Source organism: Neoarius graeffei, chromosome 3, assembly GCF_027579695.1.
Source record: "Neoarius graeffei isolate fNeoGra1 chromosome 3, fNeoGra1.pri, whole genome shotgun sequence".
Lineage (NCBI taxonomy): Eukaryota > Metazoa > Chordata > Actinopteri > Siluriformes > Ariidae > Neoarius > Neoarius graeffei.
In genome coordinates, this window is record NC_083571.1 from 71216963 (window position 1) to 71289051 (window position 72089).

The 72089-nt window shown below is 41.6% G+C and overlaps 1 protein-coding gene and 2 long non-coding RNA genes across 3 annotated transcripts; 1 reads left to right on the forward strand and 2 right to left on the reverse strand.

Moving 5' to 3' along the window:
- Positions 1 to 397: 397 nt before the first annotated feature.
- On the reverse strand, positions 398 to 27964 carry LOC132883515 (uncharacterized). Its single transcript, XM_060917229.1, has 6 exons — positions 27783 to 27964; positions 19099 to 19434; positions 9924 to 10217; positions 5540 to 5656; positions 5388 to 5455; positions 398 to 5235 (listed from the first exon to the last, which is right to left on the reverse strand). Exons 1-6 carry the CDS (start codon positions 27856 to 27858, stop codon positions 5167 to 5169), a joined length of 960 nt encoding a protein of 319 aa, XP_060773212.1. The 5' UTR covers positions 27859 to 27964; the 3' UTR covers positions 398 to 5166.
- LOC132883519 (uncharacterized) lies at positions 2440 to 35163 on the forward strand. The gene is made up of 3 exons (XR_009654351.1): positions 2440 to 2699; positions 19312 to 19452; positions 35000 to 35163. It is a non-coding gene; the product is annotated as an uncharacterized LOC132883519 (long non-coding RNA).
- A 12872-nt stretch (positions 35164 to 48035) lies between these two features.
- Positions 48036 to 49951, reverse strand: LOC132882884 (uncharacterized). Its single transcript, XR_009654259.1, has 3 exons — positions 49844 to 49951; positions 49689 to 49759; positions 48036 to 48246 (listed from the first exon to the last, which is right to left on the reverse strand). It is a non-coding gene; the product is annotated as an uncharacterized LOC132882884 (long non-coding RNA).
- Between the last annotated feature and the right edge of the window lie 22138 nt (positions 49952 to 72089).

The following is a 72089-nucleotide window of genomic DNA, read 5'->3' on the forward strand; positions in this document are numbered from 1 at the left end:
CTCACACTGAAGTGAACACTACAGATCACACAATATTAACGCGCTCTTTCATATGATGTGGAGATTTCAGCATAAAGTTAAATTCAATTCTGGACTATGCAGAAATATATACAACGCCTTTTAAAAGTGAATATAACCCAAAATGTAACGCAGCCATAGGACAAGAATATGAATATCAAATTCCTGAATGAAAACAAACTAAATTAAAAATCAACAGCCAACCAACAGCAATTTAATTAAGTAATAAAATAAACCCTAAGTGTAAAAGTTCATAATTGTAAAATACTGAGTGGCGTGATGGTGTGATAAAGTGGAGTTCCTGTAACTGCCCAGGAGTTCATTAGTTGTCTAACAGCACATCCCCAAGTGTTTTATTCCTCTTATACCACAGCAAAACAATGATTACAAATCTTTATTTATTAAAGAACATCATACGTTTTATCCATTTACAGTCACATTTAATCTTTTAGAAGCGAGTTGTCACTGATGTTATTGCAGCTATAAACAGTCGTTCCCCCACCAGTCTCTCTTTACTCTTTTCTGTGGAGTTCATAATCTAGCATAAAATATCACTGTGTAATTAATGAGCTTAAATAATTCTCAAAACAGAAGAAAGAAGTATTCACTGCTTCTTTTTTTCCAAAAACAATGTCTTTGCTGCATTTTTGGAAGTCAATAAACTGATAAAAATATCTTTTGGGATATCAGGCAATAAAAGAGGAATATATTTGAAAGATGTTTAAAGATTTAAACAACTTAAATAAGATTAACACAATGCATTAAACAACTTAGAAAACAGCATGTTTGGTTTGAACCTACCCATTTTCAAGGTGATCAAAAATATTGGAACATATGCCTGACACCAGGTGTGTCCTGTTCGACTGATTGTTTATGCAATCAATGCTGCAGCTCTGAATTTATACTTTTGGTTTAAGCCCTGGGTTTCACCTGTGATGACTGTGTTTGTTGTTTAAAAGGATAAACCAACATGAAGACCAGAGAGCTGTCTATGGGAGGAAAGCAAGCCATACTGAGGCTGAGAAAAGTGGGAAACTCGATCAGAGCCATTACACAAGCATTGGAGATAGTCAATACAACAAATCTGGGATGTCCTGAAAAAGAAACCAACCACTGGTGTAATAACAACCAGATATCGAACAGGTCAGGCCAAAGAAAACACCAGCAATGAATGACAAACATTCTCAATCTTCTTCTTCTACTTCTTATTTTGGATGCTCCTATTCGGGGTCGCCACAGTGGATCATCATGATTTGCATATTTGATTTGGCATAGGTTTTTACACCGGATGCCCTTCCTGATGCAACCCTCCCCAATCTATCTGGGCTTGGGACCAGCACTAAGAACGCACTGACTTGTGCAACCACAGTGGCTGGGTTCAAGATGAACCTCTACCAAAGTGATGTAAAGCCTAAACTGTGGAGAAAGAAAGGATCTGCTCATGATCCAAAACATGGAGCTCATGGGTGAAGCATGGTGGAGGTAGAGTCATGGCTTGGGTTTGCATGGCAGCTTCTAGAATGAACTCACGAATCATTGTTGATGATGGAACTCATCAATGACCCAAAACACACTGCAAGACAACACAGGGCTTCATCAGGGGAAATAAGTGGAAGGTTTTAGACTGGACAAGTCCATCACCAGGCTTTCACCCAATCGAACAGCACTTCAGCTCATGAAAAAGAGACTGAAGGGAGAAACCCCTCAAAATAAACAACCACCAAACATGGCACCTTTTGGTATTAAACAAGTTCCTAAGTCGTTGAACACATCTAGATGTAAAAATCAGGAAATGAAAACTGAAATTCTGATCTTTTGGCTCATCTTCATATTTTGACATCAAATCCAAATTACTTCAGTGAAAGCAAAAACAAAAGAATTGGCCTCGCTGTTCAGTACTTTCTGAGGGGACTGTGTAAATCATACAAAACTCCCTCCATTATGAAGATGTTAAACGTGAGGAAGGAGAAGTGAATAGTCCATTGTTTTATCCTGAATCACGTGATCCAGTAAGCAAATTTCAAGAAAATCAGCAGGCCAGCGACCTTTTCCTCATGTGTTCTGAGATCACGGCTCTCCATCACACTGCATGTAGTTTGTTTGTTTTTAATAAAATAAACAGCTGTGGAACTTTTTAATGTGAAATTCCATCTTTAGAGTCAGAATATTACGAACTGAAACAAGTCCATTAAATTGATTTGTTTTTGTCCAGATTTTTTCCTGTCTGACGTGATGAAACATTTTCCTGGTTTTAAACTCAGGCCTCAGAAAGAGAACTAATTCTCCTGCTGGAAGTTTCTAGACAGGTCAGACTCTGATTCTCCATTGTTAATGTCGAAAGGATCTGGACTCCAACATGTAAATGAGCTAGAAAGCATCAGCGTCACGTCTTCGTCACGGTATTCACACCGCCCTGTGTAGAGGTGGGAACTGAAAGCCCTTCGCTTCTTTCGTGTCCGCCATTTTAAAGAACGCAGGTGGTGGCTCGTGAAGGTTACAGCGTTCTCTCAGTATAGCAAAAGAATTAAAGTCATGCTGATAAACCACTTTAAACATTCCTGGAACCTGATTTTCTGCTACAGAACAATGTTAATTGTTGACCATTTAAACATCAGTGTCCTCACATGGAGATTTTTAAAAGGACCGTCGTCTGACCTGGAGGAGTTACTGAGATCTTTACGGTAGGAGAAACTGTTTATCAACTTTCTCTTCTCAGAGCAAATCACATTATTCACCTTCTGTAAAATGTTTAATGCTTTGTTTAAGTGCACAGGGATGAAATGGAAAATACTGATAGTAATATAAATGTGTAATACCTGATTATAATCAATATTATAAAGCTAAAGTGGAGGTTGAGTTTTAACATGATGTTACATTACAGTTTTATCAATATAGATAACAAGGGAGAATAATTTTGGCTTCAGTAATAATATAAACACTGTGTTTAGGGTAAAATTCCTCCATGATTTGTAAAGACACTGTGGATGATGATAGTTAGTGTGAGACAGAGAGACAGGACAGAGAGCCTGAGTTTTATGGAGCCAAAGTCTGCTTTTACTGGCTGAATTGTTTATTATTTACTGAGATTATTTTGTTTCAAACAATGTCAATTTACAGATAATTATACACTGGGGGAAACACATGACTGTGATGGGAACATCAAACTAGTAAATATTACAATATCTTTTTTTAAATGATTATTTGTGCTTCTCCTTTTTAGTTAATAGTCAAAAGTAAACTAAATAATATTAAAAGCTCTGGGTGATTATTGGCTTATAGTTTGTTTTTAAAAAATAATTTATATGAAAGAAACCCTTCTCCAGATGACACTAACATGGGCTCCATGTTTGAAATGATCAGTCTTGTGGTTTCTAATTTGGCAGTTTTCACTGAAATACTACAATAATAGTTTGTGCAGTTCTGTGCAAAAATCCTCAAAATTAATGAAAAGGTTTGACATATGGACCAATAAATTAACTCATTTACACTGAACACAACTGAACTAAATCACTATTTAAGCCTCAGGTTCACTGTTGTAGTTTTATACAAAAATCAGCTGTGAAGTTATTTTATTTTTTTCCTGCATCTTGGAGAACCTCACACAGTTCTTCTGGACACGGTGGTTCTCACTCTGCTGCTGTTTCCAAAACCAGAACAGCCTCCATTATGGGTTTATCTGCAATGTGCTCCATTACTGGCCACTTACGCATTTCATTGTTTTCTCTAACATTTAATGTTTTTTGACAAATGAAACTTTGGAAATGTGGTGGTTCTCTTTTTACTCACAATTAATACCAAAAACATCAAACAAACAGCTAAGAATATTGGTGTCTATAAATAAGGAAATGTTTACATCTTTTGCACAGTACTGCAAATGAACAGCAGGGGGCAGTGTTATGTTCTTATTTACTGAGATTGTTGACATGTTGCGTAATGACGTCATTTATAATTTAACTCAAGATCAACGCCCATTAAAAACAGAGAAGGAAAGATCTCTGTGGGCTAAAATGAGCAAGCCTCGGGCCTGATCACGCCTGCTGTGTGTGAAAGAAGCAATAATGGACTTATTGTCATTTACTGAGAAGAACTTTACAGCCTGACTGCTTTAGCATCATCAGGTTTCTAACCGGATGTTTAATTTAATGATTCAATCCCAAACTGGGCAGAAGCAAAACCTTTTAAAAGGCCATAAAGGGGAAAAAAATCACAAAAGCAGGAATTTACATGTTTCCATTTATATTGCAGGAGAAACTGCAAACACTGCATTCTCTCTGACTGATAATACAAGCTCTCTGCAGCTTCAGTCTCTTCCGGTTATAAAAGTTGTTTGTTTGAGCTACAAACATAAAGCCAGAACAATCAGTGATCCAGGAAGACGATCAGACCATCAGGTTTTTCAGGAACTAACAGTACGTGTGTTAAACTGATGAGCAAATAAACACCACTAATATCTGTAACACTATCTTCTGGATCCGTCTCTCTGTCAGGAGCTTTAACAGTCTGGTGTTATGCTGTGCAGTGTGTTCAGTATTCCTGTTTTACTGGTTTTGCTGGTCAGAGCATTAAACTGTCTCATATTTTTATTGCATTAAACAGACACCAGTGTGCATTCACTCTGTAAATGTACAGGTAAGATCCAGTGGAGAGAGCAGGACAGTGGTACAGCAGGTAGCTTTGACGCCTGGTTCAATCCTGAGCTCAGGTTTCTGTCTGTGATCAATGAATGAAACCACAAACTAAAATCACTATAAAATATCACGTGTGGACAGAGACAAACATATCAGTGTGAGGAGACGGAGCTGATGAGAATTCTGGGTTCCTCTAACACAGAGCTCTGTATCTGATCTGATCTGGACAATACGGCTGTAACCCGAGAAGCTTAAACACTGAAAGGCAGCTGGGAAACTGAAGCTGATGATTCATTTAAAAACCCTGATGTGTTCCAGTAAATACCCTGAAACATTTTCTGATGAGCTTGCCTTTCTGACACTTGGTTTTTAGCTGGTCATGATTATATAATGACAGCATGCAAATATTACACTAATATTAAACACTGATGCCTGAAGACATGCCCCAACCCTGCAGGATTTCTCAGCACAACTCGTTAAAATAATTAAAAGGATATTGTGATGTGATGAATTATATGGATCACTTCACATGTGAATACACCACTGAGTCAGGCTCTGCTTCAACAGGCGTTATTCTCGAGTTTTCTTCCTGTAGAGACACAACAGTATATTTCAGTATCGGAATCAGGGTGAGACGTCATCACTCCTGTGGAACTAATGTGACTATTTTTATTTTTAAACCAAATCCTCTAAAGTATTCCACATCATGATCAATTTCAGAAGTTTTATTTAGATATTTACCTTTTTAACTCTCTCTGCACTGTGAGCTGAAATTTTCACAGTGTAAGTCAGTTCCTCAGTTTCAGACACTAAAGACACAAATGTGATTTAAATTGTATGAAACACATCAAATGTAAAAACTAAACACATGAACAGAAAGATGCGTTACTTACCTTTTTGCTTTTTATTTTTCAGCAAAATCCACACAAATGCTAATATTATGATTAATAACCCCAGAAGTCCAACAGATATCAGGGCAGGAAGCAGTGAACGGGAACGATCAGTTTGTTCTGTGAAGAGAATGAGAGATGCAATTATATAAATTATTTTCTCAATATGACACAGACATAAGACGATATGGCTGGGCGATATGACAAAAACGTCACATCATGTATTCAGGTATCGCAGATCTCCCACTTTAGGGAACATTTAGAAAATCCTCCCGACCTCCCGCTGACAACATAAAAATCTCCCGCCCGCCCTTACTACACATGATTAGTTAAAAAAAATATATAATTTGATTATGGCCGTAGCCAGCTATGAGGCCCCCGAGGTCCGGACCTCGGTCATTTTTAAGAGCTGAAAATAAATTTGTACGCTAAATATTCAACTGGATGAAAAAATAAAGAACAACATTAAAACGTCTCCGTAAAAAGTGCATTGTTAATTATGTTAAACGTTGATTCTGTCTTCTGTGTCTGTTTCGTGCGTGCGGCTCTGAGACCAAGAACACAAAAACGAATGAGCGCGCAACTCGGGAGAGGAACGCAGTGCAGTAGACACGTTTTTTCATGGTAACCATCAGCGCACTTTCATGAAGCTGTTACCCCTACTCTTTATTCAAACATGGTGGTGTATACTGATTTTTTTTTCCCAGAAATTTTTTTTTTGTGTAGGTGTAACGGATGCCAGATTGTTAATGTATCTTAGTTCCATAGGCTACATGGTTAGGGTATCTTTTGTCCTCATTGCTTGGGCCAGATCAAACCATTAAACAAGCTTAAATTATTCTTCCTCTTGCCACATACATGATTTTTTTTTCAAAACTGATGATATTCAGTTCAAACACCATTAAAAGTAATTTCAGGAATAGATCTCTTGTGTGACGTGTAATTCACCCCTCTCATTTAAATGTGTCAAACATTTTTCGGAGCGCACTTTGCGCATCACGGACCTCTGTGATTTTTAAAATGCTGGCTATGTCCCTGAACTTGATACGTTTATGTTGATGAAAATTAATAGTTGACTCTCCGCTTTTCATGTGTCTGATATTGTATGGATGGACTCAAGTGTGTACCTCGCGGTATAAGCCGATTCCCCGGTCGGTACACCAATTGGAGTAACGGGGGGATTGGAGTGAATGCCGGAGGCATGCGTGCGCAGATCAAGCGTGCATATGAATGGAGCAGAATTCGGGACGCCGTGGGGTACACACTTGAGCCCATCCGATGTCTTAGCAGTTACCGATAAAGCATACAGATGGCGCTATTAATGATGCGTGCAAGAGAACGAGAAAATCCACGACACTCAACCATTTTGTTTGGTTTTTTTTTTGCGTCTGCATTTATCGCCTGCTCGTCTTTAACTCTTTGTTCTCTTGAATGAGATAATGAAATGAAGTTCCGTTGGTGGAAATGGCGAAAGCCAAACTATGAAGAAAAAATATCAGAAAATCACCAAGATAAAGTTGGGATCGCCCGTCGTGATGGTCGCCAGGGACGAATGGCGGATTATTTTGGCCGGCAGCAAGACGACCCTATATCTGACAGGGTTAGATCACCAGACCAGAGGTTAGATTCTAACCAACTTGTTTGACTTTTTTTGTCTGACTTTTACCAACTTAGACTTAGAAAAAGAATATTATTAGAAGAACATTATCATCATCATCAGAGGGTCTACCATTGGCAATTTATAATAGTCATTATTGAATCAATCAATCAAATATATAAATAAAATATGAAACTCGCCTTCGCACCGACAGCGCTCAAACTTGTCTCCCTCCAAGCTACTCGCAGAGAGGGAGAATCTGTGCTCACTCTAGGACCCAAATTGTTTTAGCGAAAAGTGCTAAAGACTCAAATTTTTCTTTAGCAATTTGCAATTTCGCTTAGCAAGAAATGCTAAAAGAACAATTTTCTTTTTAGCAAAGTAATTTTTTTAGCAAGATATGTTATACTTCTAAATATTTCTTGCACTGACAATATTGAAAAATGAATTGTTATTGTAGTTTGTTGGTGTTTCAATAGTGTTTGCAAGCTTGTTTCCTGCCTTTGTCTTTCCATGTTCTTGATTTATGTTCATAGCATGCTTATTTATTCTTGAATCCTCTTATTTTGATCATTTCATCAACTGTATATATGTAATGAAATTGTGTGTTTAATTTAACCTGCTTAATCTGGTTTACGGAGTCCATATTTTTCATTATAATTATATCTAACATGGTGGCACGGTGGTGTAGTGGTTAGCACTGTCGCCTCACAGCAAGAAGGTCCGGGTTCGAGCCCCGTGGCCGGCGAGGGCCTTTCTGTGCGGAGTTTGCATGTTCTCCCCGTGTCCGCGCGGGTTTCCTCCGGGTGCTCCGGTTTCCCCCACAGTCCAAAGACATGCAGGTTAGGTTAACTGGTGACTAAATTGACCGTAGGTGTGAATGAGAGTGTGAATGGTTGTCTATGTGTCAGCCCTGTGATGACCTGGCGACTTGTCCAGGGTGTACCCCGCCTTTCGCTCGTAGTCAGCTGGGATAGGCTCTGAAAACAAGGTACACTTGGTCGATATATCCTGGTTCATCTGTGAGTTCTTCCAAAGTTCTGTCAGGGTTGATATTATGTAGAAAATACATCTTTAGAATGGTTATATCGTGTTTTTATCCCTAACTGAGAAAGCTAACAGAACATTCTAATATGTTATCTCACTTTTTAGATAAGTTTGTCATACGTAAAGTCGGATAATTTATTTTAAACAAACCTCGCTATAATCTTGTTCACTAATGAGCGACAATTGCCGACATTATCAGCGCAACTCGGAAATTGATCATTTTATATGTAAGGTCCGCTGCTACATAGACATATAAACATAGACGCCGCATTGAGCTGGTGGCCCGTTGCTGGGATACATCAGAGTATCCGCCGTATTGGATGTGGCAAATCTTCCCCATAAACCAATGCAAGTAAATGGACTGAACTTCATAAAGCCCCTTTCTACAATAATATTTAACTCGATGCCTTTTATTCACCCATTAAGACACACACGTATATATTTGGGAAACAAACAGGCATCAAAACAACATATATAACTTTTAATGTGATGGTTATAAATAGTGTGCGAAATACCCGTCAATATTCTGAATGACCGCCAAACTGAGTTCGGCCAGGTTCTAACGTCATACCAAAACAAAATAAATCACTGATTGCTTCACTTTCAGAAAGGTTAAAAACATTCATCATACATTCAAAAATGTTCATCATAGTGTGGCACTGTATTATCTAATTCTCACTGCTTATAACTATACACCTACCCGGTGGAGATGAGCTGGGAAACTGAAGACAGAAGGAACAGTATTGAAAAGTATTTTTCCAGTCTCACCTGTGAAAGGTAATCCCATGTGATCTCGTTTGGACGGTAAACCTGTTGGTACAGTTAAACGCAGCACATGAATGAGGCATCTTTATTCTCGGCTACTGTCTAGACACTATACCAGAGACGGTTGAAGAATCTCCACTTTGCCACATCCAATATGGCGGCGAGGATGACGTATGATTCTACGCAGAAGGTGGCGTCTATGTTTATATGTCTATGCGCTGCTATTGGAAGACGTAATTTGCGGTCAACCAGTAAGAATCTTCGAAACTCAGGGGCGTTGGTTATAAATCAAAACATCGAAGATAGACACGAAAGGTACTGTTCATCTTGAGAAATCGCAATTGTTTGATGGATTTTGCTTAAACTTTAAATGACTTTCGCATAAAATGCGAATACAGATGATTTTCTTTTCGCAAATTGGAATAAAACTTCGCAATTTGCGGACGTGCGAGCGGCTAGCGTGAGCGCAGAGAATCTCCCTCTTTGCAATTTCCCAAGTTGGAGCCTCTGGTATCGTGATATGTATCACACCATTTCAGTGCCATAATATCTTTAGTTTGAGGATCATAAAACTCACAATGTCTCAGAAAAATGTGCTGTGGTATAACTGATCACAATAATGGGATTAGATCAGATCACTCAGCCCTACATAAGACTCGAACTAATCCCATGATATTTTGATTCTTGCCTCAGCTCCATGAGCAACCTGTAACATGATGCTGCACTTGATTAATATTCCATCGCGTGTGTTTTTTACGGTATTATTAACTCCACTGAATGTGTTCACGGAGCAAAGCTCACTGAGACTTTCACACTGAAACATTTAAACTAGTGAATTTTTCACCAGCCAGACTCACAGACCATCACTAATGAATTTATTTTACATCTTAATCTTCAGTCACCTCTGTCTCAGTCCTACATGAATATTCATGATTCTGTTCTGTTCAGAGTGATGATGGTTTCGACTCTCTGCCGTACCTGAGTTATAATAACAGAGCTGTGCGATGTTGAGAGAAGTTGTTTTATTGCTGGCAGGGTTTGCAGACACACAGATATAGGAGTTCCTGTTATTCTCTGGGTGTTCTATCTGAAGTGTGAGATTGAGGGGAACACGGAGATCTGTGTTATTGGTGATGTTGATTCTCTCATTCTCTCTGTACCAGGATAACTTCACATCTTCTCCATTCTCCACAGAGCACAGGAGGAAACACGGCTCTGTAGAAGACACGCTTCGGTTTCCTCTTTGATTTATTACTGGAGCTGATACTGGAGCTGAGAAACAGAAACACAGATTTACAGTAAAACACTGAGTGACAGGGTGGTGTGAGTTACTGTTAATTTCAAACATCCATGAAACAGCTGTAGACAGTCATTCGGTCATAAACTCCACTGTCAGTCCGTCACACAGCACTGCACGTGCTGCTTTATCTTCTTACATTTTCCATGTCGTTTGTTTTGGTCTCCGGCTCTGACATCTCATTGGTTTGTTCCTCTAATGTGTTCACCTGTTCTGTGTTTTACTTTAATTAGTTACAAGTTATTTATACCCTGTTGTTTCTCTTCCTCCTCATGTAATTCTGAGCCTTGTTCTAGCTTTATCCCACTTCCCCTTATTCCAGTTTTCTGACCCTGGCATGTGTTATTGTTTTGGAATATGGATTTCCCTGTGATTAATTTGCCTGCGTGTTTATGAACCCGTTCTTTCACTTCTGACTGAAAATACTGGAATGCCCTTCATAAGGGCACGCTATCTCCTTTCACATACAAAATCCATTACTGTATGGGTGAAAACAACACGGAATAGCTGATAAATTTTCATTCCCACTCAGTCTTCCGTAATGGATATCAGGGATTCCCACCTGACTGTATTTAACAGAATGCTATGGAAGGACTTTGGCACAAACCATTAGAGACCAGATATGATGAATCACTGACAAAGCGGCGAGTCCATTGTTGTGAAAAGCCAAAACTGAAACACTGGCTAATTAACAACACGGCACAAGTCGAGTTGCATCATGTCTCTGAGTCTCTTCCTGTTTCTGAACATTTGTTTTGTTCAAGCAAAGTCGATTTATAATATTTTTGCTGATACACTGGGGCTGCCATATCTGCTGACTCACTCAATCATACAAGCCTGAGCCCTCGAACTCCAGTTCCCACATAACCAGGAACACCTGCTTTCACTTTCACTCATTACTCCCTTTATTTAAACGCCGCCTTCTGTTAGTCTGTCTTGTTTGTTTTTATTTTCTATCCCGCTGCTCATTGTGTTCCTCACTTCTACTGTTGTGTTTTATGCCCGGTGTTTGTTGTTACTTTGACTATCCTGTGTAAATAAAGTTTTTTGCCCTTGCATCCATCCAACCCTGATATATATAATCAGTGTTTTACCCAGAAAAAAATTAAAGCCCTAAATTCTGGCATGATAAAAACAGACAATTGAGCGCCAACGGCATGAAGTGAAACTAGGGGGGTCCGGGGGCATGCCCCCCCGGAAAATTTTTTTGAAAATAGATGCTCTGAGGTACATTTTCAGGGTCTTTGAGAGGTTTTAGATACATGATTATAGGATAGATTTTAACAGTGCTTCAATTATTTCTGACTTAAATAGTATTAATGTATACACATTTGAAATTTCACCTTAAAGTTCAACATGCAAGTTAAACTGTTTTGTTATAGATTACTGAGGTATACGATAGATTTGAAAATCTACGGGGATCCCTTGCACTAATTATCTATGATCAAGTAGTGTTGTAACAAAAATGTGCATGAAAATATGAACAGTGGTTTTGCTCCATCTTATGCAATCCAATGAAGAGAATCGATCATCATGACCTCCTGTTGATCACAAAGGGATCTGAACCTAAGAACTGCCACCTTAAAATAAGTTGCTGTATTACTATAACTGTAATGATTTAGAATGTTTCTGATGCAATTACCGTAATATATGTATAACTAAGATGCACTGAAAAGAAAAGTAAGGCAACTGCATATTATAAAGTTTAAATTTTGGCACTTTATTAAATGGACTAGATTAAGATTAAAACATTTAAAGGAAAAGAAAACTTAATTCATACATTTAAGTTTGCAGAAAGATTATGTATTTATAAAAACATTCATGAAAAGATTGTGTTAAGTGTCAAATGTAGCATAATTTCGAATAATAATGATAAGCATATTTGGCAGTGAGATGTCACTGTGAGCCTTTAACAAAAGAATAATCCGGAGCCGCCTTTTGTTAAATGTATCCCAGTGACCTCACACTGCCAAAAATGCTTATGATTATTATTTGAAATTATGCTATATTTGACACATTTGGACAGCTTCACTTCATGAGAGTGCTTATAAGTACATAATCTTTCTGCAAACCCAAACTAATGAATTAAAGTTTTCTACTCCTTTAAAAGCAGATTAATTCTCCTTGGCTTTTGCTCGGCCCAATGTTGGGCAACCCTCTCATAGTCCATCTCGCTGTCATCCATGCTGATGTGGATCAAATTGTCCAGCGAGTCTTCTCCTAGCTTATTAAAATCAGTCGGCTTTGTCCGTCTGGTGCGGAACAATATCGGCAGCCAATGAGATCGCTTATAATGAATCAGAAACTTCCGGGATGTTTGACGTTTTCTTTCGATATTTTTATTGGACGGTTTGAACACGTGATCTTGACGTAGCCAACAGATTATAGTTTGTTTACATCATACCACGCAGACATATTACTTTGACAGAATCAACACAAACATTGGGAAAAAGACCGCTTGTTTGACACAAATATCAATCAGTATGTAAATGGATCTGTTATTTGCTCTCCTATGTATCTAGTTACTTGTGGGTAGGAAATTTTAACGTATCGGTATAAATCTAAGCGTATCGGATTTTAACTAAAGCAACTAAGCGTATCGGCAGGCAGAGCAAGCGTATCGGGCCCGATACGCTAAAACGCTTTGGGGAAAATTAAGCAGAAATGTCAGAATCAAGAAAGAGAGAAAAAAAATTCACATAACCTTTATTACAATATATTTTCATAATTTGTTATATTAGTTACTGTAGTTGATGTGATATTGAGTGCAGTTTATTAAAAAAAAAAAAACTATTATAGGTATGTACACACAAAACAATGATTCTCTCCTATCCACAGTTTCCGTTTCCTGTTTTAGATCTTGGAACGTATCCCCCGTGGATACGCCACTCCTGTTGTATCTGCCGATATTTGCTGGTTGTTTTGAGTCGCTGCCGGTTGGTTTACAGTGAGGCAGTCTGAGTGCCGTCACAATATCACGACATCATTTACATCTCCACCAGCAACGTCACCACCGTCACATGTAAGTCTGATGGTTCCGATTCCCGCTAGAGCTGTAACAAAAGATTTCTCTAAATTTTACGGTCCCCAGAGGTAGAGGTCTGCGTGGGTCGGATTTTTCAGTCCCGCTCCCACCCGCGCCTGCATTGTGCAGTCACGCTCCCGCCCGCAAAGAATTATGATTTTCAGTCCCACTCCCACAAAAAAAATTATGATTTTCAGTCCCGCTCCCGCCCGCGCCTGCCATATTTTGTCCCGCTCCCGCCCGCAAATCCCGCATGATGCAGATGTTCGCGTTATTTCTCAGGAAAGTTCTTGTCTTGACACAGCGTGATGGTGCCCCGCCCCCTACTTTGAGTGGATTTGAGCATAAATATCTACAGCTCACGTTCACATTTGTTATTATTTACCTTGTTTCTGAATTCAGCATGTAGTGTCTATAATAATAATAATAATAATAATTAGTGCTGTCAAGCGATTAAAATATTTAATCGCGAATCGCACATTTTTATCACATGAGAAACCATTGTAATTCTCTGATCAGCATAAAAAAGTGAATGGGCTTGCTTTGTACCAATGGTGTTTTTTTTTTTTTTTTTATTGCAAAGCAGAGCTAGCAAGAGGAATGAACTTCACTCTTCTTCCACTTCACTCAGTGAAGTGATTTACTGCTTGAGTTAGTCTACAACTTTAATCAGAGAGACAGGTTACACAGTGACGGTAGGCTTGACATGCTGGATTATAATATAAAGTACACTATTATATTAACTTTAAGTTGTTCGTTGATAAATATTGCATTGAATCTGATCTTTACTGTTTCATCTCACTTAACACATTTCGTACTTTTACACTTTTTCTGCCTGTTGATGCGTCACGCTGTCCAATCAGAGGCGGCCAAATTTGCATATTACAGGAAGGATTTCTGGGATAGCATTGAGTTTACAGACGCTGTCTTCTTAAAACTGAATAAATATTTAAAAAGAGCCAAATGAGCCAGTCTTCTGAACGGCTCTTTTCAAAGAACGGATCACAAAGATGCGGATCCCATCAAAGAGCCATAAATCCCATCTCTACTAGTTTCAAAAGCTTATGAAAAACCTACATCATGTCACAGAGCGTTAATCTCGCGATAAAAAAAAAAAAAAAAAAAAATTATCGCCGTTAAAATTGAGTCAAGTTAACGCGATAATAACGCGACATTTTTTACAGCACTAATAATATTATTAATAATAATAATAATAATAATAATAATGACAGGCGAGCACGTAATTCCAAGTGGAAATTTGGTATATTTATTGTTCAGCCATACAAAACATTAGGCTAACCCAGTTTACATTTGTTAAGCATTTCTAACTAGAATATCCTATAGAATACCCTATAAGCATAGCATACATAAATGTTATAACAAAACACAGTCCTAGCCTACAAAAAAAAAAAAAAAAAAAAGACAGTATAGGCTACTGTAGACATTATAGGGCTATGGTTGCACATTTCTAAAACTTTTTGGGCTTGAGCCTCCGTGCAAGTGTTAAACTCAATATAACGTAGCTGACCTTGTTTGAATATGAATAAGAAAAACGAGAAAAATCAAACGCAGGTAAACGAAACAACTAAGCCTATTGCTTAGGATATCGGGTTCTTTGAACAGCTATGGAGAAACAGCAAATTGTTCACTGTTGAGGGCTTCAACATACTGTGCCTTTCCTCCAGTATGCGACCACATATGCTGAACGCGCGCTCGGATGGTGCGCTGGAACCTGGAATGGCCAGTACATGCCGTGCCAGTTTGGCAAGTGTGGGAAAGTCATAGCAGTGATTTTTCCACCACAGCAGGATATCTTTAGATTGGTGTGATTCGGATCCAATGAGTTTCACTTTCAGATAATCATCAATCTCGGAGTTTACAGACTTCGATTCAGCACCCGTAGCACTGACATCCTCCCATTCCTCAAACTCATGAAAAGTGACCTTTTTAGGTGGAGGTGGCTCCACGCTTTCATCAGTTTGGACATCAAACCCCAACTCCTCGGTCATCTCTTTCACAGCTTCCGTCACGTATTGTCGTTCATTTGCATTGATCATCCTAAGATGACGCAGCTTTGGAGTAAGGAAAGTTGCTACTTTATACAGCATGTCAATTCCATTTGGGACAAGGTGACTTGGTGACAGCAGTGCGTCTAGGCGTTGCGCACACGCAGATGCGATGACAGGTCTGATGTACCTGATTTATGGCCGTTGCATGTCAGAACATTTTGGCACTTATCACAGCAAGCAAAGGGCAGCTGATTTCCATCCACGTCATACACAAGTGAGAACGACTTCCAAATGTCCAATTTCAGGACTCTTGACTTTTTAACGGTAAATGTACCTCTTTTTAAACCAGCACTTACTTTTGAAGCACTGTGAGATTCAGTAAAGGAGCTCTGCTCTTCTGCCATGATCGGAGATCTCAAACACGGAAGAGGAAAAGAATTGAGAAACGAACGAGAGTTATTTATCCTCTCCTGGATCAGAATTCTGATGACCAGCTCATCTAAGGTGTCATTGAGGCATCATGTTAGTGTGGGTCACTGGAGGCTGGGTGTGAACGGCAAGTCATTAGTGAGATCAAAGGATTTCCCGTTAGGGTGATCAATGGCAAATTTAAGATGCCATTCCTCACTCAATCTGGCAATCTGACTCTCTGTGCAAATTTAGGCATCTTAAAATGTTTTTATTAATGCCAAATAAAATATCCAGCACAAATTATATATGATAGACATAAATTAATAATTTATAAATTGTATTTCAAACACGTTTTTAGTTAGCGGGACTGCAGCTCATCACCGCTCCCGCCCGCGCCGCATATGTGCACTCCCGCTCCCGCCCGCGCGTGCATATGTGCACTTCCGGTCCCGCCCGCGCCTGCAATGAACCAAAATTTGTCCCGCGCCGCACTGCTTTGCGGCGGGTCCCGTGAGTCCCGCGGGACTCCCGTGGGAGTGCAGGGCTCTACCCAGAGGGTAGATTAACCTTTCGACTAGGGATGTTAACCGATGACCGTTTGACCGGTGGTTGACCGAATCAACGTCAACCGGTTAATTTTTTTTTGGTTGTCGGTTAAAAAAAAAAAAAAAATCAATCGTTTTGAAGCTGCCGATTTTGGAGCAGAGAACCTGGAATTCCATGTTGTAAACGCTTGGGCCATGCCATACGGTGTAAGGACGACAGCTGACAAATCAGAAACACCCATTCAGTCATGTCCCGCCCTCCCGCCCCAGTTAAAGACAGCCGGCAAATCAGAAACACCCATTCAGTCATGTCCCGCCCTCCCGCCCCAGTTAAAGACAGCTGACAAATCAGAAACGCCCATTCAGTCATGTCCCGCCCTCCCGCCCCAGTTAAAGACAGCTGACAAATCAGAAACACCCATTCAGTCATGTCCCGCCCAGCTGCCGCTCGGTGAAAGAAAAGTGTAGACACAGGCTTTTTAGCTTACAAATTACTATTCTGTTTTTTTTTTTTTAATTATTATTAAAAGGCACATGGAGTTTAGTCCTGCCTTGGCCAGTGCATTCTGAAAGCATGTTTCGGTCTGTAGCCAACAATGCATGTTACTGCAGATCATATCTCTCCACACAAACTAAAGGTGCAGATGCCGACTTTTTTTTTTGAATCGCGCAGATCCGTTTTTTTTTTTTTTTTTTTTGGGGGGGGGGGCGTTGGAGTGTCCGATTGTAATTTCAAGGTGGATTCTGTATTAAAATGACTAAACAGGCAGGTGCCGTTGCAGTCCATGAGGCGTGGGGGGTGTGGGAGGAGGGCAGTGGATCGGGGGGCTGCGTGTGTTTGCACGGAAGCTTTACAATCAGTTTATTAAACTGTACATTAAATTTTGCGCGGCTTTCCGATTTGCTGTTTTCTTCTCGTGCTTGTACTCCCTGTGTTTCGTGGACTGTGGCGGCATTTGCTTATATGCAGAATTTGCTTTGATGAAGTTGTGGTCGGACGCTCCAATGCCACCCCTTGGGAAAGGAAGGCCGGATCTGCGCGATTCAGCCAGGCGCGCCGTTTGCATTATTAATAATTCCAATTCTAGAATTTTAAACTCAGAGGTTAACCGACTTTAACCGGCTAATGAGGCTCGGTGGTCGGTCAAGATTTTTTTTAGTTTTCGCCATCCCTACTTTCGACTTTTGCCGTTTTGTTCCCATTCTCACACGACACCATTCCAGCATAATAACGGGAAAGTTACGGTTTTCTGTGTGAGTGGAAATGGGGTAACGGAGTTTAAGCGCTTACATTCTGGCTCTGACGATACATTACACGTTCTCTCAACAACCTTTTTTTCTCTCTTGAAATTAAAACAAAACCATGCAGTTTGTCACTGTGAGCAGTGAGTGGTTATGTTTAAAACAGTGACTGAAGATAATTTCGATAGACTCAGTGGATAGTTTCAGACTGTTTTATCTCTGCTCTCTTTTCCCAGGTGTTTTTCATTATTTGACCACTAGTCAATAAGTTTCCAGGTTTTCCAGATTTGGCACAAATGATGATTCAACGTTTGCCCATGATGAATGTTTGTCCTCACAAACTGCATCTGTCAGTGTATTAAAAAAAAAAAAAATTCGTGGCAGATCCATGTGTAAATAATGTTCCTGATGCAGTGTGACGAGACTAAGGGCGTATTCACACCTATGTTGTTTGGTCCGGACCAAACGACCAAACGAACCAAATTTCCCTTGGTCCGGACCTTTTGGGTTGGTCTGAATACAAACCACTGAACTCTGGTCCGGACCAAACAAGCAGACCGAGACCGAGCTGCAAGGTCAGACTCGGTCCGGACCAAAGGAACCCTGGTGCGGACCTTTTGGAGGTGTGAAAGCAGACCGGACCTAATCCGACAGTTTTGCTTTTTTGTACCTCGGGAGCTCCCATCGTTTGTCGAGCATTATGGGAAACAGAGTCTTGACACTCCACCGCAAAGTGCAAACACTGTTTCGGTTGTCAAGGGAACCTTACAACAGTCGTTCAGTCATTCAGACCAGTGGTAGGCTAGACTACAGAGTACAAAAAATGAGTAGGGGGCAAACGTGGGCCGAGGAAGAAACGCGTACCCTTGTGGATATATGGGCAGATGTCCACATATCTGAGCTTTTGGAGAGAACACACAAAAATGCCGACGTGTTTGCTGTATTCAGTGAGAAAATGAAGGAGAAGGGGTTCACGCGCTCCCCAGAACAATGTCGGCTAAAAGTGAAGAAACTCCATCAGACCTACATTAAAATCAGGGACATTCTTTCAAAAAGTGGCGGTACTAGCGACGCAAAAAAGAAATTCATCTATTACGATGGATAAGGCGAATATCCCGACACATACCTCCTCCGTCTTGCGTGAAGAGCCAGAACTGTCACAACATGATGTGCGCTCATCAGCGCTATCCTCCGTAGCCGCCTTGCCCTTTGAAGTCGTCGTTGATAAATTACTTGTATAACAGCATAGTAATCGCACAATTGTGAAAACAGTAAAAACTGGAAAAAACATATAGCTTTGATGACATTAAAAAGAATAACAGCACGGAAAGCCTCCATGACTACTTTTGAACTTAACGCTTTGTGCGCGTGTCGTCTCTGACCAATAGCTGAACGACCTCAGGGCGTGTGGCTTTGTTGACAGATTTTGGTCCGCTTACTAAAATGTACAGTGTGAAAGCGAACCGCACCAAAATGAAAAAATAAAAAAAACATTTGGTTCGGACCAAAGCAAGTGAACTATCGAACTATCCTGGTCTGAATACACCCTTAGTTGTGATTTCATGTTGATGAAGTGAGGAGTCTGAACATGGACAGGAAGGAGACATGAAACTCTTTTACTCACCATAAACACTGACACTGAAAGTCCTGGATGAGAGACGTCCAGTAAGAACTTGTAATAAATAAACTCCAGAAAGGTTTCTGCTGATGTTCCTGATGGTTAAAGCTCCACTGATTCTGTCCAGCTGCAGTCGCTCTTTAAATCTCTCACTGATTTCTGTCACAGTTTCTCCTTTAAACACCTGACTGATCAATATCTTTTCCTCTCCTTTCTCAGGTCCATAGAAACACTGAATCTGAGCATCACTCTGAATTCCAGTTATCCCAGTATGGAGAGTTATAGTGGTTCCTTCCACTTCCTGCAGTGTGACCGTCTCGTCTCCAGCTGCACACAGTAAACCTGCATCACAGATTCAGAGTCAGCGTTACACTCCCAGATATGATCACATACAGTCCATTAAAACTTTACTGTGGTTCAGATTTGTCATTTCAGATGATGCTGTTTTTAACTCAGAAATGTGACAATATTACACTGCTGGAAATCTGATCTATTCTGCAAATATATTATCATATACTGCAGCAGTGCATCTATTACTAGATATGTTGCAATACAGCTAAACTACATACAGTACTTTGCAAAAGTATTCAAACCCCTTAAATGTCATGGGATTTGTCTGGATTATAAACACACACACACACACACACACACACACACACACACACACACACACTGCTCCAGCCAGTATGTTTATTGCAAACCCGTACGTTCTTTAAGTACATTTCAAAGTAAAAATTAATTATTTGTCAATAGATCTTTAACAAAATTAAAAAGTGAAAAACGCTGCTTGCAGAAGTATTCACCCCCTTCAGATTAGTATGTGGTCGACACCCCTTTGCTGCAGTAACAGCTGTAAGTGTGCTGGGGTCAGTGAATTTCCTACCACTGCAGGTCAGGGCGGTGTTTCCCGATAACGTTGCCCTTTAGGGCTAAAGAGAGAGCTGAGAGACTCTCTTAAGCAACAAACGTTGTCTCTGTACATGGTTTTCCCGAACTCACTCGTAAGAAGGAGTCTTGAGAGCAACATTACCGAGAGCGTCTTTGCAGTGCGAGTACTTGATATAGACGTTAGTAGTTGCTAAATCCAGTTGATGAGGTCACATGGCGTTCATTTTTAACCAAAAAACAATTAAAGTGTTTAATGCTGATACAACGTCTTAACATATTTTAAGCATTACATATATAATGTGGTAATTAATAATTGAAACTATTTTATGTTTGGGCAATTTTTTTTATTCCAAGTTCATTCTTAATTAAATGAACAAAAATTTGCAAGAAAGAATGAGCAAATAATAAGGTAAATAATTAAGTAAATCTTCCCCGTGCTTGCTCATTTCACTGTTAACCACCACCCCAATCAGGCAGTCATGATTATTTCAACTGTTATCCACAATGTCAAGTTGGTAATGTTCTCCCTTATGTGTGCAGGCGCAGAGAGAGAGAGAGAGAGAGAGAGAGAGAGGTTTTGATCTATGAGTCCCTAAGGAGGTTCAATTGACCTCCATATATAAGTATATGTTTCGCATGCTTCAGCAACTATTGGAGGCAGAATTTCCCAGATATTCGTGAGGCATAATCAAAGCCTAACACACTCACTCTCATGCACACACAGAATGTTAGAGGTTCAGAAATTTCTCATTTATGACACTAAATGAGAGAATCACTCACCTAATGGAGTTAAATTTGATGAAAATGTGGTGATATCAGTGTGACTAGGGTTGGGCGGTATCCAAATTCTGATACCTTTAAACTGTCTCTGTGTTTTCCCGGGGTATACGGTATTACCGAGAAAAAAATAATATTTTGTTTCGGCCTACTGTGTAATGTGCGCCTATACCGGCGGACCTTGTCCAGACCTGCGCCTATGCCTCAAATGTACTATTTAAAAGCAGCATAGTGAATTATGTGCATTGTGGTATGGATTAAGCAGCAAAGCGAATTTTGTGCATTGATGAATGGATTAAGAGATATTTCAAAGCATCACGCAACTCTTCCTTCATCTTGAAAATAGCATTCAACTGTCGTTTACACGTCTGCGTTGAAACGCCATTTGCAGCACTATTTCACCTACTCCATCAAAAAAAAGTACACGATGAGCAGGATCATACCCTTTCAAGCATGGGAAATAAAAAAAAGAAAAAGAATCAACCAACACCCAAGTCCGTTTAGACTGCGCGATAAACCATATTCTTCAGCGCAAATGAGGCGAACCTAATTCAAATGCGTGATAGCTGCACAAGGCAAAATCATATGGGCCCACGTCATGCCATGGCGGGGAAATTAATAATCAAATGGCCTTACCTTGCTTAAAACGTTGTCTTGATCACATAACTCCTTACAATTATTCCACTTAAATCCATACGGTTTAACACACCCAACAAAGATAGCAAGCGCATTGCTAATTCCCACCAGAAACCTAACAGTTTACGCTATGATGTTTTCTTCCGTTTCTTCAGTAGATGACATTTCAAACGTTTATTACCCACATCCCAAATGTCATACGTTATATTATTTTACCTTGTTGTTACTCATGTAACCTACTCAAAACACAACTCATTGGAGAGATCTCGTGGAAGTGGAGTACCCCAGGCTATGGGGTGCCTTAGGGGACATATTAGATTTTTCGTTTGGTTTGAAACCAAAATACTGCCACACTGCCGATGTTGTATTTTTTTTTTTGCCACTAACTCGTTATCTTGACTTGCCATCTTTCAACCGCGGTCTCAGTCTCTTTTTTTTTAGATAGGACAGTATAGAGAGACAGGAAATGAGCGGGGGAGAGAGAGAGAGACGGGATCGGGAAATAACCTCGGGTCGGAATCGAACCCGGGTCCCCGGATTTATGGTACGGTGCCTTAGCCATCTGAGCCATGACACCCCCGGTCTCAGTCTCTTGCGAAGCTTTCTGTCAGACTGCAAATGTCACGCAGGGTTGCTATGGTAACAACAAACAACCCTGCACGCGATGAGAACTTCTTTAGGAAATTGATAGAATTAGTGAAAATACGATCACACAGTTATTCGGGATGATCTTCAATTTATTATTTTATATTATGACCTCATGTACTCCATATTTATTTAGATATTATATATTTTTTTAAAATGACGGTAATGAGACCGATACCGTTGGTACTTTTGGATACCTCGGGATACCTTCTTACCGTAATACCGCCCAACCCTAAGTGTGACATTACGATATCCATACGTAATTCCATAACATATCAAAATATATTCATCATGTTTTGCGGATATTTATTTACAAGTACATTGAGTTAAATATTAATGTACAAGAAGAATAATTTAACACTGGCAGCAGATTCAACACCAGTCTCCCCTGTTGACTGTGAGATTCCCTCGGAGGCGCCTGCGAATTCTGTGTATTTGGCTGTGATTGTGTCGCTCTTTGTTTTGAAAGAGTGGTCCGGGTCTCTCGTAAATTCAGAGCAAACTAAGGCCAAGTTTACATTAGACTGTATCTGTCTCGTTTTCTTTGCAGATGCACTGTCCGTTTACATTAAAACGCCTGGAAACGCCGGGAAAAGGGAATCCGCCAGGGTCCACGTATTCAATCTAGATCGTGTCTGGTCCGGTGCTGTGTAAACATTGAGAATACGCGGATACGCTGTGCTGAGCGTCGTCATTGGACAACGTCACTGTGACATCCACCTTCCTGATTCGCTGGCGTTGGTCATGTGACGCGACTGCTGAAAAACGGCGCGGACTTCCGCCTTGTATCACCTTTCATTAAAGAGTATAAAAGTATGAAAATACTGCAAATACTGATGCAAATACTGCCCATTGTGTAGTTATGATTGTCTTTAGGCTTGCCATCCTTCCACTTGCAAGTGGTAAGTGACGCGCATACCCGATATGCACTGAGAGCACACACACAGCGGCTCAGTCCCGAATTACTGCTCGTGCGCTTCACTCGCGCGCTCTGTGAGCTGCGCAGGGCCGGAGTGCGCACCCTCCAGAGGGCACTCGCTGTTCAGGGCGGAGTGATTTGGAGCGCAGGATGCCTGCGGAGCCGAGCGTATCCATGTATTGGCGTTGCTGTGTGCACGCGAATCGTGTATTGGCGTTGCTGTATGCACACTAATCGTTTTAAAAACGTTAATCTGATGATCCGCTGATACGGTCTAATGTAAACCCCACCTAAAGGACTACTTGGGATACAATGTTGTTCGGGAAAACCACGTTAGCTTTGAGATGGATCTCAGGAGGTAATTAAAGACACTCTTGGCCTTAAGAGGCTTTCGGGAAACCCACCCCAGAGATTCTCACTGATTCAGATCTGGATGTTGACTTTGCCACTGGAGAAAATTCATCTTTTTGTTTTGAACCACTCCTGCATTGCTTTGGTCTTGTGTTTGGGACTGTTGTCCTGCTGGAAAAAGTTTAATCCAAGCTTTAGGTGGGGTTTTTTTTGTTGTTTTATTTTGTTTGTTTTTAAGCAGACTGTTCTCTTTAAATAGCCATTCTTTCTTCAATTTTGAAAAGAAGCTCAGGTTCAGTAGATCAAAAGTGTCCCTTGAGCATGATGCTGCCACCACCAGACTTCGCTGTAGGGATTGTGTCGCGCTATGAAATACAGTATCTAGATCTTGGTCTCATCACACCAAAAAAAAAAGAACCACACCTTCACTGGGTTGATCTTGTGCAATGATTTCTTTGTAGCCACACGTCCCATACAGTCCTCAGTTACACAGAGCTCCTGAAATGGTTGTGTGGTGCACCTTCACTCCACTCTTAGCCACTGGACTCTGTAACTCCTTCAGGGTGACTGTTGGCCTCACTCAGTACGTTTACATGCACATCCAAATCAAGCTACTGTCGGTAATCGAGCAAAGGGTCCCAGCAGGGGTGCCAGAGAAATCCAATCCTACATGCAACTGTGAAATCGAGCTATTGTGTGAGGTGCATTGTGCACCCGAGCCACAGGTGGCGCTACATGCCCCATCGTGTTGGTACACTTCCGGTTGTCGTCATGAAGAAGAGCTATAGTGTTGCCAGATACTGCTGACGTTTTCCAGCCCAAAACATGTTCAAATCCGCCAAAATGCACTTAAAATCTGGCAACACTGGCAGTTCCGTGTTCAAGCTGTTAGGCTTGCTCTAACAGACTGTATGGCTACAAACTGTCCTGCGCAGACCATTGTTTTGTAAGACAACTTATTTTGCACAATTGTATATTTTTCTAAAGTCCATTTTTTGCTTACAATTTAACTTATGTCTTAATAAACACACAAAGTTCAATTGTTTTGTTTTTATTGACATTCTTCAGATGTTGGACATACACACACACACACACACACACACTGTATATACACACGCACACACATATATACACACACACACACAAATACAATGACTTGTTTATGTACACAATTCACAGCTATGCAACAGCTGTACAGATGTATTTGGTGATACAGTAAGTGAGCTAAATTTTAACAGTGCAAACAATGCCACAAAAAGAAAAGATTCATGCCGTTCTCATGATTCGTTGTCATGCCGACCGAGGCTGTTGTGTTTCCCGCTTGTGGTCTCATCACTCGTCACTTCCGGAAGGGGCAGTAAGGAGCTCGACTACTAGCTCGATGGGGTTTACATGCACTAAGTAGCTCGGCAGAAATCGCATAATCTAGGTCGTGTAGCTCGATTCCGAGAAATCAAGTTCGGTTCAATTTCAGCCGAATTAAGGTGTATACATGGCATTTTGAACTTTGATTTCAGTCAAGCAACGGCAGAAATTCGATTCTCTCTATGTGCATGTAAACGCACTGACTGTGGCTTCTCTCACTCCTCTCTGTTTTGAGGGAAAGCCTTGTCTAGTTCGTGCTTGTGTGGTGTGATGCAGCTTCTACTTCCTCAACACTGATCTGACTGGGATGCCCAACCTTTCAGATATAATTTTACACCTTTATTCCTCAGTTATGAAATTCTCTTGCCTGATCTTTAGCTTCCTCAGAACGCTACTTAGTCTGCATTTTCACTCCTTTCCTTCAGACTGAACTGAATTAATTTTGACTGAAAATTCACTGGAAGCGAACGAGCACTGGAGTTTGCAATAAAAATACTGAGAGGAAGAACATGTTGAATTATTATTTATTTATTATTAACTTAATAATAATAAATAATATTCAGCAAACTGAATCACGCATCGTGACAGCTGACTCTTCCTCAAAACAAAGTTCACTTGTGTCTATCGAAAATTTTGTTTTCCTGGACTGGTTCCCGTATAAAATTAATCCTACCGAGCGTCAGAGACATTGACTGACTGTATGCTCACTCTGCGCTAAGAGAGCAGGGAACCAGTCTAAAGTAGCTCGTCTCATTTCACAGGAAATGCAATAAAAAGTTTTATTCATCAACACGACAATATATAAAAGTACAAAAAATATTTTGAGGAAACCATTCAAATTTCCTTGGTTTTGGTTGTAATTTGTTGAAGTATGCACGTTCGAGTGTACTGGAAAAGAGGCTCAGAGGGGTCCACATAATGACATAATTATTGGCTAAGGGCGACGAGGGTCAAGGACATCGTGTGCCAGCAGCGTGGTTGAAACAGGCAGGTCTCAATTTTGGAACTTTTGTATTACGTTAATAAACGATATCACTGAATAACATTCCTTACCTCTAACCAGTATATACGAGGCTAAGTCAAAAAGTTCGAAGACACGTTATAATTTCAAAAAAGGTGTGAAAGACATCCCCCAGAATTCTACAAAGAAGGAATTCTCCGATGGAAACACCGCTTGCAGAAGTGTTTAGACTTGTATGGAGGATATGTAGAGAAATAGGTTTGTTATTTTTAGAAATAAAGATTTTTTTTTTCAATTTGTCTTAACTTTTTGACTTACCGTACCCTTGTGTGTGTGTGTGTGTGTGTGTGTGTGTTATACAGTACCAGTCAAAAGTTTGGAAACCCCTTCAAATTCGCTGTTTTTTCTTTATTTTAATTAACTAAAAGACACTGTGTCTTAAAGTAATGACTGACTGTTATTTCTCTTTACTTAGTTGAGTGGTTCTTGACATAATATGGATTACTACAGTTGTCGAACAGGGCTATTTACTGTATTTTTATTATTTACTCTTTACTGGTTGATGGTGTCAAATGCATTAAGAAGGCAAGAAACTCCATTTTTGACAGACACACCTGTTAATTGAGAAGCATTCCAGGCGACGAACTATGAAATAACATATGGAATTGTATGGTAAACAAAAAAGCGTTAAAAAAAAAGTCTCATCTTTTAGATTCTTCAAAGTCGTCACTATTTACCTTGATAACAGCTTTGCACACTCTTGGCATTATCTGAACCAGCTTCATGAGGTCGTCGCCTGGAATGCTTCTCAATTAACAGGCGTGTCTGGTCAAAAATGGAGTTTCTTGCCTTCTTAATGCATTTGACACCATCAACCAGTAAAGAGTAAATAATAAAAATACAGTAAATAGCCCTGTTCGACAACTGTAGTAATCCATATTATGTCAAGAACCACTCAACTAAGTAAAGAGAAATAAGTCAGTCATTACTTTAAGACACGAAGTGTCTTTTAGTTAATTAAAATAAAGAAATAACATTGAATTTGAAGGGGTTTCCAAACTTTTGACTGGGACTGTATAAATAAATAAATAAATAAATAAATAAAGATTACAAAAAATTTAAAAATAAACTGCATTCGGTCCTCTCCAAAATAAAATAAAGCTCTGGGCAAGTGGAATTGTGTTTTGGGCAGGTATGTTTTGGGTGCTGCTTGCCAACTGGGCAAGTAAGGCTGGGAGATTTTATTTCAGGGACTGGATAGCATGGGGTTATATTATACATCAATGGCTTATTCAGCCAATTCTCTTAGAGTTTCTAAATTAATTTAAAGATATTGTGAAACTGCAATACATTCTATTTACCACATTAATCCTCTGTAGCAATTTTTGACTTTTGTTTTATACACATGAAAATGTAAATTGCTTTGCATTGTTTATGATTCAGAAATTTTAAAAAGGAGTTTATTCAGTCATAATTTTTTCTTCATTAAAATTTTATTGTAAATATTCTGAGAATCTAATGTAGGGTGAGGCTATTGTACCTTTATTATGTAACTTTAAATGATTAGTTAAGGTACAGCAGTATTCCTGAAGGTAATTGTGTTCCTAAAATCATTTTTAAAGGTAAACTGCATTCAGGTTACCATGGAAATAAATACAAGCTAAATGTGCAATAGACTGTAAAAGATTAATTTAGGGTATATTAAGCTGTGAAGAGTTTTGGAGAGAATCAGCCCAGTGACAAGGGAGAAAAAATCATTTTGTCCTCTTTCCTAACAGAAAAAAAGCACACTGCAGTCCTGTAAAATAGCATGAAAGCTGTTTTTCAGTGGAATGATTCCACACCATCACTGGAGTATCACAGTTCACATGCAGTTCCAGTACATTAGACCTTTAGCAGATGTTCCTATCCAGAGAGACTTACAGCTTACCCTGAGGAGCAGTGAGGAGTTTGGTGCCTTGCTCAAGTTCAAGAAAATATATTCAACACACCAAGGATATGAATCTTAGAATCAAGCTTCTGTTACAGAGCTAAGGGGTACTAGGGTTATTAAATATCCATTTTCACCTTCTTCATGACTAACTTACTTCCTCAGACTGTTTATTTACAGAGAGTTCCTACTGTTGTGAAGCAAAGACTGAGACTTACAGCAAAACAGGAAAAGAAGAGTCCAGAGAATAGTTTTTCCTGGGAAAATATTCACCACAGTTTCATTTTCAGCCATAATTTGGGTTTTTCAGTCCACCATTTTTCCTGCTGTCTGTCCTTCACTTCAGTTTGTGAAGAATTCAGTGCTGGAAGAGAGTCGGCATGTGTTGGGGGAGGGGAGCTGATGGGTGTGTTATGGAAGGGTCTTAAAGGAACAGTCCACCGTACTTCCATAATGAAATATGCTCTTATCTGAATTGAGATGATCGGATGATAATGGAATACTTGAATGATCGGATGATACACGGACCCTGCTCCGTACCTGTCCGAGCTTTGCGCGACCTCCCAGTCAGTCAGACACAGTCAGATGCGCTGTCACTCCTGTTAGCAATGTAGCTAGGCTCAGTATGGCCAATGGTATTTTTTAGGACTGTAGTTAGATGCGACCAAACTCTTCTGCGTTTTTCCTGTTTACATAGGTTTATATGACCAGTGATATGAAACAAGTTCAGTTACACAAATTGAAACGTAGCGATTTTCTATGCTATGGAAAGTCCGCACTATAATGACAGGCGTACTAACACCTTCTGCGCGCTTCGGCAGCGCATTGTCAATGCGCTGCCGAAGTGCGCAGAAGGTGTTAGTACGCCTGTCATTATAGTGCGGACTTTCCATAGCATAGAAAATCGCTACGTTTCAATTTGTGTAACTGAACTTGTTTCATATCACTGGGGCTGGCCGGTGGAACAGCGCACAGCACGCCTCCTCCCCCTGCTAATGGGCGAGGCGCAGCTGGCTGCGCTACAGCTCCCCGCCGACAGCCGGCTGGTCTATGCAGACCTGCGCCAGGCTGTCCTCCAGCGTGTGGGGCGCACCCCTGAACAACAATGCCAGGGCTTCCGCGCTCTACGCCTAGAGGAGGTCGGCCGGCCATTTGCATTTGGCCAGCAACTCCTGGATGCCTGACGGCGGTGGCTGAGGGCTGACGATCGCAGGTCTCCTCCTCTCTCTCTCTCCCCCCCTCCCCTTCTGTGTCTCGTCCTCGCCCCGTTCCCCCACCGCGGAGGCGGGGGCTGGCTCCACCCCAGCCGGCCCGCCGCACCCGCAGTGCCCTCCCATTTCCTGCTTCTGTGTCTGTCCCCCCCCAGGTGAGTGAGCCCCAGAGCACCGGTGCAGAGAGAAAGCCCGGGCCGGTTTGCTGGCGCTGCTGGGAGCCAGGGCATCTCCAGCATCAGTGCTCGGCAATGGAGGTGGGCGCGGTGGTCCAGATCCCCGACGCACCAGGGACCACCCTCGATCGGGCCAGAGCATATCGCAAACCAGTGAGTGTCCAAGGGGATACATATCAGGTTTTGGTGGACTCCGGCTGTAATCAGACCTCAATCCACCAAAGCCTGGTGCAAGACGAGGCATTGGGGGGAGCACAATTACTGAAGGTGTTGTATGTGCACGGGGATGTTCACAACTACCCTTTAGTGTCGGTCCACATTGTATTTCGAGGGAAGAAATTTAGTGTAAAGGCGGCAGTTAATCCTCGCCTTACCCACTCGATAATTTTGGGGACTGATTGGCCAGGATTTCGGGAGTTAATGACTCATTTAGTGAAGAGTGGGTCCTGCCGTAGTTCAGCAGGGGGAGGTCCCGGTGTGGCATTGGCGGGAGCAGCTGTCACAGAGCCGTCTATGTCTTCTCCGCGTCAGAGTGAGGAGCAGCAGGCTCCTCCTCCCTCTCTCAGGGAATCCCTCGTGGATTTCCCATTAGAGTGGTCGCGAGATGCATGCGTTTGACCAAGTGAGAGTAATCTGGCCAAACGCTACCCTGTCCTTCCCCTATTTCTCCATTATGAAGGATAGATTATACCGAGTGACGCAGGACACTCAGACTAAGGAGCCGATCACACAACTTTTGATCCCAAAGAGCCGCCGGGAATTGATATTCCAGGTGGCTCACTTTAATCCCATGGCTGGACACTTGGGGCAGGATAAGATAATGGTCCAGTTCTATTGGCCAGGGATTCGCGGCGATGTCCGTAGGTGGTGTACGGCATGCCGCAAATGCCAGTTAGTAAATCCAGCGGCCATTCCAAAAGCGCCTTTGCGAGACCCCGTTCGAAAGAATTGGGATGGATCTCATCCAGCCATTAGATCGGTCAACACGAGGGTATCGCTTTATTTTAGTTCTGGTGGACTATGCAACGCGATACCCGGAAGCAGTGCCTCTTCGCAGTATCTCAGCACGTAGTATTGCGGAAGCACTCTTCCACATCATCTCCCAAGTCGGAAGCCCCAAAGAGATTCTGACTGATCAAGGCACTTCGTTTATGTCACACACACTGCGTGAACTGTATGGGTTACTGGGAATTAAGCCGATCCGCACCAGCATTTATCACCCACAAATGGACGGTTTAGTCGAACGGTTCAGTCGCACCCTCAAGAACATAATTAAAAAGGTTGTACGCGAGGACGCACGCAATTGGGATAAATGGCTCAAACCCCTGTTATTCGCAGTGCGAGAGGTCCCACAAGCCTCCACAGGGTTCTCCCCATTCGAATTATTATATGGGCGTAAGCCACGCGGCATCCTAGATGTACTGCGGGAAAATTGGGAGGAGGGACCTTCACCGAGCAAAAATGAAATTCAATACGTTATCGATCTGCACGCAAAACTCCACACACTCACACACCTAACCCAGGAGAATTTGCAGCAGGCCCAAGAACGGCAAATCCACCTGTATGACAGGGGTACGCACCTTAGGGAGTTCGCACTGGGAGATAAAGTACTCATACTGTTGCCCACGTTGAGCTCCAAATTGATTGCCAAGTGGCAAGGACCCTTTGAGGTCACATGGTGAGTCGGGGACATTGACTATGAAGTGAGGCGAACGGACAGGGCTGGGGTGCTACAAATTTACCACCTCAATCTGCTCAAGCTCTGGAACGAGGAGGTCCCCGTGGTGTTGGTGTCATTGGTTCCGGAGAAGGCGGAGCTGGGGCCAGAGGTTCAAAAGGGAACATTGACATCGCTTACCTCTCCGGTCCCCTGTGGAGACCACCTCTCCCCGACCCAACTCACAGAGGTTGCCCAGTTGCAGACCGACTTTTCGGATGTGCCCGGCCACACCCGCCTCATAGAACACCACATTGAGACGCCCCCGGGGGTGGTAGTGCGCAGCCACCCTTACAGGCTACCCGAACACAAGAAAAAGGTGGCTCAGGAAGAACTCGAGGCCATGCTCAACATGGGCATCATCGAGCAGCCCCACAGTGACTGGAGCAGCCCCACAGTGACTGGAGCAGCCCGGTGGTCTTGGTTCCCAAGGCTGATGGGTCAGTCCAGTTCTGTGTGGACTATAGAAAAGTCAATGCGGTGTCTAAATTTGATGCGTACCCAATGCCTCGTATTGATGAGTTGCTGGATCGACTAGGCACAGCTCGCTTTTATTCGACACTGGATTTGACAAAGGGTTATTGGCAGATCCCCTTGACTCCACTCTCCCAAGAAAAAATGGCCTATTCCACACCATTTGGCTTACACCAATTTGTCACACTTCCTTCTGGGCTGTTTGGGGTGCCCGCTACATTCCAGTGGCTTATGGACAGGGTCCTCTGCCCCCACGCCACCTATGCAGCCGCATACTTAGACAACATTATAATCTATAGTAATGACTGGCCGCAGCATCTGCAAAACCTGAGGGCCGTCCTCAAGTTGCTGAGGCAAGTGGGTCTCACGGCCAACCTGAAGAAGTGTGCGATTGGGTGGGTGGAAGTACGGTATCTGGGCTTCCACTTGGGCAATGGGCAGGTGCGTCCCCAAATTAATAAGACAGCAGCGATTGCGGCCTGCCCGAGGCCCAAGACCAAAAAGGGGGTGAGACAGTTCCTGGGGCTGGCTGGCTACTATCGTAGGTTTATACCTAATTATTTGGACGTCACCAGCCCGCTGACTGATCTCACTAAAAAGGGGGCACCAGATCCGGTCCAGTGGATGGAGCAATGCCAGTGGGCTTTCTCTGAGGTGAAGGCTGCACTGTGTGGGGGGCCACTGTTACACTCCCCTGACTTTTCTCTCCCCTTTATGTTGCAGACGGACGCGTCGGACAGTGGGCTGGGGGGCTGTTCTGTCCCAGGAGGTGGAGGGGGAGGATCGCCCCGTGCTGTACATCAGCAGAAAGCTGTCGGTACGTGAGGGGCGCTACAGCACGATAGAGTGCCTAGCCATCAAGTGGGTCGTCCTCGCCCTCCGCTACTACCTGCTGGGACGCCCTTTCACCGTCTGTTCAGACCATGCATCCCTCCAGTGGCTCCACCGCATGAAGGATGCCAACACCCTGACAGACTACAGTATGTTCAGAACTCAGCTGCCAGAGTCCTAACCCGCACTAAGTTGTGGCAACACATCACCCCTGCACTCAAACAGCTTCACTGGCTCCCAGTCAAATCACGTATCTCATACAAAATTCTGCTCCTCACCTACAAATCCCTCCATGTACTTGCCCCACAGTACCTCTCTGACCTTCGCCACCCCCAGTCTAGGTCCCTGCAGTCCTCTGCCAAGGACCAGCTCTCCATCCCCCGTACCAGGCTGCGGACCATAGGGGACAGAGCCTTCTGTGTCGCTGCCCCCACTCTCTGGAACAGTCTACCACTCCACATATGCCATGCCCCCACACTGATGTCTTTCAAAAAGCATCTTAAAACACACATGTTCACTGAGGCCTTTGGTCTCTAACTGACCCCCCCATTTCCTCCTGTAAAGCAACCTTGGGTACCTTGAAAGGCGCTATACAAAACTAAGTTGTTGTTGTTGTTGTTATTATTGTTATTATTATTATTATTATTATTAACGTGTGGATCACCTGTTGGTATCTGGCACTCCAGCCCTTTGACTTCAAGGTGATCCACAGGCCGGGGGCACAGATGGTCGTGGCGGACTTCCTCTCCTGTCAAGGGGGGGGGGGGGAGTCGGCTGCAGGCCGGACGGCTCCCTGGCCTGAGTCGGGCGGTGGGGGTATGTGGCAGCGGGGACGTGGTCAAGCGTCGGTCTGTGACCGGAGGGCGGAGTCAGGGAAGGTAAGTGGCAGAATCACTGCACCTGATGTCAGTTAACCTGTGTTTGTGTGTCTTCCCCAGTGACCGTGCCCTATATAACGAGAGAGAGAGCAGAGGAAGGGAGCTCTCTCCCCAACCAGACAACTGATGTGTGCGCGCATGTCTGTGTGACTGGGAAGAGTGAAAAGGCTGAAAATAAAGAGTTTTTTTGAAACTCAGCTCTGGCCTGCCGTACTTCTGTGCTCCGCCCACCCGCTCAAAGTCCTACACTTACTTTCAACATAAATTTTTATTTATATGACTGGTCTATAGCTGTCAAAGGCACGCACTCAGGGCTGGCTGGCTCAGCAGGACAGCTCGAATGGCAACTTTGCGGTCGATTTTTAACTTTCAAAAATATATATTTTTAAATTCCCATTTATGCAGCATACAAGAGTCGAGGATGGAGATACTATCCACTCAGAAATTTATTTAAAAATAAAGGTTCTGCATATATTCTTTAAAGAAATCACTTAAAATGTATTACTTTTAAAAAATAATATAAAAAGAAATTTTGTGTATCAGAAAGGTTTTCCTCCAAAATGGAAGACACATTAAGTTTTGCACAACAGCTGGAATAACATTGCCATTTTATTCAAATTCACATGTTTTTGGTTGTCACTTTAAGGTGTAATTAATGGATATTTTCAGATGCTGAGAATAAGTCCAGATAAACTTATACTGGAATGAAGGGATTCTGTAAATGTGGATTTAAGAAGGTAAGTGTTCAGGGCTTTCTGTGACTGATAGCTAGACATCAGGCTGTGCATCAAACTCCAATTTGCATCTTTCAACAAAATCTTGTTGTGAGAAATCATTTGCATTTAAAATACCGGTACACTGGTTATGAGGTTAGGCATGGTGGTGTGGTGGTTAGCGCTGTTGCTTCACAGCAAGAAGGTCCTGGGTTCGAGCCCAGCAGCCGACGAGGGCCTTTCTGTTTGGAGTTTGCATGTTCTCCCCGTGTCTACGTGGGTTTCCCCCACAGTCCAAAGGCATGCAGCTCAGGCTAATTGGTGGCTCTAAATTGACCGTAGGTGTGAATGTGAGTGTGAATGGTTGTTTGTCTCTGTGTCAGCCCTGCAATGACCTGGTGACTTGTCCAGGGTGTACCCCGCCTCTCGCCCATAGTCAGCTGGGATAGGCTCCAGCTTGCCTGCGACCCTGTACAGGATAAGCGGCTACAGATAATGGATATACACATCTCCATTATGAATGGATGGTTTTGAGTTTCCTGTGTTTGAATGGAAAACTGGGAAGAGTTCTGATTATTCCAGGACTTTATGGTGTGTGTGTGTGTGTGTGTGTGTGTGTGTTAGATCAAACACTGATGAGAAAAATAATAAGACCACCAGTGAAGTGTCACCTAAATGTCTGTTTTTATCCTGCCGACTGTATTTCCTGGACTAAACTGTTGTCAACTGAAGACCTTGAAATAAAAAGAATCCACAAGAGCTCTGACCCAGATAAAACATACCACAGAGATGAAAAGATTAAAATAAGCATGTTTGAGGTTTTCCTGTATAGTTCATTTAAACAATGTGAGAATCCTTTATCAAATCAATCAGCAATAACTGAGATTGTTTGAACTTGTTCATAATGCACTGAGCAAACAGAAGGTTTTTTGGTTTTATTTTTGTTTTTAATTTAATTTGTCACATAGATCACATAGTTTGTGACAGGGCAAGGCCCCAGTTGATTTTCAACCCCTTTGCTTTGGAATAGATTTTTTACACTGGATGCCCTTCCAGATGCAGCTCGCCCCAATCTTTCTGGGCTTGGGACCGGCACAAAGTATGCACTAGCTTGCGCAAGCCTAGTGGCTGGGTATTTTTACCTAACCTGCATGTCTTTGAACTGTGGGGAAACCAGAGCACACCCACACAGATACATGGAGAACATGCAAACTCCACACAGAAAGGCCCCTGTCGGCCATGAGGTTCAAACCCGGAACCTTCTTGCTGTGAAGCAATCGTGGTAACGACGACACCACCCACCATGCTGCTGTTTTTATGTGAAACAGCATGTGACGATGTGTATTATATACTTTTTAAATTTGTATTTTTAATAAACGTATGGTATTTTTTTCTGATTTGACTGTCAGTAATTATTGTATCAATCCTGTTGTAGGAAGTTCAACACTGGACTGGACTCCTGTCTCGATCCTGATGTTTGTCCATCCTCAGCTAAACGTTACATTACATGTGGGTAACACGCCAATTTCACTTCACTCTGTATTTATAACCAGAAATATCATGCTTGCAAATACTGAATAAAAAACTTTATGGACTGAATGATGTGTCATTTTTATATGTGATGTTTTAAAACGAGTGTAATGAGGTTCTAGACAAAAAAAATACTCAATGACTCGACTGGTTCTCAATAAACACATTAACACTTGAGCACAATAATCACTTCAGAGGTACTTCCAGAACTTCACAGGGAAAAACAAATGTAAAGTCGATGATTTTTGCTGTCTGGTCGTCCATTACCACTTCCCTTTTACTGTGTGCGTGAGACAGAGAGAAGAACACTGAGAACCAACCACAAACTTCTGCAACAACCATGACAAATGTCACTGTTCTGTTATTTCCTTTCTTTTAGTTGAATGATTTTGGAGGTTGTGTGTTATAAAGATGGGGCCACTGAAGAGTTGTCAGTATTAATGTTAAACATTGTAGTACCTGATGCTTGTTAAAGGTAAAATCACACCTCAGTTCTGTAGATTTGTGTCTCATCAGCTAAGAATCAGGTGAATTAATTCAACAGTGTCCAGGTCAAATGATGCGTACATTATGACATCAGTATTAAAGCTGGTATTTGATAGAATTTTTATAGAAATGGATAATTATTGGTATTTGGATGTTGTACAGATGAGAAGATTATAAATAGTTTGATGCTTTGGTCAGTAAGAACAGAGAAACAGTGAAAACATCAGATGCAGAGAGTATTTGAGACTTCGCAGGCAGTTTTAATTTCCTCTGTGAGTCCTGTATTGTGCTGGAGAACCTAATGCACCATCCCTCCATTTCCCATTATCCACAAATCAATATAATGACCATATCAAATGCTTTTAAGATCTAAAAAGCCTGTGTGACTGGAAGCAGTAAAAACCCACCATGCACCAGAATAGCCGGAGGAACACAAAACTATAGCTGGTGAATATTACCAAGAAAACTAGTTAGCAAAACTAGAGGGCAGATTTAGCTGGGGAAGCCATGGCATAAAGGTTAGAGATAGAACCATGGGCCCAAAGGGTTGCTGGTTCAATTCCCTGGATCGGCAAGAAAAATCCATGGCTGAATGCCCTTGAGCAAGGCACCTAACCCCCAACTGCTCCCCAGGTTGTGTGTGTGCACATGCGCTCATTGTATGTTACTCTGGATAAGAGCGTCTGCTAAATGCCTGTAATGTAATGTAATGGAGAGAGAATTGTATGGAAGGTGTAGGACTGAAGGGAGTCTTTTAGTGACTCAGGCCCTGAATCTGTATCCTGATGATTTCTGTGAAGATTCTCAATCATCCAGGTCATAGTAAACTGTGGGTGGTAGAAATGGGCAACTGGACTTGCTTGAAGATTCTTGAAAACGTTTCACCTCTCGTCCAAAAGGCTTCCTCAGTTCTGTCTAACTAATAGGGAGTATCAGATATTTATCCTCTCCTGGATCAGAATCAGAATTCTGATTACCAGCTCATCTAAGGTGTCATTGAGGCATCATGTTGGTGTGGGTCACTGGAGGCTGGGTGTGAACGGCGAGTCATTAGGGTGATCAAAGGATTGTCCGTTAGGGTGATAAATAAAAGCGGAGCCACTGCTTAACCATCTTGCGCCAACGTGCGCAGCTGGTATCCAAAGTGTTTTAGTAGACAGAATGTCCAAAATTAAAAGTTAGTTTTCAACTGTTCAGCTAAAAAAAAAGTTATTAAAACAATTGTGTTGTTGAAATTATGTGTTATAATTAAAAACTGATACAGGTGGATGAAAGAGTGATAGTGTGATAAAGTACTATACTAGTACTACTGAGTGATAAGAAGTCCTAGTGAATGCTTGATAAGTAGACAATAATAAATAATTAGGTGTATTTTTCGGCATGTGCTGCGCACGCACTATGACTCAAAATAATAGTACCGGCAAGAAATAAAAGTTACTTTCACCCCTGCAAGATGACTTGATTGTGAGTCTTTCTTGAGCGTAAGTAAAAATGATTTCTACAATTTGCATAAACTGCTGCTTCAACAACCTATGCCCCCCTCCTGGAACCTGTGCCCCTCCTTTGCCACCCTATAAGGAAAAATCTCTGGAGCCGCCACTGCCATTCACACTCACATTCACACCTACGGTCAATTTAGAGTCGCCAGTTAACCTAACCTGCATGTCTTTGGACTGTGGGGGAAAACGGAGCACCCGGAGGAAACCCACGGGGACACAGGGAGAACATGCAAACTCCGCACAGCAAGGCCCTTGCCAGCCACGGGGCTCAAACCCGGACCTTCTTGCTGTGAGGCGACAGTGCTAACCACTACGCCACCATGCTGACGGCTTATCTTTCATTTTTAATGAATTTCAAAAAAGAACCTTTTTTTTTTAAATCCAGCCACATCACCACATGGTTTAGGTTCTAGACAGAAGATCTCAGAGAGAGAGAGCGCATGTCTGAGCAAGCATTTAACTTCAATTAAAAACACTACACTGTTAGTGATAACACACTCCTGCATGACCACGCCCTGTAACATTCTCTCTCTTCATGCAGCAGTATGAGACCCTGAAAATGTATTTAATACCACCGAGAAAGCAATCACAGGTTTACCTCTACCTCAGGTTATCATGTCTGAAAATGATCCAGAAACAGAAATCCCCAGCAGATGTTTGGGGATAATGATGAATGAGTCAGTTACAAATAATAACTGACGCTTTTCACCTGCTTCCTGTTTTCCCAAACAGCCAGCTGGAACATGTTGAGAGATTGTTTCCCACCATCAGTTCCATACTTTCGTTTTTTGTGTCTGGGCTTGTTGCTTTCATATTAGAAGTTAAGAAATGAGTTACATGACCAAACAACTTACCTAAAGATTATAATGAGCCTGGCGGCACGGTGGTGTAGTGGTTAGCACTGTCACCTCACAGCAAGAAGGTCCGGGTTCGAGCCCCGGGGCCGGCGAGGGCCTTTCTGTGTGGAGTTTGCATGTTCTCCCCGTGTCTGTGTGGGTTTCCTCCGGGTGCTCTGGTTTCCCCCACAGCCCAAAGGCATGCAGATTAGGCTAATTGATGGCTCTAAATTGACCGTAGGTGCGAATGTGAGTGTGAATGGTTGTCTGTGTCTATGTGTCAGCCCTGTGATGACCTGTCAACCTGGTGACTTGTCCAGGGTGTACCCCACCTCTCGCCCATAGTCAGCTGGGATAGGCTCCAGCTTGCCTGCGACCCTCTACGGGATAAGCGACTACAGATAATGGATGGATGGATGGATGGATATAATGAGCCTTGTATAAAACGGGAATAATCGCTTCAAACAAACTCCGACACAAAATCTTTTCGTGCCGAGTGATACCACCCTCTAATGATTCAGCAAACACATCTGACCAGTTTTTGCAGTTGAATGAGGGTAGTGATGTGGTTTTCTCGTCTGTCACTGCTTCCCCAAATGGCCAACAGTTGAACACGATTCTAATCCTCATTTGTATTTGCAAACAAGAAATATTTAAATAGTCTGCTCATTCTCAAAAGCACCATTAAAAACTATAACAATGGTCTGTTTCACATTCTCTCATATAATTATACAGTAACAGGAAGCATGATCAGGAGCTGAAAACCCTCTTCATGATAAAGACTGGATTTTACAGAATTTTCATGTCGTTATTAAAAAAAAAAGGCGGGAGAAGAGAACACTCGCTAAACTAGTTTTCCATGTGGGTGCGAAGAGCTGTTTACAGACACAACATTTTAGCTGCAGGGAATAACCGTGTGACAGAAATGAGAAAGGACCACAGCAGACGTCTTCAGAAACGATAAAACAAGTTCTAAAAAGATGACAAAGTTTCTTGTTTATAAAAAACACACTGAAATTTTATAGAATCTGAAGTTACCCAATTCCCTCCTGTACACATCATGCTGAGCCTCTTCTGATGAGCGCTTCTTACATACAAAGTTGCTTTGTTATTGATTTATGGTACAAAATCACATGGACAAGCTTCAGACTCCATAATGGATCTGTGAAGGTTCTGTTTCAGAGCCAGAATATCAGTTTATCTCATCTCCTGCGCTGTAAGGTGGATGGCATTCAGACTTAGCATCATAAACCACAGAGTGTCAGGAAGAACAAGTCGGAACAAGCTGAAAGCAGAAGATTGCTTTAACAAGATTAATGTAAAACAGAACCTTCAGCTTTATATCTGCCTACACAGACAACTCCAGGTATACTGACTCCTGTCCTAATGTACAACAGTCTGTTTGATTAGGTGGGGGAGGGGAGGGAACAGAGTTCCCTGGAGCCAGTATAAATCCTGATGATGTCCCAGACGTCCTTGAGAAACGACAGCAAACATGGCTGTGCTCTGAGTGGGAGGGGCTTAAGCTCTCTCACCCGTCTATTACAGAGACAATGGAAAATCATGGCTGTCTGTGAGCTCATGTTTGTGGAAGAGAGCAGATGGCACTTGACTTTCCTCCGAGTGTGTTATGCAGCACTATGATGCAGCAGGAGCAGCTGTTTTAAAGGATGTGCTTGAGGAAGCATGTGTTAGCCTTCCCCCTCCTGGTTTGTAGCTGTTGTATGACGAGAGAGCTGACTGGTGGGTGGGAATTGGCATGTGATCAAACTGGGAAGAAAACATTTTCAAAACCCAACACACAATATCTTCAGGGGTATTAGCTAACCAAGGAATTGAAGTTAAGGCAATCGATTGCATGCTTTCAGTTTGCACAACTTCTCCAGGAACATGACCTAATTACAGAGACGATATACCGGATAACCAGTCGAAAAAAAACACTTCCATACCATAAGTTATTGCATGAATGGAAAAAAAAACAGTTAAAATATGTTGAAACAACTTTTTTAAAGTGTCACTGCCTCAAGTTGATTCTTTTCCTCCAAGCTACTGAAAAACCACAAGGACATAAATGTCTCCTTCCAGAAAAGTTCACCATATTAAAATCTTTCTGATGTCACCAAATGCTTTTAAGTCTGAGTTGTAAAAAAGTAAAATGCTGTTCGTGTGAGTTTAATGTAACATCCATTATATACGATCAGCTCGAGATAAAATTCAGTTCCTAAAAATTACATGTACGTTTTTAAAACAGTGTTTTGCACCTCATCTTTCACATGAAGCTGCAGCTGACAAACATGACTTAGCCATGGTTTAACGCAGCCTTTGGGGATGTTTCAGTGGCACATGTGCAGAACTTCAGAGTAAACAGGAAGTTTCGATGGTCAGCTCGTGTATACATGCTATATATATATATGTGTGTGTGTGTGTGTGTGTGTGAGAGAGAGAAGTCTAAAGGAAGTGACCGATTGCAGTGATATAACTGAAAATTCAGATATATATACTTTTATTTCAACAACTATGCACAAGGGCTAATGTCTCTTATTTCCTCAAGCCTTGTACATATTTTATACAGAATTATGATTCTGTTTCAGAATTAAGATTCATATTTATATCTCTGAGTGTTTCGTATTTCCATTTTTTCTTGAAGAATGTTTTCATCTTTTATAATCAGAATCTCACGTAAAAATGTGACTTCGTGCATGACTTGTTTGATATTTTGGGTTGTGGTTTTTTCCATTTCCTGTCTCTCTGACTGTAAGACCCTCTTTGTAAACTCTTCGTCTCGTTTCCTGTTGAACAATCACGTGAGTAAGACCCTGAATGTGTGCAGTGTGTTTTGCTTTATGATGTATTATTATTACACTGGAATTAATTTTTTCAACTTCTCAATTTGACAACTTCGAAAATTTGTTATAAGAACTGTCCAGTTAAATAAAGGATCATGTTGCAGTTTATTTTTTATTGTGGTCTGCTGATCTGTGACCTTAAATAAATAAATAAATAAATAAATAAATAAATGATTGTAATTTATCTGCCTGTACGTCACACATCCTTTCCAGATCACTGCTCTGTCTAACCTTTTTAAACTCAGACTCCTTTGAGCTTCTAGAACACGTTTAATGCAGGATGAAGCCCAGATGCCCCACAAACCAGATGTCTGAACTGAACAGCAGCTGGTCTGTAATTACTGATCACATAATAACTGCCTTTTGTTCGTGAACGACTCGGTGTGTTTGTTCTCAGGCCTTCCTTTGTTAGTTGTGCCTGTATGTTCATCTGGAGATCAGAATGCATTAAATATTTAATCTAAAGCATTTTAACTGATGCATGGGGACGGCTGTTATGGCAACACGTTACTCAGCAACACGATAGGAAACATAATTTGAATTGTTTTCTGGAGGTTAGAAATGCTCTGTGTGGTGGTTATGCTTTTTTATGCTAACATGCAGCAGACAGTTTTATTTCTGTGTGTCTTCACCTCAGTGGTGTGTTCTACTTGTAAAGTGATAGTTTGATGCGTGTGGGAAGAAGCAGTCCACACACCATACACACTTTCACACACAAACCTTGTTCGTGTGTTCAGCCGAACAGCACAAACCGCATTCACACACCAGTAGACTGCCCTACATACAGCTAGCCACAGGTTCTATTATGAGTTGCAGTGAAACAGAGATGCATGAGACCCTGTGCACACAGAGGTTTTCTTTTGAGAACATGCATGCAAAAGTAATGGCACGTTCATTTGTGTCAAACCTTATTTATTACAAATGATTCCAAAACTTTTCCTGTTTGACTTTAGTCTGTAGCACTACATCACACTGAGGTGAAGCTCCATCTACACCTCGCACACAGCATTCTACATCACAATCTCCAACAAATGAAAACACGTGAATGTGAACCTTGTCAGCATCTTTTTACACCTTTTTATTTCTTTCACACATTTGGCCACTTGTTGCTCACCACTTCCTTTAGAGCTGTGACAGAAATACTACTTGAAAAGAGGTTTGTGATCTGGTGTGATTTACCTGAAAGCCGCTTCCACACTGGAAAACCAGATAAACCGCAAGCTCAAGAAGTAAAAATATCTTAGCTGCAAAGATTAATGATAGAATAAAAGGAGATGGAAAGTTCATTAATAGGAGTAAACTTTGGTAGGGTCACCGAGGCGAACTGGAACAATGATTCCGACTGGGAATTTGACTCCATCCCAGGCCACACTGCTCACACAAACCTCTAATTTTGTAGGCTAACCATGGGCATCGTTTTGGTTTAAAAAGTGCTGGGATACAGATGGGACTTTACATGATCCTACCCGTCACTGGCCTATTGCAATGTCTGCCTCTCTTGTTATCGTGAACGTAACCTGAATACAAATGCACCCAATTTCACAGGTTACTGGGACTGTGTAGGGCTTTAAAACTAAAACATGATTAAATAAATAAATAAATAAATGGTATATATTTCTGTCAATTCATGGCCAGCAGATGCAGAACTCTGCAGAGAGAAAATATTAAGGTTTTCAAGGTGTGCAATAGCTATTTCTGAGAAACAACATTTTACATGTTATGATCATGCTAATTTGCCAGATTTTAATACTGTGCAAAATGTTTTCTTAAAACTTCAGCCATTCCTTCTTTAGTCTTTATTCTTCTTTGGATCTCCTTAGCTTCCACAAAGTGGTCACTAGTTTTCAGGCCCATACAAAAATAACAATTTAAAAAAAAAAAAAAAACATGTAAAAATCACACAGTATCAATACAACAAGGAAATGCAATATAAGCCAAATATAAAGATCAGGAAAGAGGTGAAATGACTCCATCTTCATACTATAAATAGGTAGTGTAACAGTAGGCTACATTAATACATTATTGTTTTAACTTATTTTATAGTGTACAGACAGATGGTGCTAATTAGCTTTGTCATTGCTTGTCACAGGCTACTGCACTACATTCATGGATGGATTATACTTATGCTATTGTCGTCTGTTTTGCTGTTCAGTGTGTGAACTTTCTCGAGCTTTTGTGGCATGACAGAGTTCTGGCAAATCCATCATCTAAGTTTACTTTTTTTTTTAACTCATTGAAACATATTGCCTTTGATGTCATATGATCTCTAGCCACACTCTTTGCTATGCCTTCTTGGAGACGTAAGATGTGCAAACTGTGTAGCCTATGGGCTGCTGTCACACTGTTATTAGCTACTTAGGTTGCCATGCAAGGTATGTTGCGTGGCCTGGTCCCTTACTGGTGGAAATTTAGCTTATTTTTTTAGCATTTAGCTGTGTCTGTAGCAAGGGCGCAGATAGGATTTTTGAACTGGGGGGGACTGAGCTGTCAGCAAATGATTCCATTTTGTGTATGCATGTATGGGTGCGTGTGTATATATATATATATATATATATATATATATATATATATATACTACCGTTCAAAAGTTTGGGGTCACTTTGAAATGTCCTTATTTTTGAAAGAAAAGCACTGTTCTTGTCAATGAAGATCACTTTAAACTAATCAGAAATCCACTCTATACATTGCTAATGTGGTAAATGACTATTCTAGCTGCAAATGTGTGGTTTTTGGTGCAATATCTCCATAGGTGTATAGAGGCCCATTTCCAGCAACTATCACTCCAGTGTTCTAATGGTACAATGTGTTTGCTCATTGCCTCAGAAGGCTAATGGATGATTAGAAAACCCTTGTACAATCATGTTAGCACAGCTGAAAACAGTTTAGCTCTTTAGAGAAGCTATAAAACTGACCTTTCTTTGAGCAGATTGAGTTTCTGCAGCATCACATTTGTGGGGTCGATTAAATGCTCAAAATGGCCAGAAAAATGTCTTGACTATATTTTCTATTCATTTTACAACTTATGCTGGTAAATAAAAGTGTGACTTTTCATGGAAAACACAAAATTGTCTGGGTGACCCCAAACTTTTGAACGGTAGTGTGTATACATGTTATTTCACCTCCCTCACTGCCATCACCAGGAACTACCTGCAGGCCAGGACAATGATAACATTTTAACATAGCCTAAATCCAAAGTTTACACATTATCACCACGCACAGAAATTGCAAAACTAGTTTTAAAACCGCTAAATTCCAACTGTTAAACATAGCGAGAGGCTGGGCTACGCGTGTGTGTGTAAAGTGTAAACCAGTGCATCCTGACTTTCTAACTGCCTGTGTGTTGCGTGAGCGGCACTCAGTCAACAACTCTTCGCAAAGTTTCCTTATGAAACAATATGCTCGCTGAAATTATGGCAGGGAACGCCAGATTAAACATTAAAACTGCCTTCTGAGCACTGTATCTACAGGCTACCACCGAAAGAAGGAGGCTACCAGAAAGGCATCTCTACTCCGTACGATTTTACTTTCACTACGACATTACTTTGAACAGACTATCAAAACATTGCAAGGTGATATGATAAAGTAAGGCACAGTTTACTTACAGTCGTTTTTTTTTTTTTGAAAAAACGATGCAATCGTTTTCTGCCTTTTGGCACCCTTCATCATGCCGTGTTGGGGTCCTGAACTAGGAGGAGCTGTCCCCGATATGCCTGTCAAACTTGTAACCATAGCAACCAAGCTTGAGCTCGCAACCTGTGCAGTCTGCGCAGTTGCAACTATGTCTGTACTGCTGTGCACCTCAATAAACTTAAACTTACTCTTTTGATTTTTCCCTGAGGTTTGCCTTATGCAAAGAAAGACAGTATAGACGTTTTTTCCTCCCTATAAGTGGGGGGGACCGAACGAGGTGAATTTAAATCCGGGTGGGACGAATCCCCCCCGTCCCCCCCTCTATCTGCGCCCGTGGTCTGTAGCAAGAGCCTCTCTCTTCTTTATTCTCTCAATTTCTGCTTTGCCCTTCCTTTTCTTCCAACTGTCCATCTCACCAGGTGACTTGTGCAAAATATTATCAGTTACAGAAACAGGTAGACGGTCACTTTGTGCATCGCTGAGAGGTGATGACGAAAGGCCACCAGCGTTTCCATGTTGGGTCCTGGCTCTGTGTTGGACCTGAAAAGAGAAGTCCTGGGGAGACAAGAACTAGTGAGTAACACAAGCATTTGTGTCTTTAGCAGCTGCCATCCACTGGAGTGGGGTATGGACAGTGACCAGGGTGAAAGGACAACCAGACAAATAGTTCCTTAGCTTGGGCACGGCCCTTTTGAGGGCCAAGGCTGCTCTTTCCACAGCTGCACAGTTCTTCTCAGTGGGGAGTAGCTTATGGCTGATGTACAGCACAACATCCTCTTTGCCCTCTATGATGTGTGAGAGCATGGCAACCAGGCACGTCTCCGAGGCATCCATATGGATGATGAAGAGGAGGTCAAAGTCTAGGTTTTGGAGAAGGGGGGCAGTGGTGAGGGCCTTCTTTAAGGCCCACAATGCCTGCTCTGTTTGTTTAGTCCATCTTATCCTGTCCGATTCCCCTTTTTTGGTCAGGTCTGAGGAGAGGCTAGAGAGGAGAAGTGAGGCATGAATCTCTGAAAATAACCAGCTAACCCTAAGAAGGAATGTAGCTGGTCCTTGGAGGTGGGCTGGGGGTACTTCTGCATGACCTCTATCTTTGGTCAGTCCCAGATGGCACATTCAGGGGGTTGCAGTGAGCCCAGCCTCTTGTAGCTCCCTGTGGCAGCAGGGGCGTGGCCAAGCAGCAGTCTGTGAATGGAGGGTGGGGTCGGGGAAGGTAAGTGGCTAAGTCATTCCACCTGCTGTCAATTATTGTGTGTGTGTGTGTGTGTGTGTGTTACAAGGATGGAGCATAAAAGGAGAGAGAGCAGAGAAAGAAAGAAAGCTCAATAAAGTGTGGGTGTGTAAACATCAACTCTTGCCTGCTGTAATTTTGTGCTCCACCCACATCAGGAACTGTTACACTCCCCCAGGATGGATTTGAGATGGTGCAGGTGGTAAGTCCAGGTGGAACAATGGATGATGACATCATCCAAATAGGCAGTGGTGAAGTCACGTTGTGGGCACAGGACAATGTTCATGAGAAGCTGGAATGTTGCAGGCGCCCCATGGCAGCCGAAGGGGAGGACCCGATACTGCCAGTCACCTAATGTGGTGGTGAAAGTAGTCTTCGGATGGGCCCGGGGTATCTGGGCCACCTGCCAGTAGCCCTTGGTGAGGTCAAGGGTTGAAATGAAGTGGGCCCTCCTTAGCCTGTCAACCAGGTCATCCACCCTGTGCAGGAGGTAGCTGTCAGAGTCCAACACTGCGTTGAGCTTGCCATCACACTATATTAATTTATCACTGGTCAATTTGACTGTTCACAGCAGACCAGCATGACCCTAAGGCCACCAGGTGAGGTATGTGTAAGCATCACATACCTTGAGACTTTCCATCAGAACTCAGCAGTAATTATCAATGACATCATTCAAGTGTGAACTTGAATCATAAAACTACAACTCAGCATAGATTTTTCAGTTAAAAAGCATGAAGCTGTTTCCATGATCATTTGTATGTCCCATTTCCTTGTTACACATTGTGCTATAACAATAACACAGTGAGTTGTTTTTTTCAGTGGTGAGAAGTGCGTCATTAAAATAGCATAATTACTATAATCACCATGCAACACAGGATTACTGTTGGTCACTAACAATTACATTTAAACCTAATTATAAAACACAACATGTTGAGTTATAATTTGTCAACTTTTCAAAACAGGTTCAGATAAATGACTGTAGATTATACACCAATATCCTCAAATGGTCAAAACTTCATGCTATCTTAAAAAGTGATAACTTGAAGAGACTCGCAACACACAGTGTTAAAAAAACACTTCACCAAAAACAAATCTTCTGACTGAAGAGAAACTTCATACTGTAGAACTGATGATTCTCACGATACACAGACCACAAATAATCACAAAACTGCCCAAAGGCATGATGGTGAAAAGCATGCTGGGAACTACAGAATCGTGCTGAGCGCGAACACAACAGAGAACTCAGTCCCAGAGCTACAGGAGGATATTTGAAATAATATGTATAACTGAGGGGCGGCACGGTGGTGTAGTGGTTAGCGCTGTCACCTCACAGCAAGAAGGTCCTGGGTTCGAGCCCCGGGGCCAGCGAGGGCCCTTCTGTATGGAGTTTGCATGTTCTCCCTGTGTCCACGTGGGTTTCCTCCGGGTGCTCCGGTTTCCCCCACAGTCCAAAGACATGCAGGTTAGGTTAACTGGTGACTCTAAATTGACCGTAGGTGTGAATGTGAGTGTGAATGGTTGTCTGTGTCTATGTGTCAGCCCTGTGATGACCTGGCGACTTGTCCAGGGTGTACCCCGCCTTTCACCCGTAGTCAGCTGGGATAGGCTCCAGCTTGCCTGCCACCCTGTAGAAGGATAAAGCGGCTACAGATAATGAGATGTATAACTGAAGAAAAAGTCAAATGCTGCTTATTAATTCCAGAAACAAATGTATTTAGCTCTGAGGTAAAGCTGTGGAAACTCCCAATAATTCACACAATGAAAAGCTGACAGTCTATCAGTAATAAACACTGACATCTAGTGGTCCTTAAATTACTCTATATTTAGTTTCTTTTATGTTTTGTCGAAATCACGTACAGTATCATGTGCTTTGTCGGCAATGTGTTACTGATCTCATGTGCACAGTGCTGATGTATGACCTTTTTGTGTTTAATACTGAACCTAGTTTGTATCTGTATCCATTAATGCTGTCACAAATATTATCATGGGATCGCCATCTAAGTCTTGTTCTTTGGACCCACTACCGTCTACACTCCTAAAGAAATTTATTAGCAAGTTGTCATCTCCCATTACTAAAACTATTAATACGTCACTACAACAAGGAGAATTTCTATCAAGCCTTAAGCATGGACTAATTACTCCACTGTTCAAGAATGATCATCAGGTTTCTAACCGGATGTTTAATTTAATTATTCAATCCCAAACTGGGCAGAAGCAAAACCTTTTAAAAGGCCATTAAAAAAAAGAAAAAAAAATCACAAAAGCAGGAATTTACATGTTTCCATTTTTATTGCAGGAGAAACTGCAAACACTGCATTCTCTCTGACTGATAATACAAACTCTCTGCAGCTTCGGTCTCTTCCGGTTATAAATACCCTGAAACATTTTCTGATGAGCTTGCCTTTTAGCTGGTCATGATTATATAATGACAGCATGCAAATATTACACTAATATTAAACACTGATGCCTGAAGACATGCCCCAACCCTGCAGGATTTCTCAGCACAACTCGTGAAAATAATTAAAAGGATATTGTGATGTGATGAATTATATGGATCACTTCACATGTGAATACACCACTGAGTCAGGCTCTGCTTCAACAGGCGTTATTCTCGAGTTTTCTTCCTGCAGAGACACAACAGTATATTTCAGTATCGGAATCAGGGTGAGACGTCATCACTCCTGTGGAACTAATGTGACTATTTTTTTTTTTAAACCAAATCCTCTAAAGCAGTGGTTCTCAAACTTTTTTCACCAAGTACCAGCTCAGAAAATACTTGGCTCTCCAAGTACCACCATAATGACCAACATTAAAATACAGTAGCATAGTAGGTCTAAGTATTAATTAAAAACAAGGCGGTTTTATTTAACAAGTATATTTAATATTGTTGGCCACTGTAACATTACACACAGTACTTTGAACAGTAACACTGTGTTTAAATATAGGAAAATAAAACACTGTCCTTAAATAATGAATCAAATAAAATTAATTGCACATAAAAGTAAAATAAACATTGTACTAAAATAAATCAAGCTGTATGGTAAAATATCTACTGTTCTTAATGCGCTCAATCAGTGTCTTTTTAACATCGTCAGCCATGTCATTTATTCTCCTTGACACGGTGTCATTTGAAAGCGGCACCAAGTTTAACTCTCTGGCAGCTTTCTCTCCACACATGATACGTGTCATCTCTTTGGCTAATGGTAAACACAGCAGTTCCCCGATTGTGTGCGGCTTACCGGCTCTGGCGATCAGGAGGCTGGCACGATATGAAGCTTCCTGTGCTTTGGCTACGGGTGTACCATAGGACAGAATGGTGGACTTGGACTGCTTCAGTTCATCACGTTTTCGTAAAAAAAATCCATTGGTTTGTCCTTTAGTGCTGTGTGTTTGGTTGTAAGATGCCGTTTGAGATGCGACGGTTTCATGGACTCATTGCTCAGAACGTCCCCGCATACAACACACTGCGGCCTGGGCGGCTCCTCTGTCCCGCTCCAAATGAATCTCAGTTTTATGTATTTTTCGTCAGACTTCCTCCTCACTGGTTTCTGCCGTTTGCTAGCAGTTCTGGGGCTGGTTTTGCCACTGTCGTTAGCATCTGCGCTCGGGTCACACACGTCCTCTTCAGTTCTCCCTCTCTCCTGATCCACGCTCCCATTCGCGGATTTAAGCCACGACAGTAATTTTGTCCTACTCGTCATAATTAGCAAAGCCACCTCCACCTTTTCCCATCACAGCCTAGTCTACCAATGGCGGATAACCGTCTGTCAGCAGAACCGGCGGGAATGCGTACGTACGTAGCGTATGGCTACCCAGAAGCACTTGCAAACTTTTTTAAATTATTAACTTAATTTGTATTTACTTTCATTTTCTTGTCATCGGTTGATAAGATATTTTCATCCATTCGGATATTATGGATAGTATTTCACTTTTTTTAAATTTATATTTAATTAAGTGATTCTTTGGCGTACCACTAGAATGGAGCCCGCGTACCACAGTTTGAGAATCACTGCTCTAAAGTATTCCACATCATGAGCAATTTCAGAAGTTTTATTTAGATATTTACCTCTTTAACTCTCTCTGCACTGTGAGCTGAAATTTTCACATCAGTGTAAGTCAGTTCCTCAGTTTCAGACACTAAAGACACAAATGTGATTTAAATTGTATGAAACACAGCTAATGTAAAAACTGAACACATGAACAGAAAGATGCATTACTTACCTTTTTGCTTTTTCAGCCAAATCCACACAAATGCTAATATTATGATTAATAACCCCAGAAGTCCAACAGATATCAGGGCAGGAAGCAGTGAACGGGAACGATCAGTTTCTTCTGTGAAGATAATGATGTATTCAATTATATAAATTATTTTCTCGATATGATACAGACATAAGACGATATGGCTGGGCGATATGACAAAAACATCACATCATGTATTCAGTTATCGCAGAGACTCCAACTCTCCCGCCATGGGCGGGAGATCTCCCGCTTTAGGGAACATTTAGAAAATCCTCCTGACCTCCCGCTGACAACATAAAAATCTCCCGCCCGCCCTTACTACATATGATTAGTTTTAAAAATATATAATTTGATCATGGCCGTAGCCAGCTACGAGGCCCCCGAGGCCCGGACCTCGGTCATTTTTAAGAGCTGAAAATAAATTTGTATGCTAAATATTCAACTGCATAAAAAATAAAGAATAACATTAAAACGTCTCCGTAAAACGTGCATTGTTAATTATGTTAAACGTTGATTCTGTCTTCTGTGTCCGTTTCATGTGTGCAGCTCAGGTGGATAAGGTGCCATACCATAAATCCGGGGTCCTGGGTTCGATTCCGACCTGAGGTCGTTTCCCAGTCCCTCCCCCCCTCTCTCTCCCACTCATTTCCTGTCTCTACACTGTCCTATCCAATAAAGGTGAAAAAAGCCCCCCAAAAATCTTAAAAAAACAATAGTGAGATTGGATCATATCACTCAGCCCTACATAAGACTTGAACTAATCCCATGATATTTTGATTCCTGCCTCAAATCCATGAGAAACCTGTAACATGATGCTGCACTTGATTAATATTCCATTGCGTGTATTTTCTATGGTATTGTTATTAACTCCACTGAATGTGTTCATGGAGCAAAGCTCACTGAGACTTTCACACTGAAACCTTTAAACTAGTGAATTTCTTTCACCAACCAGACTCACAGACCATCACTAATGAATTTATTTTACATCTTAATCTTCAGGGTCAGTCTATGAAAATGTGCTATTTTGTGTCCCTCACACAAAATCTACCCATATAAGCTGTATTAACAACAAAATATTTAAAAACGTAGTTGGTATGATATGGTAAACAAATATCTTCATTTTAAATATTCATTAAATATCTCTCATCTCATCTCATTATCTCTAGCTGCTTTATCTACAGGGTCGCAGGCAAACCAGAGCCTATCCCAGCTGACTACGGGCAAAAGGCAGGGTACACCCTGGACAAGTCACCAGGTCATCACAGGGCTGACACATAGACACAGACAACCATTCACACTCACATTCACACCTACGGTCAATTTAGAGTCGCCAGTTAACCTAACCTGCATGTCTTTGGACTGTGGGGGAAACCAGAGCACCCGGAGGAAACCCACGCGGACAACATGCAAACTCCACACAGAAAGGCCCTCGCCGGCCACGGGGCTCAAACCCAGACCTTCTTGCTGTGAGGCGACAGTGCTAACCACTACACCACCATGCCACCCTCATTAAATATTCATACATTTTTTTTTATTTTAAAGATTTTGTATTGTATACCTGTTAAATATGGTAAAAATGGCTATCCCTTGGTAACATTTCTTATATTGCAACAGGCTTTTAGAGAGGATAAAATCAAATTATCTGAAAAAAACTTTCATGTATGAAAAGCCTCAATTGTTAGTTAACATATGACCCTTTTTTTATTCTTGACCTTTTTGGAATATTGAAGAAAATAATATTTTAGTACTGTCCCTATGTGTTATGTCAAATGCGTTACTTTGGATAAACGCCCCCAGGGACAATGCACTATCCCAGAAGTGACATAATTTTCAGGATGTGACATCATCTGCCTTTTATCAGGAAGCTGCCAAACAGAGAAGTAAGTGTTCCTCACTTTTAATGAATTTTTATTGAGTTGTGTTTAGTTTGACTGAAGGGGACGGTCATAGTGTGTCAAAATGCGTTACCATAATATCATGTTTTAAAAAGTTAAACATTTTAAATTAAAATGTACATATAAACAATCACTTTAGCATGTCTAGAATGTACACCATGTGGTGTCATGGTGTGAACCACATAGCTAGTAATGGCTGCCAAAAGCATATTTCGTCAAACCTGTTACTGTCAAACCTGTTACTATTAACCCTTTCCCTGCCATGTCCCCATGTTTATTGTGTGTCCAAACCAGAATTATTTATACAATCAATTATTAATCTTATTTATATTAAGAATAGCATGTTTTGTCCCTAAATGTTTGTAAGCTTATTATAATATGTATATCGCAAATTAATACCGATGTGTATAGACCTGATATAGTACCGTCTTCTTCAAATCATTCAAATATACGTCAAAATATGAAATAACCTAATGTAAACAAGAAAGGTGATTTAATATGCATTTGTATTTTACATGCTTTTGTTAGGATGCCTCTTTCTGCAGCAGAGAAACAGCGCCGATACAGGCAGCGTAGGGATGCTGATCCTGAGAAAAGAAAAAAGCATTTAGAAAAAGAGAGGGAAAGATTGAGGAAGGACAAGGATGCCTCCATGGAGGATTTTCAAGGTACAATGTGTAATGTTTTCAGTTGTCTGATAACAAAATCAATATTTCCATTCATAAAATCCATGTTTGGCATGGGCGATTGCTCTAAGACAACGAGGGAGGCTCAGCCTCCTCTAAAAATGACGAACATCGTAGTGGATGAATTGCGCTAGGCTTATGTTATAGCCGACCTTATAACATTGCTATTTCAGATCCAGAATCATAGAAATATATGTGCTCAACCCAACTACAGTGCAAAATCATCCCGTTATAACTTTCCCCAGTTCGCCTAATGTGTGCGTGAGTTTTTCGCCCTCGTGACAGCGCGATGCAGCCCAGCCTCAGTGGACTTCAATGGCATTTGGGAGCTATGCGCTTTTCAAAATCAAAATGCAAGACAGTTATTGGACAAATACTGTGAAAACGCCCACCCCACGGACTCCCAGCCTCACAGTGGGAGGGACATGGCAAAGCTTTCCGCGAGGAGACTGGTGATTGGTGAAAGCGGCCAGATATTTTCTTTGATTGACAGCTTGTTTCAAATATAGACAGGCAGCGGTGAATCTCAGTTCAGTCCCATGCGGATTCGCAAGTGCTGTGGTGTATTGTAAGAGATCAGCTTACATTTCAATTTCATTCATTACATACGGTTTCTACCAGCTTTTTTAGTTTGTATATATTTTCATTGTAAATAAAGTGTAAATATAGTGTTGTCAAGTTTGCTATCTTAGTTCCAGAAATTTCGTTTATTTCAGTGACTGAACTTGAACTTGAGGGGGCTAGTCAGCTAGCAAGAAAGCTGCGCACGGATGCCAAGCATTGCTGATTTAATTTTGGTGAAGCCATTTGCCAGTCTTCCTTTCGAGGAAAAAATTTAAATTAAAGAGCAGGGTAGAGCAATGCCTCAAATTGACTTGGTGAAAAAGGTAGGGAATAATACTCGTTCCTTTCAGCTCTCCTGGTACGAGAAAGTGAATTGGCTAACAGCAAGTGACCCACATCAACAACAGTAAATAGGCTACTTTAGTAATATGTCATGGATGGACCAAAAATATAGAATCTATTTAAAATGTTTATGCTGAGTATATTATATTGGAATATATATTTCTCTGGATATGAATTAAACACAGCTACAATTTGGAAAACAATTTTGTTTTTTAAACAAAAACACAGCCGAGAACATTTCACACTACAGACCTGGATTAAAAGTGAAGGGTTATCAAAATTGTCAATAAAACATTTCTCAGTCAAAATAAGTAAAATATAGGGAAAGTGTCATTGAATGAAATGTGTGGCACCCAGCTCTATGTTTGGCTCCCCAAGGTCAGTGCTTGTGCCTATTCCAGAACACTCTGCTGTCACTGCTGAGGTTCCTGACAAAGAGCTGCTTTCAATAATGATCAATTTTTAAACAACATGCCACAGTTTTAAAATATAAAATGTTAAAATATACCCCCAACACCACCATCATGTATATTGGACAGTAGGCTAATGGGCCAAAAGAACCTGTTATTTCACAGTTTGTGACCCTGCCAACAATCAGCCAGATCAGAGACAAGAGTATGGGCAAAATTGATGTGTTTTTTCTTTTTTCTTTTAAAATCTGGAAATATCGTAACCGACCAGCCTCCCTTGTTTGAAAGACTAACAGCCGCCACTGATGTTTGGGTATGTCATTTGTCATTGTAATTACTTTGGAGATCCACTAATGTTAATAAAAATAACTGTTTTACATGTATTAAGTGTCAGTGTTCATTTCCATAATTTTCTATGCCAAATCCACTTACATACAGTTTAAAAATGAACACGTCTCCTGAGCACGTATTCTATTGTCAATTGCATTACTTTTAGAATACTCTCTCTATATATATAATAAATAGAAAAAAGGCAAATGTAAATAACCTATTTTAATGTTAAGTAAAATATAACAATACCCCCTTGAGTATATAGGATATGATTTTAATTATATTACTTTTTTCATGATTTTTTTCCTAAAAAGTAACATACAGTGGCTTGGCCGATATGCATTTGAGCAATTCCATCCAGATAAAACAAATTTATTCCTTGTTATTTTCATTTCTTAACACTCTCAATGTAAACAGGGATGATATATCTTTCATAATATACCAGATTTATTCTGAAGTGTCACTTCAAATACTTATTTAATACGAGTTGGTGTTGGTAACGCGATTGACAAAACACATGTGCATGTTGATTATTTTAGGGAAATAAATTAATAAATAAGATAGCCTGAGATGGCACCAGTGTTGTTTTCGTCAACAATGACGAAATTATTTTGTTAACGCACCTTTTTTTATGACTAAAACGAGACAGTGACGAGCTAAACATAACTCTTTGATCATGAAAATATGACGAGACGTATCTGTTTTCATAGACGAGACGAGACGAAAATGTTAGTGGGTTGGCTATAGGGCTATCAAAATGCATGGCGTTTCCTCCAACGGCGCGTGCAACCTGTCTGCCAAATGCTGAAAATATCAGCAATGCACTGCATCCTGTCCTTGTTTGGCCATGCCCACCAGGCACAGTGCACACAGTTCATGGACCATGGCGGCGTCAACGCCAGCACAAGGGCTTGGTGGGCGGAAAAGACGCGATGATTTATGGACATACTTTACATACAGTGGGGCAAAAAAGTATTTAGTCAGCCACCAATTGTGCAAGTTCTCCCACTTAAAAAGATGAGAGAGGCCTGTAATTTTCATCATAGGTACACTTCAACTATGAGAGACAGAATGGGGGGAAAGAATCCAGGAAATCACATTGTAGGATTTTTAATGAATTAATTGGTAAATTCCTCGGTAAAATAAGTATTTGGTCACCTACAAACAAGCAAGATTTCTGGCTCTCACAGACCTGTAACTTCTTCTTTAAGAGGCTCCTCTGTCCTCCACTCGTTACCTGTATTAATGGCACCTGTTTGAACTCATTATCAGTGTAAAAGACACCTGTCCACAACCTCAAACAGTCACACTCCAAACTCCACTATGGCCAAGACCAAAGAGCTGTCAAAGGACACCAGAAACAAAATTGTAGACCTGCACCAGGCTGGGAAGACTGAATCTGCAATAGGTAAGCAGCTTGGTGTGAAGAAATCAACTGTGGGAGAAATTATTAGAAAATGGAAGACATACAAGACCACTGATAATCTCCCTCGATCTGGGGCTCCATGCAAGATCTCACCCCGTGGGGTCAAAATGATCACAAGAACGGTGAGCAAAAATCCCAGAACCACACGGGGGGACCTAGTGAATGACCTGCAGAGAGCTGGGACCAAAGTAACAAAGGCTACCATCAGTAACACACTACGCCGCCAGGGACTCAAATCCTGCAGTGCCAGATGTGTCCCCCTGCTTAAGCCAGTACATGTCCAGGCCCGTCTGAAGTTTGCTAGAGAGCATTTGGATGATCCAGAAGAGGATTGGGAGAATGTCATATGGTCAGATGAAACCAAAATAGAACTGTTTGGTAAAAACTCAACTTGTCGTGTTTGGAGGAGAAAGAATGCTGAGTTGCATCCAAAGAATACCATGCCTACTGTGAAGTATGGGGGTGGAAACATCATGCTTTGGGGCTGTTTTTCTGCAAAGGGACCAGGACGACTGATCCATGTAAAGGAAAGAATGAATGGGGCCATGTATCGTGAGATTTTGAGTGAAAACCTTCTTCCATCAGCAAGGGCATTGAAGATGAAATGTCGCTGGGTCTTTCAGCATGACAATGATCCCAAACACACCGCCCGGGCAACGAAGGAGTGGTTTCGTAAGAAGCATTTCAAGGTTCTGGAGTGGCCTAGCCAGTCTCCAGATCTCAACCCCATAGAAAATCTTTGGAGGGAGTTGAAAGTCCATGTTGCCCTGCGACAGCCCCAAAACATCACTGCTCTAGGGGAGATTTGCATGGAGGAATGGGCCAAAATACCAGCAACAGTGTGTGAAAACCTTGTGAAGACTTTACAGAAAACGTTTGACCTCTGTCATTGCCAACAAAGGGTATATAACAAAGTATTGAGATGAACTTTTGTTATTGACCAAATACTTATTTTCCACCATAATTTGCAAATAAATTCTTTAAAAATCAGACAATGTGATTTTCTGGATTTTTTTTTCTCATTTTGTCTCTCATAGTTGAGGTATACCTATGATGAAAATTACAGGCCTCTCTCATCTTTTTAAGTGGGAGAACTTGCACAATTGGTGACTGACTAAATACTTTTTTGCCCCACTGTATAATCCAGCAGAAAATAAAACGGAATGCCTTGTAGTGGGAGACAGAGGTACACGCTGAGGCTATAAAGTACGTGGCAAGAATACGACCGACCTCAAGAGTCATCTAAAGCTCACCATGCTGCTATTTGCTGCACCCAAAGAAGTGTGCGATTGGGCGGTTGGAAGTACAGTATCTGGGTTTCCACTTGGGCAATGGGCAGGTGCGTCCCCAAATTAATAAGACAGCAGTGATTGCGGCCTGCCCAAGGCCCAAGACCAAAAAGGGGGTGAGACAGTTCCTGGGGCTGGCTGGCTACTATCGTAGGTTTATATCTAATTATTCGGACTTCACCAGCCCACTGACTGATCTCACTAAAAAGGACGGAGTGGACAGAGCAATGCTAGCGGGCTTTCTCGGAGGTAAAGGCTGCACTGTGTGGGGGACCACTGTTACACTCCCTTGACTTTTCTCTCCCCTTTATTTTGCAGATGGACGCATTGGACAGAGAGCTGGGGGCAGTTCTGTCTCAGGAGGTGGAGGGGGAGGAACGTCCAGTGCTGTCCATCAGCCGGAAGCTGTCGGTGCGCGAGGGCAGGTACAGCACGATAGAAAAGGAATGCCTCGCCATCAAGCGGGCGGTCCTCACCCTCTGCTACTACCTGCTGGGGCACCCTTTCACCCTCTGTTCAGACCACGCACCCCTGCAGTGGCTCCACCACATGAAGGATGCCAACGCGCAGATCACCCGTTGGTATCTGGCACTCCAGCTGTTTAAGTTTGAGGTGGTCCACAGGCCGGGGGCGCAGATGGTCGTGGCGGATTTCCTCTCCCGCCAAGGGGGGGGAGTCGGCTGCAGGCCGGATGGCTCCCCGGCCTGAGTCGGGCGGTGGGGGTATGTCGCAGTGGGGGTATGTAGCAGTGGGGGTGTGGTTAAGCATCGGTCTGTGAATGGAGGGCGGAGTCAGGGAAGGTAAGTGGTAGAATCACTGCAGCTGATGGGAATTAACCTGTGTTTGTATGTCTTCCCCAGTGAACGTGCCCTATAAGGAGGTAGGGGTGTGCAAAAATATCGATACGGCGATATATCGCGATACTTTGTCTTCTGATTCGATATCGATGCTCAAAATTTGAATATCAATATTTTTTCAAATAATAAATCATGTTTCAGACGGGTTGTAAATCCAGTACGACTTCCGCACCTCCGCTCCGCGAGGTGTCGCTGTGCCGCTCCCTCACTGCAAGGCACTCTTCATCGTCTCTTTTTTCCCCGGCGGTTGCAGTGAGGAAAAAAAACAAGCAAGCATGGCTGTTAACGTAAACCTAGAGACGCCGCCGAACTTTAAGGCAGATGTTTGGAGGCACTTTGGATTCCAAAGGAAAGGAGAAAAAAAAACAGTGAGCTGGACAAAGAGTACGCACTCTGCAAAACCTGTTTCGCTCCAATTAGATATTCAGGTAACACAACAAACTTGCAAACTTACTTAGCACGACACTACCCCGACATATTAGCTCAGCCGGAGCCGCCGAAACCCGACCCGAAGCAAACTACACTGGACAGTGCCAAAGTCCTCCCGTCTACTTCAGTGATGTGTGACTTACTGTAACTGTGAACTTAATTTTGTCATTTAAGGCCAAAGGCAAGAAGCTGCACTTTATCTTGCATTTTCAATTTTAGTGTGTGTGAGACACTGCATTTTATTTTGAGTATTTACTCTAAGTTCAGAAGAAACATGATTCACTGAGGTTTCAGTTCAGTTTCAGTGTGTGGACACTGACCCACACTGCACTTTGTTTCATAATTGTGCTCAGGGAGACTAAGATGCCCACTGCACTTTTTCAATGTGTTTCAGACAGTGTGTTGTTCCTGCAAAATAAGCACAAGTTAAATGTTCTCAGGTATATGTTCTCAAGTTTACAAAGAACAAATTGATATTAGTGTTAGCACTGAAATGTATGTGCAGTCTGCAGTGCAAGTTTTAAGTTTTCATAAAACAATTTGATTCTGCTTGTTAAGTAGCACTGATGTGTCCATGCTTACAGAAAAGTTGATAATACTAGCACAGAAATGGGAATTTTCTGTATGTTGTAGTGAAGCAACTCTTGGTTTTACCAGCAGTGGAATAGAGACAAATATATGTCTGGCAAGAGTGTGTAGTTATGTATGTGAAATGTAATTTTACAGTGGTCAATAAATTCTGATTTTCTTCAGTGACACAGATATCGTGATGTGGTTGAAATTTCTTGCAATATATCGATTATCGCAGAATCGCTGTACCGTGATATTATCGTTATCGTGGGCAAAATATCGCCATAGTATCGTATCGTGAGGTATCTGGTGATACCCAGCTGTAATAAGAGGAGAGGGAGAGCAAACAAAGGGAGCTCTCCGCCAACCCGAACACTGGTGTGCGTGCGTGTGTGGCTGGGAGAGTGAATGTGGAACGCTGAAAAGAGAGAAAATAAAGAGTTTTATAAGAATTCAGTTCTGGCCTGCCGTGCTTCTGTGCTCCACCCACCTGCTCAGATTTTACATCCCGTTATCCACAAATCAATACAATGACCATATCAGATGCTTTTAGGATCTAAAAACCCTGTGTGACTGGAAGCAATAAAAACCCACCATGCACCAGAATAACCAGGGGAACACAAAACTCACATCTCATCATCTCTAGCCGCTTTATCCTGTTCTACAGGGTCGCAGGCAAACTGGAGCCTATCCCAGCTGACTATGGGTGAAAGGCAGGGTACACCCTGGACAAGTCGCCAGGTCATCACAGGGCTGACACATAGACACAGACAACCATTCACACTCACACCTATGGTCAATTTAGAGTCACCAGTTAACCTAACCTGCATGTCTTTGGACTGTGGGGGAAACCGGAGCACCCGGAGAAAACCCACGCGGACACAGGGAGAACATGCAAACTCCACACAGAAAGGCCCTCGCCGGCCACGGGGCTCGAACCTGGACCTTCTTGCTGTGAGGCGACAGCGCTAACCACTACATCACCGTGCCGCGGAACACAAAACTGTAGTTGGTAAATATTACCAAGAAAACTAGTTAGCAAAACTAGAGGGCAAATTTAGCTGGGGAAGTCATGGGATAAAGGTTAGAGATGGAGCCGTGGGCCCAAACGGTCGCTGGTTCAATTCCCTGGATTGGCAAGAAAAATCCATAGCTGAATGCCCTTGAGCAAGGCACCTAACCTCCAACTGCTCCCCAGGCAGAGTGTGTGTGTGTGCTCATTGTATGTTACTCTGGATAAGAGTGTCTGCTAAATGCTTGTAATGTAATGGAGAGAGAATTGTATGGAGGGTGTAGGATTGAAGGAAGTCTTTTAGTGACTCAGGCCCTGAATCTGTATCCTGATGATTCAGTGCTTTAATGATATTTGTTCTACATTTATCCATCTTCCCTTCAAAGACCAAAACTTGCATTGTTTTTTTTCCCTAGTTTCTTTTTCCAGCACAAATTTCACTTCTCTGTTTTTTGTGGTTTGTCTTTCATTTTTAATGAATTTCAAAAAGGAACCAATTTTTTTTTTTTTAAATCCAGCCACATCACCACATGGTTTAGGTTCTAGACAGAAGATAAGATCTCAGAAAGAGAGAGAGAGAGAGATCGAGCGCACATGTTTCAGCAAGCATTTAACTTCAACTGAAAACAGTCCACTGTTAGTGATAACACACTCCTGCATGACCACGCCCTGTAACATTCTCTCTTTTCATGCAGCAGTATGAGACCCTGAAAATTTATTTAATACACCGAAAAATCAATCACAGGTTTATCTCTACCTCTGTCAGGTTATCATGTCTGAAAATGATCGAGAAACAGAAATCCACAGCAGGTGTTTGTGGATAATGATGAATGAGTCAGTTACAAATAATAACTGACGCTTTTAACCTGCTTCCTGTTTTCCCAAACAGCCAGCTGGAATGTGTTGAGAGACTGTTTCCCACCATCAGTTCCATATTTTCTGTTTTTGTGTCTGGGCATGTTGCTTTCATATTAGAAGTTAAGAAATGAGTTACATGACCAAAGAACTTACCCAAAGATTATAATGAGCCTGGCAGTATGGTGGTGTAGTGGTTAGCACTGTCACCTCACAGCAAGAAGGTCCTGGGTTTGAGCCCGGTGGCTGATGAGGGCATTTCTGTGTGGAGTTTGCATGTTCTCCCCGTGTCTGCGTGGGTTTCCTCCGGGTGCTCCGGTTTCCCCCACAGCCCAAAGGCATGCATATTAGGTTAACTGGTGACTCTAAATTGACTGTAGGTGTGAATGTGAGTGTGAATGGTTGTCTGTGTCTATTTGTCGGCCCTGTGATGACCTGGTGACTTGTCCAGGGTGTACCCTACCCCATAGTCAGCAGGGATAGGCTCCAGCTTGCCTGCGACCGTGTACAGGATAAGCAGCTACAGATGATGGATGGATATAATGAGCCTTGTATAAAACAGGACTAATCACTTCAAACAAACTCCGACACAAAATCTTTTCGTGCTAAGTGGGCCCACCCTCTAATGATTCAGCAAGCACATCTGACCAGTTTTTGCAGTTGAATGAGGGTAGTGATGTGGTTTTCTTGCCTGTCACTGCTTCCCCAAATAGCCAACAGTTGAACACGATTCTAATCCTCATTTGTATGTGCAAACAAGAAATATTTAAATAGTCTGCTCATTCTCAAAAGCAGACTATTTAAATATTTAAATAGTCTTATCTTGGCAGCACGGTGGTGTAGTGGTTAGTTCTGTCGCCTCACAGCAAGAAGGTCCGGGTTCAAGCCCTGTGGCCGGCGAGGGCCTTTCTGTGCAGAGTTTGCATGTTCTCCCCATGTCCGTGTGGGTTTCTTCTGGGTGCTCCGGTTTCCCCCACAGTCCAAAGACATGCAGGTTAGGTTAACTGGTGACTCTAAATTGACCGTAGGTGTGAATGTGAGTGTGAATGATAGTCTCTGTGTCTATGTGTCAGCCCTGTGATGACCTGGCGACTTGTCCAGGGTGTACCCCGCCTTTCACCCGTAGTCAGCTGGGATAGGCTCCAGCTTGCCTGCGACCCTGTAGAACAGGATAAAGCAGCTAGAGATAATGAGATGAGATGAGTCTTATCTTATCTTATGTGGGTGTGAAGAGCTGTTTACAGACACAACATTTCGCTGCAGGGAATAACCGTGTAACAGAAATGAGGAAGGACCACAGCAGATATTTTCAGAAACGATAAAACAAGTTCTAAAAAGATGACAAAGTTTCTTGTTTATAAAAATATACACTGGAATTTTATATAATCTGAAGTTACCCAACTTCCTCCTGAACTTCCTGTACACATCATGCTGAGCCTCTTCTGATGAGCTCTTCTTACATTCAAAGTTGCTTTGTTATTGATTTATGCTTCAAAATCACATGGACAAGCTTCAGACTCCATAATGGATCTGTGAAGGTTCTGTTTCAGAGCCAGAATATCAGTTTATCTCATCTCCTGCACTGTAAGGTGGATGGCATTCAGACGTAACATCATAAACCACAGTTTCAGGAAGAACAAGTTGGAACAAGCTGAAAGCAGAAGATTGCTTTAACAAGAGTATTAATGTAAAACAGAACCTTCAGCTTTATATCGGCCTACACAGACAACTCCAGGTATACTGACTCCTGTCCTAATGTACAACAGTCTGTTTGATTAGGTGGGGGAGGGGAGGGAACAGAGCTCCTGAGTGGAGCCAGTATAAATCCTGATGATGTCCCAGACATCCTTGAGACACGACAGCAAACATGGCTGTGCTCTGAGTGGGAGGGGCTTAAGCTCTCTCGCCCATCTATCACAGAGACAATGGAAAATCATGGCTGTCTGTGAGCTCATGTTTGTGGAAGAGAGCAGATGGCACTTGACTTTCCTCCGAGTGTGTTATGCAGCACTATGATGCAGCAGGAGCAGCAGTTTTAAAGGATGTGCTTGAGGAAGCAAGCGTTAGCCTTCACCCTCCTGGTTTGCAGCTGTTGTATGATGAGAGAGCTGACTGGTGTTTGGGAATTGGCATGTGATCAAACTGGGAAGAAAACATTTTCAAAACCCATCACACAATATCTTTGGGGGTATTAGCTAACCAAGGAATTGAAGTTAAGGCAATCGATTGCATGCTTTCAGTTTGCACAACTTCTCCAGGAGCATGACCTAATTGCAAAGAAGATAGACAGGATAACCAGTCGAAAACAACACTTCCATACCACAAGTTATTGCACGAATGATAAAAGTGTGTTAAAATATGTTGAAACAACTTGTTTAGTGTCACGGCCTCAAGTTGATTGTTTTCCTCCAATCACCAGAAAAACCGGGCGGCATGGTGGTGTAGTGGTTAGCGCTGTCGCCTCACAGCAAGAAGGCCCGGGTTCGAGCCCCGTGGCCGGCGAGGGCCTTTCCGTGTGGAGTTTTCATGTTCTCCCCGTGTCCGCGTGGGTTTCCTCTGGGTGCTCCGGTTTCCCCCAAAGACATGCAGGTTAGGTTAACTGGTGACTCTAAATTGACCGTGAGTGTGAATGGTTGTCTATGTGTCAGCCCTGTGATGACCTGGTGACTTGTCCAGGGTGTACCCCGCCTTTCGCCCGTAGTCAGATGGGATAGGCTCCGGCTTGCCTGCGACCCTGTAGAACAGGATAAAGTGGCTAGAGATAATGAGATGAGATCAGAAAAACCACAAGGACATAAATGTCTCCTTCCAGAAAAGTTCACCATAGTAAAATCTTTCTGATGTCACCAAATGCTATTAAGTTTGAGTTGTGAAAAGTAAAATGCTGTTCCTGTGAGTTTAATGTAACATCCATTATAAACTGTTTAATCACTTCTGTGATTTTTAAATGGTTCGTTTTTGGATTATGCTTCATTTTTGTGGCTACTGCCTCATAGAGTAAATATATATACACATGCTATATTTACTGTATGGACATGGTATCAGAAAACAATTTTATTTATAAGCAGTAGCTACATGTACCCATAAGGTACCTATTTTTATTAAAATGTCAGAGTGTGTGTGCTACGACAACATTCATCTAAAAGCCACCAGTCGGAGAGCAGCACATGATAACAACAAGCTCACAGGACAAACACAGTGAAACATGCTACTGAACAGAAAACTTGCCTTATTACCTCAAGTTAACCTTGTGTAGTAACCTGAGATGAAGAACACACACTGTTCTTCGTCTCAGAAGTGTTTTAAACTCTGTTTTGAAAAACATCCTCATGATTGTACCGATAGACCAGATTATAAAAATAATAGAGTACAGAAAGCATAAAGTTAAATGTCTGTGCTTAGATGTCTTTTTAACCTTGCGAATGTGTTTCCTGAACCGCTTTTGTCATGAATACCTCGACGTGTAGAAAGACATCTCACACATCCTGACCCCAATAAAACAAACAGCACAGATTAAAAGATTAAAGTAACTTTAAGATTTTTCTTTTTAGTTCACATATCACAAGTGAGAAGTAAACATCAACTCAATTTTTAGATTTTAAAGTTATTTTGCACACACCACTGATTTTAGTGTACTTTCAGTCATTATTATATTAATCCTCTAGGAAATAAAACACTGGACTGGACTCCCGTCTAGATTTTAGCACAAGTTTGTGCACCCTCAGGGAGATGTTACATTCCGTGCCTGTGACATATGATTATGCTTCGTCCTTACATGAAATATTTTACATGTACTTTTATTCTGTAAAAATTAACCTTTAGTTTAGATTGAACACAGTAATCACTTCTGTGGTCCTTTCAAGACCTTGCAGGCCCTGTGTAAAAAAATAAATAAAGAATTGATGCTCTCAACACTTCCCCTTTACCATATTTGTGAGACAGCAGGCTGCAAGCTTGACCCAACCACAAATCTCTATAACTACAAGTAATGTCATTTTAGTAGTGTGCATTGCAAACAACGAAGAGTTGTCAGTATTTATGAGGCAGTTTGGTGCTTGTGTACTTGTTATAGGTAAAAGACTCAGTTTTGGAGGTTTGTGTCCCAAATGTGTGTTTGTGTCCAATTAGTTCAGCATTGTATAGACTCAATGACAAATCTACATTATCAGGTCAGTATTAAAGCTGCTATATAATGCAGTAGCAAATAGCAATCGATCACAATATTAACAGATTAATCCTTTGGTTGGTAAGATGGCCAACAATTTTAACACCTTTAAAGTTCAGCTTTCGCCGTCATTGTTTTTCCATGATGTACAGTACAGTGGTGAGAAGAATGTTCTTGTTGAAGAAGACTTGTAAATCCTGCCAGATGGTAAGGAGTAAAGGGTCTGTGAGAGGACTGTGTGTGGAGCCATCCACATTGCTGTTGGCCTTCTGAGAGGCACAGTTGATGGTAAGTGGCCTTGCTTGAGGGGAGAAAGACTCTGATAAAGTTCTCATCTATTTTATGGATTTGGGGTTCTCATCTATTGTATGTTATTATGTTCCAGGATGTTGTGGAACTGTTACCAGAGTGCTCTCACAGTGGGTTCTCCTTTAGAATGTAATGATGGTGGATGAATGAAAGTGTGCTATGTTAGGGTTTTGCTGGGATTCGAACCTGGTTCGTTGGTGTGATGATCCAGCAAACCCCCACTAGGCCACCAGGGGAATGACTCAAATGCAGAGGCGTGAGGCGGAAGTAGAAAAAGTAACAAAAGGTTTATTTATACTATGTACACTATATACAATCCAAGGCAAAACAAAAAAAACAAAAACAAAGAGTATAATTCAAAAAGAAAAAGGCAAAAATGTAAAAGCTCAGAAGATCCACAAAACACAGTACAAAGGAAACTGGAGATAAACATAACAGCACAAAGACTCCGTCACAAGAGGACTGAACTCAGGGGTATAAATACACAAACTAATTAAGGACACAGGTGAAGATAATTAGGACTAACAGGCAATTAACAAAAACACAAAACACAGGAACAGTGGCGGCCTCTAGAGGCCAAAATAAACAAGACACGAAAAGGAAATAACAGCGGCCTCTAGAGGCCAAAACAGTCCAAGTCCTAACATGCTAAGCATCTTCAGAAAACGAAGGTGAGGTGCTGGTCGTCTTTTTGATTGGCAGTGGGATTAAGAATAGAGATGTTTCTGTGATTGAACAGTGATTGCATTTTAGTGTTGCATGATTGCACTGCACTAATGAAAATGAAATTAAATGCACTGGGGAAGAACATTCAGTTCTGATGTGAAGTCAGTGTTTCCATGTGTTTCTTAAAAATTCCACTTCTGTTTGTTTAATACTGGCAATGAAGTGATTATAGTTAAAGGCCCAGTTATGGTTCTGTGTGATGTGAACACTGAGGGCTTGGAGTTCTCAACTTTCTCCACAATGGTAATGCTGGATGTGCAGCAGAGTGTAATGATCACAGATCCTCCTTAAGTCAAGTCATCTCTTACATTTTGTCCACCTTAAGAGACAACTTGTTGCTCCTACACTAGTTTGTTCTCATGAAGCCCAGCACTGTGATCAGTGAACTTGATCTGGTTTTGAGATCTCAGTCAGGAAGTCCAGGATCCAGTTACAGAGGGACGTGTTCAGACCCAGCAATTTATAGCCATTTATGAACACACAAAATAATCGACAGGAAGTCCTACTTCCTCATAGAGAGGTTCTCATATTAATTACACATATTCGGATGTAAGATCTTAAAATATTTTACATCAATTTTAAGCATGTTAAGATTGTTAGATAATATAACCCAAGGATCAATCTTGAAATTGACCTCCCTACCATATTCACTGCTTAACATAGGAGTGTGAAGACCCTTAGCATTTACAGTATCCTTGACTTGCAAGTGACGTCAAAGCAAAATAGAAACCTGGATGTGCATGTACAAATGTGGGTTCAAGCGATATTCCATATTCACGCATGCGCAACTCTCTTTGTTTTTCCACTTTTAGCTCTGCCATATCTTTGTTCTTTTGTGCTGTATATGGTTGTGGTCACAACAGTACTCGTGACCGTGACACGTTCTGATTTTTTAGAATTCCGTCCGTGATTCGGAAAGAGGGCAAGGAATCTCTGAGGCTTAGTACGGAGTGGAGACGAGCACAGCTGAACAACATTGGCAGGGCTGATCTACCAGAGTCTAAAACCAAAACAGCTCGTGTTTGCAGTAATCATTTTATCTCAGGTGAGATTCAAAAGCTTTCTCAATCATGGAAGAATTTTATTTCATGTTGCTAGAATTTTGCTACAAAATGAGCGTTCTCTTGTCATGGTTCACTTGGTCATTGTTATAATTTTAACATGTGTATTACCATTTCATTTTAAGGAGCGCCAGCAAAATTATATGATAGAAACAATCCAGACTGGGGACCCACTCAGGAAATGGGCTATGTTTTGTCCAAGGTCAGACTTGATTCTTCAGCAGCCAAACCAGATAGAATGCGATATCTGGGTACTCAATGGTCGATAGACGCATCTTATCTTCAGAAAAGTCTGACTTTTTTAAATATTATGGGTCAAAACCACACATATCTATCTCCTCTTTGTATTGAATCTTCAGTTGACCGTTGAAATTGTGGTAATACTGAGAAAATTCAGCATTGTTTACAGACACACTTTCAGTAGCTGCTGTCCTAGTTGCTTTGTATATCCACCATCATGGCAGACGCTCATGACGTAGCACATTTTGATCACGTGGTTGCAAGTCATCTATATCACACCAGGGAAGAGGTTTAGCTCCTGTATCCTCTGTATGGAGTATAGAATAATGAATAAACTCCACTCAGGTGTAAAGGATGAGGAGTTAGTCAGTTACAGAGAGCAATGAAAAAATCGATGATAACGCTTTACCTTCTTATTGTTTATTATTATTATTATTATTATTATTATTATTATTATTATTATTATTATTTAATGTGAGTCTTTCGATGGTGAACTGATCTACTGGGTGACACCAGTGTTTTACAGAACTTTTGTTTTCTGTTTTTGCAGTTCAGTAAAATAATCCTGAATTTGGAGCTTTGATTTAAAGCCTTTATTTATTTTTGTTTTTTCTAGCTTAACGAGACCAGTATATGAGCTAGTACATACATTTTTATTAATGTTACATCTGTTTCTTAACGCATACAGTTTCATCAGTACTAATAACTTTTTCTTTATTGATTTACACCTCATATCAATGGATTATTGGATTTATTGTTAACTTTACATAGTATAGACATTACTGTGTGTTACAGATGGTCTTTTTTGCTTTAGAATATTTGCAGATTTGTCGGTCAGTGCTCAATGCATCCATTCTGTATAGTGATACTCCTGTGCCCTGTTAACGATGCGCACCTGAACTTAAGGAGCTGTGTGTGCACCTATTTAAGGACTGTGCTGATGCATGATCAGTGCGAAGTATTGTGATATATCAGTATGCATTACTGAGCCTTTCTACCCGTGTTTCTGGTTTCCTGACTCCTGTGCCTGTTTCTCGTTCTCAATTTGCCTCTGATATCCTGTTTACGCCTCGCCCGACCCTTTTGCCTGTTTACTATTTGGATTTAGCCTGCCATCTTGGACTGTTTGCCTTTGTTTGTGTACTTTGTATATAAACTGCACTGTTATTATTAGTAAACTGATTTACTTCTGCACTGACATCCGCCTCCCTCACGTATCTGACAGAATACTTCGCCATACAATGGATGTAGCAGAATTTTTGCAGCATGCGATTCCATGCTGCTTCCGGGTTTCCCTGTCTCAGCCCCTCGCCTCATATTTCCGGCTGAAGTCTGACTGGAGTCCCCCGGCACCCTACTACGGAATGTCACCCTATGGGATTCAACCTTCAGTGTGACTTCTATGAGGACCTCCAAGAGCCCAAGCAACCAGAACCCCTCTGGGTAAGCTTTATCCTACACTGAAAAAAATAAATCTGAAGAGAAGTAAATTTAACATAATTTGAATTTGTGATATTAACAATAAAAAAATTCAAGTTTGTATGTTTACACAAATATATCTAGTTTTGAATCAATGTGTTTGTTAGAAACAAAAGAGATTTTTTTTCTCAACAAGAATAATTAAGTAATGCAAGCCAATCTTCTTACATTCACAATCTCAACAAACCTTGTTATCTTTACTCTTTTCCATTCAACACCAAACACTATGAGGTTTATGCACCCCAAGTGCATTGTGGGAACATTTTGCAGCAACAAGTCTGGTCCAAACCAGTCTGGACCAGGTCTGAGCTGAGCGCCTTCGACACTTAACGTTAAATGTCAGTAAGGTAAGAATAACGGGGGGGGGGGGGGGGGGGGGGGGGGGGGGTTGTTTGTTTTTTGTTTTTTTTTTTCTTATTGGTGTCGAAAACCATAATTAATCAGACGCTTTTCGTGTTAACTGAAGTTACCGTAGTGTGTTAAGAGCCTTGTAAAGGAATTAAGTTACATGACTTATAAGCTAACAATTTACTAGCACCAAATCTGTAACGTTAGATAGACCCGACCAAACCTTCGGTCAGCCTGTGGCTAGCGCCAGTATTGCTGGCAATTTTTTCATGGTGTATCCTGCCTCATTTTAAGTAGAGATGGTCACATTGACAAGGCCTTAATGCTTAATGTTATTTGAACGGTAGGTATAAATAAAGTCGATCATTTAAGTGGCCTGCTTGACCGTTTCTGTTGAATGGCTGGGCTGGTCCTTACAATTATAGCTGAATCTGTGCAAATGTAAAACACACACGTGCTGCAAGTTTAATGCCATCCACACAGCTTCTTTACTTAACCGACAACACAGAGTTATAAAGAATTGTCTCATCTCATTATCTGTAGCCGCTTTATCCTGTTCTACAGGGTCGCAGGCAAGCTGGAGCCTATCCCAGCTGACTACGGGCGAAAGGCGGGGTACACCCTGGACAAGTCGCCAGGTCATCACAGGGCTGACACATAGACACAGACAACCATTCACACCTATGGTCAATTTAGAGTCACCAGTTAACCTAACCTGCATGTCTTTGGACTGTGGGGGAAACCGGAGCACCCGGAGGAAACCCACACGGACACGGGGAGAACATGCAAACTCCACACAGAAAGGCCCTCGCCAGCCACGGGGCTCAAACTCGGACCTTTTTGCTGTGAGGCGACAGCGCTAACCACTACACCACCGTGCCACCCATAAAGAATTGTGGCAGGATTAAAATCAAATGTCCCATTTTTATTTCGCTGTACATATATGGGCACAACCTCCAGTTTCAGCTCTCCCTCCTTGGCTCCCCGAGGCTGAGGGGATACAGCACGTTAAAGTATTATTCAACTGATGTTTCCAAAGTAAACCTTGACTACAGTGAGACACTAAAATAAAACTTGAGCATATGAATATGCGAATAAAGAGTTCAATCTGACTTTAGACGTGTCACTCTTCAGGAAACGCATAATCATATGACAATTGGATAAATAACAAGATTAAAAACTCATTGCAGCTGCAAACAGACCTACCGTTCAAAGCAGAAAAGGAAAGGTAAGAGACATCAGCAACAGAAAAATGATTAAATAGTCTCTAACTGTAGGCTAGTTATTGTTGTGTAATTGTAATTGAGTGTGATGATGTAAACTTCTCATCTCATCTCATTATCTCTAGCCGCTTTATCCTGTTCTACAGGGTCGCAGGCAAGCTGGAGCCTATCCCAGCTGACTACGGGCGAAAGGCGGGGTACACCCTGGACAAGTCGCCAGGTCATCACAGGGCAATGTAAACTTCTATGTTTCTGAATTACAACATCCAGAGAAGTGTAAATAACGCAGTTTAAATCTTTTAACAATGTGAACATGATGCAGTAAATTCAGCTATGTATTAGTTTCAGAGATGAAGGAACAGCCTTTTTTTAACAAGACATTTCCAACAGGGCAGCACGGTGGTGTAGTGGTTAGCGCTGTCGCCTCACAGCAAGTAGGTCTGGGTTCGAGCCCCATGGCTGACGAGGGCCTTTCTGTGCAGAGCAGGGCTCTATGTTAACTTTGAGACATGGTTGTAGAAATCTGGTTGCCTGAACTCAGAACATGGTTGCCCTAATATTACATAATTCCTTTGAATATGCCACAAACACATATGCTTACAACACAATGTTCACTCGCATGCTCTACTAATGCCTCTTAAAAGCTTATTTTGTTGATTTTCTTATCCTTCTTTGTGTTCCCTTGGTTTCTGGGTTCAGTTATATCGTGTCTAACCACTTTTTGTGTAAACCACCATGAATGTGCATTGTGTTCTTCTTTTGTGTGCTCATAATTCTATAATTACACAATTACAATTTGCTCTCTGGTGATGGTACCATTAAGTTTTCATTTCTACACCATTTGAACAAAAGAATTGGTTTCAAATTTGCACATTCATGCCTGTCCCAAGTCATTAAAGGTGAGGGCACAAAAAGTCTGATGAAAATAGTACCAACTGAAAGGGAGGGAAGGTATGATAATATATGATATCAATGCACAAAAGATCAAAACTGACATCATCTGGACCTGTTGGAATTTTCATGAATTGATTTATGAATTATATTACACTACTGTTCAAAAGTTTGGGGTCACTTTGAAATTTCCTTATTTTTGAAAGAAAAGCACTGTTCTTTTCAATGAAGATCACTTTAAACTAATCAGAAATACACTCTATACATTGCTAATGTGGTAAATGACTATTCTAACTGCAAATGTCTGGTTTTTGGTGCAATATCTCCATAGGTGTATAGAGGCCCATTTCCAGCAACTATCACTCCAGTGTTCTAATGGTACAATGTGTTTGCTCATTGCCTCAGAAGGCTAATGGATGATTAGAAAACCCTTGTACAATCATGTTAGCACAGCTGAAAACAGTTTAGCTCTTTAGAGAAGCTATAAAACTGACCTTCCTTTGAGCAGATTGAGTTTCTGGAGCATCACATTTGTGGGGTCGATTAAATGCTCAAAATGGCCAGAAAAAATGTCTTGACTATATTTTCTATTCATTTTACAACTTATGGTGGTAAATAAAAGTGTGACTTTTCATGGAAAACACAAAATTGTCTGGGTGACCCCAAACTTTTGAACAGTAGTGTATGTCTGGAAATTTTATACCTTTATTCAGATCATGTTTCAACCACAAAAAAGTCATCATACATATCATGAAATGCAGTTTTTTCTGATCAAATGGCATGTTCTGTTGTAATTGTTGTAACTGTTGTTTTCAACCACAAAAAAAGTCATCATACATATCATGAAATTCAGTTCTTCTGAGCAAATGACGGCGGCACGGTGGTGTAGTGGTTAGCGCTGTCGCCTCACAGCAAGAAGGTCCTGGGTTCGAGCCCCGGGGCTGGCGAGGGCCTTTCTGTGCGGAGTTTGCATGTTCTCCCCGTGTCCGCGTGGGTTTCCTCCGGGTGCTCCGGTTTCCCCCACAGTCCAAAGACATGCAGGTTAGGTTAACTGGTGACTCTAAATTGACCGTAGGTGTGAATGTGAGTGTGAATGGTTGTCTGTGTGTCAGCCCTGTGAT

What these genes read in the sequence shown, in the direction of transcription:
- LOC132883515 (XM_060917229.1), bottom strand. Translation starts at nt 27,858, where the DNA reads ATGGCTGAAAATGAAACTGTGGTGAATATTTTCCCAGGAAAAACTATT. An exon ending in TTTCAGTGTCAGTGTTTATG is followed by an intron (nt 10,218 to 19,098) that starts GTGAGTAAAAGA and finishes TCTGTTTCTCAG; the next exon opens with CTCCAGTATCAGCTCCAGTA. An exon ending in GTGCAGAGAGAGTTAAAAAG is followed by an intron (nt 5,236 to 5,387) that starts GTAAATATCTAA and finishes GTGTCTCTACAG; the next exon opens with GAAGAAAACTCGAGAATAAC.